The sequence below is a fragment of the Thrips palmi genome, unplaced genomic scaffold (genome assembly GCF_012932325.1).
Source record: "Thrips palmi isolate BJ-2018 unplaced genomic scaffold, TpBJ-2018v1 HiC_scaffold_19, whole genome shotgun sequence".
Classification (NCBI taxonomy): domain Eukaryota; kingdom Metazoa; phylum Arthropoda; class Insecta; order Thysanoptera; family Thripidae; genus Thrips; species Thrips palmi.
The window spans coordinates 4,949,677-5,020,051 of NW_023144628.1; the positions used below are offsets into that span (position 1 = coordinate 4,949,677).

The window sequence follows — 70,375 nt, forward strand, 5'->3', positions numbered from 1 at the left end:
AGAGATAGCGTGGCACACACACCAACTTATCTTCGAAGGAACCTCCCCTCAAACATCCGCTTCCGTTTGCGGTGTCGAGGTGGCTGCCAGTCCTGCCTGCCAGCCTGCCTGCCCGCCTGCACAGTGTGCACACACACTCGGCTGACAGCCTTATCGCGGTGTGCTCGTTTTGGCTAATTTCTCCAACTGTTTCAACAGTTTCATCAGTTCCAGCATAGCAGCAGCCTGCGTCCAGTGACACACGCCCACGCCCCGCCGCCGCCCCGCGCGCCCCTAGCGTGAGAAGCGAGTCGTGTCGCGGCCGCCGGGGCGATACCCCATCGCGCATAATTAATGCTTTATTGAAATATTCATCAGTGGAGATATTATCGGATGTTTGGGCCGACTGGGCGGCGGCCGCCGGGCGGGCCGATTTCTCTGCATGCAGCATGCACGCCGTCGCTTGCAGTCACTTCACTTGTTTGGAAAAGTGTCGTTGCCGTGAGCTGCGTTTGCTGCGGTGCTGCGGTGCTGCGGTGCTGCGGGCCAGGACGACGGCCTGCGCGCCCTGCAGGGCCTGGCAGGGCGTGGGCGGTCACGCCCTGGACGCAGCGCCCTCGTCGCCAACGCCTTCCCAGGCGCGGGCGAAGCGGGGCGGAGCGGGGCGAAGGGAGTCGGGGAGGGAAAATTGATTACCGCGCACTGTGAATTTCTCATCACCGCAGGCGAGGAGGCAGGGCGGGCGGCTCCTCCACCTGAAAGATGACGCATGGTGCGGAAGTCGAATGAATATGAAGACGTTGCTGTATGCGCGTGCTGCGCTGGGGCCGCTGGGGCTGCTACAGAATTCCGCGTGACGTGCTGCTGCGGAGAAGTTCGCGCCTCGCTTGGCACATCGCACTGATTCCTCACTGTGCATAGCAACCTGGTGGCGCAGTGGTAAGAGTGCTGCGTTCCTGACTGGCAGGTCTCGGGTTCGAGACTCGTGCCATGAGCAAATTTTTCGGCAACAGCAACCGACTTCTTGAGGAGGTCTATCCGGAGAAGTTTGAGTACCAGCACTGGCAGAGTGGGCATCATGGTCTTCCGGTAGCTCATTGGTTAAGAGCATGCTGTGGGAAGCGGCAGGTCCCGGGTTCGGAACCGATCGTATATACAATTTTTTCGGCGACCAAATGCTTGGGGAGGTATATCCAGAGAAGATTGGGTACCAGCGCAGGCAGGCCGAATGCCATGGCGTCCCGGTGGCTCAGTGGTTTGGAGCATGATGTGGGAAGCGGCAGGTCCCGGGTTCGGAACCGGAGATATACACAATTTTTTCGGCGACCAATGGCTCGGGGAGGTATAGCCAGAGAAGATTGAGTACAAGCGCAGGCAGGGCGGATGCCATGGCGTCTCGGTGGCTCAGTGGTTAAGAGCATGATGTGGGAAGCGGCAGGTCCCGGGTTCGAGACCGCTCAAAGTACCATTTTTTCTGGACTAGATTTCTCGAACGGCAGCTCAAGAGGAGTTGCGACATCGCCGCCGACAAGCTGGTTCGGTGGCTGAGCGGTCAGGGTAGAGGAGTTGACTAGAGTCGGCACTCGGGGTCGCGGGTTCAAATACCCAATGTGACCCCTCTGAGGTAAGGCCTCTGAATCTGGACTCTCACTGTACCACAGAAACCGCGCGCACTTCGGGTGGGCCAGCCTAATACGAACCCACTAATTTGTCGAATTGCGCGGCAGGGAGCGTCGGATGAAGGCCCGGTTCCCATAAGAACACCGAAGCTGATCGGCGGGTCTCCTTGAGACTTTCGTATTGCCACTTTTTGCCGCCGATTTTTTCCATGAAACGCACTGCGGGAATGGCGCATCATTGCCCAGCGGTACTATGTAGTTCAGTGTGCAAGCTACCAGGTGCGAACTGGTCTTACTTCGACGTCTTGGGCCCGCCGGTCAGTGCAGGGTCAGTGCAGAGTCAGTGTAGGGTCAGTGCAGGGTCAGTGCGGGGTCAGCGCAGTGTCAGTGCAGGGTCGGTGCGGGGTCGGTGCGGGGTCGGTGCGGGGTGGCGGCCGGAACTGGGTCAAGGCCGCGTGTGTGCACTGACAAGAGAGCTTGTCGGAAAACAGTTTGGACTGGCATCGGACACGCGGGGCCGGACGGCCGGACGGGCTGGGCGGACGGCGCGGCGCCTGTCCGAGTTTCTCTGGAAACCCGTCCGCCCGTTTTGCGGCGACACACCCACACTCCCACACTCACACACAAACACACAGTCGCACAGACACACTTATCCGATTTTGTGACAGATCGCCACAATAATGGGCAGCTGGACTTGGCGTGACCCTGTAATGACGTTGCCAGTGGACTGGAACGAAGTTACGGCCGTGGAGGGCGGCGACGCTACGCCGTGTCGCGATGGGCCAAACATGTCACGATGATGCCGATCAATAGGCCAGATTGCGTATGCACACGCTTGTCTGTGTGTGTGTGGTGTGTGTGTGTGTGTGTGTGTGTGTGTGTGTGTGTGTGTGTATTTGTATGTGTGTAGGTGCGTACACAGACTTGTCAGGTGATACGCCCAACTTGACTGTCAGTGGCCTGCTGGGTGACCCCGATACGCAGTAAGCAGAACACAGCAGGGCTGGGTCTCCTTCTTATGCCGGCTGCGGGCCGCTCAGCATGTCGCCGTCCGGCCGGGGACGACAACGACGTGCTCGCCGTGGCCATGCACTGCTTGACTGCGGAGGGACGCGACTCGCTTGCGCAGACCGGACGTCGTCGGCCATCACCGCGGCTGCCACTCGGCTGCCTCACTGGAAAACCGCTTCTTTTCATTTCGGAAACAAAGGCCCCGGCGGGCCGGACAACCAGCCTCGGTCGCGGGCATGTGGACGCCAGCATGACGCGGGGCGTAAGTGCCTCGCACACCACCGAGCAGGCCGAGCACTGCTGTGTCTCTCTCGCACTCTCCCGGAAGGCCCCGTGAGTGCGAGAGAGGCTTGGAGACGAAGGAGGCAGCCCCTCGCTGAATCGGCTGGCGGCGGCGCGGCCTCGCCAAATAGGAAGATACAGCGACACGTACAAACGGGGCGGCGCGACGACGGAACGCTCTCTCGGCCGGGCGGGCCGGGCAGCACGGCCCAGTTGGGGCTCGGCTCCTCCATCGATCCCCGCATCGCGTCCCCGGCATCCCATCCCCCGGTGGGGCCTTGTTTATGGTCCCTATCAGGCCGCCGGCACCGCCGGCACGGCGTGGCCCCAGTGGCCCAGGTCCTAGTGGAAGAGATTAGCGTGGCCGAGAGACACATCGGGCGGGCCGCTCTCCGCGCACGCCGCGCTCGCCGAGAAGGGCAGCGGGGACGCATCCCCCGCCCCGTCACCGTCGTCCACTCCGTCATCCACCCCGTCGCCCACCCCGTCGCCCACCCCGTCACCCACCCGTCATCCTCTCCCATCTAATTACAGGCCATCATCAGGCAAGCTGTGCAATCCTTTCATTCCTGTTGATCCTTCTGTGATTGTCTCTGCAGCGTGGTGGGCTCAGCAGCACAACGCGCTCAAAATTTATCGAATTTCATTTCCTGGCGGTTTCAGCGCCAAACTTTTCCCACCCCCCGCGGCCGCGCCGTGCCGAGCCATGCCGAGCCGCATCCGAAAGGCGATCACTTTGCCGGGGAGCGAAGCGGTACTTCGACGAGGTGCGGGGATGCCACCTTTCCCCCTATCCCCCACACTGTCCCAAACGCCACCGGCCGCCACCGGCCCGACACACGGGCTGCTGGGCTTCCACGAGCTATGAAGCGGGGAAGTTATGGAAGTGGGATCTAAACTTCGGCCGGTGGGTCAATGGCAGGCTCAGGACGAGGCCCCGGCCGCCCCCGGCCCAGCGTGGAGGCCCCCGCCGAGCCCGCGCCCTGCCAGTACTTATTGCTCGAGTTTCTAAATCATCCGCCCTGCCCTACTTTGGGGTGTCTTTGCAACACTCCCAAGTTCATCCAAACGCGCGTCTGCCCTTGCCGCCCTCACCCTCGGCGCCCTCGGTCTGCAGCACGCCCACGGCCCGGCGCACGCAGGGCTTGCCTTACAGTGTGCTTTCCTTTGCCCTTTTCCAAACCCGGGGTGGAGCGCCGCCGTCGCGCGCGCTGCACGCCGCCGCGACTCGCCAAGAAAAAACACCCCGACGCGGGGGTGTTTGAACCCGCGCCCCTTTTGCCGCAGTTCGCGTGTCGCGAGGGCGAACATGTGTCTGGCGTGACGTCATCGCCTAGCCTGGCGCAGCGGCAAGACCGTGCCGACCGCAGCGTGTGCTTGTCCGCTTGTCGTAGCGCGGCCGCAGACCGCGCACCAATTTCGCGTCGTTTGAGGACGGCGCTCGATTAAAAACGCTCCGGGAAACCACGACCGGAGCGCCGCGGGAAAATTTTTCTCCTTCGTCTCTTTTCGCATCGCGCGCACCTTTTCTATGTGCTCTGACCAGCGAGGTGGCAGAGACGGCGGGGCGACCGGCCACCGGGGCGGACCAGAGAGGCCCCCTCTGAACACGAATGTTGACAGAGCATTCTGCTCTAGCGTGCACGCGCACACACAGACATACGTGCGGCCACGGACACACACACACTTGCAAGCACACACACACACACCTGTCCGTCCGTATTTGGGGCGTAACATACCGAGAGCGTTCTAAATCCCGGCGGGGTTGGCCATCCTGCGCGAGGACGAGGATCAGCTTGTCCGGCATTAGCGACGCGACGACGGCCAAGGCCTGCCCCTTGCCGGCCTCGCCGTAAGGCCCCCCACCGCTAAGCTTGAATTTGAAACGAGACGCGTCCGGGCGGCGCCAGCGAAGCGAGTGGACAGTGTCTCTGAAAAGGGGAATGCAAGCCTTCGCAACGAACAGATGATTGCCGAAAGAGGATGCAAATCCCGCGAACAAGCTCGCCGGCAACATTAGACCAGCCAGGCCGGCTAAATAATTGAGCCTGCTGCTTGCCGCGCGCGCTGGCCCAGCCCAGCCGAGCCTGGCCTGGCCTGGCCTGGCCGAGCCGAGCGAAACTCGGCCGCCGCCGACATGACCGCAGACGTCAACGCGGGGGCGCTTTTGCGCCGCCAACGCGAAAACGAGAAAAAGAGAGCGGGCCTCATTACCAGAGGTGGGTGCAAACGCTACCCGCCGCTGCACCGCGCCAGCACCGCGCCAGCTGGGCCGAGGAGGCACAGGAGGCCGCGCCCTTTGAGACGATGCCCGGAAGACCCCTTTCAGCGCCGCGCCGCCGCGGCCCGGGTTCAACTCTCCGCGTCGGCGGGGCGTATTTCGGCACTTTTTGCTCGCGCCTCGCCTCCTCGTGGGCGGGCATGTCGCTGACGGTGCCTGAGGGCGGGGGGGATGAGGATGTGTCTGCTGTTCGGAATGGTGCACTGTAACGGGGAGGCTCCGTGACGGCACCGTGCACGGCACTGCAGTGGGGGGGAGGGGGAGGGGGCTGCGCGACGAGGCGCACCGGGCGGCGGCGGCAAAACTTTCGCGCCTGGGAATGTGTTTCAATGGCGCCAGACTCGGCAGCGCTGGGCATGAATGGCCACACATGGGTGCACAGCACTGCAAGGCACTGCAAGGCACTGCACTTGCACAGCGCAAGGTGCGGCGCGTCGTCACGGAGGAGTCCCGAGTCCCGGAGGTGCGATAGTAGCGCCGCCGCGGATAGGGCAGGAGTGGGTCATGATGTGGGTCAAGCACCACTACGTCAAACACTGCTGCACCACTGCCGCACTGCCGCCGCGTCGTGCGTGACCGGCGCGGCAGTAAATTCACACGCTCGCGCCAAAAAATAATTAGTGCCGTGTCGCTTTAATGGCGAAAATAAAATCGTCCTATAGTGTAACGGGCGTTGTGTTCCAGAGCGAACTCTAACCCCCTCCCCCTTTCCCCCACGTTCCCCTCCGCGCCTCGCGCTCCGCTCAAAGCTGAAACTTGGCCGTGTCGAAGTGAGTTTACAAGCTGAAAATTCCTGCGGCTCGTAATGAGTGAGAGTAAGCACCACGCTGAGCCAGGTGGCACCTCGAGGTGGCACACCGCGCTAGCGCGCCTCGCCACCGCGGCTCCCAAACCGAAACTGTCAAACAAAGAGGTACAAAAACTAACTCTCTTGAATACTTCTATCGAAAATTTTGTCAACATTTTTCGTCGAGGTAATCCGGGTAATCCGGGCGAGGTAATCCGGGGTAATCCAGCGAAATCCAAAGGTAATCCCGGAAATTTTTTGTTGTAATCCGGAGGTGATCCGGGCGTAATCCGGCCGACACGAAATATATACCAGTCGTTACCTCCTCGTTTTTAGTTTACCTGAATGAGGTTTCGTTTGCAAGGGTTTGACACGCGTCGCGGTGGCCCCCTTGTCGTCGAGGCCCCGTCTCCACCGTGCCCTCCACCGTGCCCTCCACCGTGCCCTCCACCGTGCCCCCTAACAAGCCGAGGCCGGGATCGCCTTGTTCCGCGAACTGCGAGTGAGACGCGGAGACGCGAACGCGGCGTCCTCCACCCACGCCCCTCGCCGCCAGCACCGCCAGACGAGACAAAAAGTGTTTTTGATGCCTGATGCACGTGCCTTGCTGGGACGCCAGAACGACGGGGCGAGAAAACGGCAGGACGCGATTCGCAAATGAAAAAGCAAAAAGGCCGGAGTATTCCCTCTCCCTCTTCTTCTTCTTCTTCTTTTTCCTGCTCTCGTTTTCATTCCGGCCCCTTTTCATTATTTCCCTGCCCGCCTCTCAAATTCGTGCCTCGGTAAGTAAGTGGGCGACGACAAAACAAACGAGGTTTTTCGGAGACGATCGGGGATTGGGGAGGGGGAGGGGGGGGCCCTCCGACGGTTCCGGAAAAGGGGGGGGGGGCGCCCGCACTCCGTTAATTAAATTCGCCCTGATTCGGACTGCCACCTGATAAAGCAAACTTTGCTAGCCGCGCACCTGGCACGCTGCTTATTACATCCTTGTTTCGACAGACGCACTGCTGGAAGAGGTTGGAGGAGGGGGGGGGGAGGAGTTCAAAAAGACGCGGGAGGCGTCGAAGTAGACGCGTCCAGTGATTTCGATTGATTGGGAAGAATAGCGCGTCGGAGCCAACACAACCGTGTCGCCGGCCGAGCAGGTCCGGGTTGCGAAGTTGGCGCGGCGAAAGGGGGGGGGGGGGGGCGAAGCCCTGAGGACGGCAAAGTTGTGAGTGCTGGTCTGGTGCGCTGCCGCGGCGCGCTTACCGCCTCGCGCGTCTAGCTGTGTCTTTGGGCTGTCGACCGACGCCTCTGCCCCCGCCGCTGCCCCCGGGGCACTTACCCTTGCCGACCCATCAACCCCAACCCCCACCGCCACAGCGCGCGACTCCCTAAATGCCCCCTAGGTCAACAGTTGTAGCCCCCTCCAATCATCAGGGCTCTTGTTTTGTCGGCGTGACATTGGAGTGGCTTTGGTGCCACCCCTCGGAGCCAGCAGCGAGCCCGGCAGCGCAGAGCCGCGGGGACAGGGAGGGAAAGGTCGAGGGTGGAAAATGAAAGCATAAAGTTTTGGCGAGTGACCTCTGCGCGGCACGAGGACACCATTGACACCCTTGACATGCCCGTCGACATTCTCTGCTGCACGAGGGCCTTGGCGTTGCCGAGCAGGTTGTTTCGCCCTCACGTCTGGCGTGGCGGCTGCCGCGGCTTGCGGCGCTACTTTTCCGCCCTCCGTATTCGCGGAGACACAGCCGGGCTGCTCGAAGGACTCCGTCGACTCGCCGCCGAAGGACTCCATTTTTAACGAGATCGAAAGTCGCTCGGCTATTCATGGACCACAACACGCAGCGCGGAGCTACGCGCCGTTACGCCGAAGCCACGCGGCGCTACACCGCACGGGCATCCTGACAACGCACTGACGTCAGAGCCCGCCCAGCGCCCCGCGCGTTCGGCGCGCCCAGGACCTTCGTGACATTGATCAGCGCCCAGGTCGCCGACGGCGTCACCGACGACGTCACCCAGGACGTCACGACCGCCCGATTTCCGCTTTGCTATTTCCGGCGCCCACGCCGCGGCCGAAAATAAAAGCGCCGGCAATTCAAATCTCGTTCCCCAGGAGCAATGCAAACACACAGTTCATTGAATGATTCTTTCCCTCCGGGCCTGCGGGCCTTCGACTAGCGCAGGAAATAGATGGTCGTTTCTGCCGTCTTACGACACTCCGCGCGCCAACGCCGCCAACGCCGCCAACCCTCTCGCTCCCGCCGAGGGAGTATCGCCCGATAAAACAAAAATCTCGCGGCTTGGCAATTTATATAATTTGGCTCGCAGATCTATGGCGGGCGGCCTGGCTGGCGGGGCTGGCGCTGGCGGCCCAGCCGATACGTGCAGCATCAGTGGAGCAGTGATAAGGCAGGGGGATTCGTTGAATTATAGATCACACTGAATATCGCCCCGACGCACCGCATTCTTTCCGATGCTCTCCGTCCTCCCCCCTTTCTCCCCCCCCCCCCCTCTCTCTCTCTCTCTCTCTCTCTCTCTCTCTCTCTCTCTCTCTCCCTCTCGATTCGCGGAACGGCCCCCACCGATTTGCGCCCCGCGAGCAGGCGGGGGAGGGGGAAATATCTTACATAAAGTGCGAGCGGAAACCGGAAGGAGTACGGAGCAACTGCATTACGCTGTACAAACGTGGGGGATGAAGGACATAAAACAGGGGAAGTGATAAAAGGGGAGCGAAAGGGAAGGGAGGAGAAAAGTTTCGGCTGTACCGGAACCGAACTCCACGTTCATCCACTTGGAGGAGAATATGAGCATCCCGCACCGCCCGCACAGCCCGCAAGGCCCGAGGGGGAGCAGGCACCGCCAGTGCGTGTCTATCCGGCCACAATAAATCGCAGCAGATATTTTGGCGGCGGTGGTGTATGGTACCCGCGGGCGGCTCGACGGCGACGCACTTGGTGGAGGCCAAGGTGTCACGGCTCCTCGACAACCACCACCACCACCACCACGACCGCCGGCGCCGCGTGGAAGTCGTGCGACGCGGCGCCCCTGGCGGGGAATTCATGCAAACTCGTGATCGTTTCCCGGCGATGGGAAATACTTCTCCAGGGAAGGGCCCTCGCCGCCGCGCGTCGCGGATCACTGGAGAAGCAGGGGAGGGCGAGAGGGTTTTCACTTCCCCGTCGCAGTCCATCGACCTCCCAAATTATTGATATCAATTGCAATAAATCGCTGGCCAGCCCCGCGCAGAGTCCCTCTGAGTCCCGCAGAGCCCCGCAGAGCCCCGCAGAGCTCCACAGAGGGGCGCATTGCTCGGAGTGCAGCGCTCCCTCCCCCCTCTCCCGGACTGCACGCTGCACACCAAGTTGTCTCTCTTCTTCTCCTGCTTTTTCATTCCCTGTCGTTGCCGCGCCTTTCCGGCGCCCGAAGCATGTGCGTGAACTCACCTTTTGACGCGCCGCCCCCGCCTCCCACAAGCGGTGCTGGTTTGTGTACTGTAGCTACTTCTTTGTGCATCATGTGTGCGCCCCGAGGGCGAGGCGCGACGCCCCGGAGACGCCACAGCAACGCCGGGACGCGCGGGGGAGCCGCGGCGCCGCCTCCTCCCTCGCCACCTGGTTCGATTCAAGCGCAAAGCACGAAGGAAAACACCGCTGTAGGCCGCCGTCTAGGTGATCTCGGTCCGGGGAAGCGGCCTTGGTGACGGCCTTGGCGACGGCCTTGGCGACGGCCTTGGCGACGGCGGCCTTGACAAGGTCGCGGGCGGCGCCCGTGTTCTTATTAATCTGGCCGTGTAAACCTGTCGGCTTGGTTTCGCCGCTGATTCATTCTTTCTTAATGGCGCCATCCGTCTCTCTCTCTCCGCACCGCGATCCATCGCGGGGTTCGCAAACAACAACAGTCTCCCCCAACTCAGTGTTGCCACATAAGTAAGCCAAAACTCCCACTATGGGCCAGCCACTGTCGAAATGATTGCCAGGCCTCAGCATGCCCACCATGAACTTCTCAATAGCAACGCTCAGATTGTAGGCAGTCCGAGGTTGGCAGCCCTTTCGGTACCGTTGCGTGGCGGGAATCTCCCGCCTACCAGTGTGGCGACACTGCGGTCTCTTGGCGCGCTTCTTTGGCGCCGAGCGCGGCCGAGCGCGGCCGAGGGGGTGTCGGTGTCGCTGCCAAAGTGGCGCGGTTTCCATTCGTTTCCATTACACTCGATTTTTCATTCCGCTGGAGAACTGCTGGAGGAACTCCTGGAGGAAATCCCGAGCGATCGCTCGTAAAAGTGTGCAGCGCAGTGGCGTGCCAGCGCCACGCCCCTCCCCATCCCTTCTGATGGTCCGCGATATCCGATCGCCGAGCCGCGCTCCAGCTCCAGCCAGACTCCAGCCGCGCCATTCGCATTCATTGGGCCCATTCCAAGATTTGGTGCGGTTTCCGTCTCGCAACGATTTTTCGATGAAGCTCTCCCTCTCTACAAAACGATCGCCCCGCCCGGAATAGTGCGCGGCCCGATATCGCGTATCGGTGACCGCCTAGGGTGACTGCCCAGGGTGACCGCCTAGGGTGACCGCGCGGCGTGGCGGTGCATTACGGGAGTGTTTTCCGCGGCGCACTGACCCGTCATCGAGTCGCATTACCCGATCAATGGGCGCGTGCAACATGCACGCCGCTCGAGCCGCGTCACAACACGCGTTACGCGCCGCCTGATTCCGACAGTCGTTCTCGTCGCTCCGTCTCTCTCGCACCCACAGGAACGCCCTAAGAGTGCGAGAGAGACAGAGTGACGAAAACGACTCTCAGTCTGCAGGCGGCGTATCGCGAAGCTGTGCGACGCCGCGGCCGGAGCGAAGGACGGAGCGGGATGCAAAACAAATCGAAAAGCGGCGTGCCGATCCACGGCACCGCGCCGCGCCGCGCTGCGGCCAGGGACCTCGGCGGGATGAAAAATTCAGCATAAAACGGAGAAAGAGAAAGAATGAGAATAACGGGCGGGGAGTCACTTTCAGATTAGTCCATTTTACGCGCGCTCGCGTGATTCTCCGCCATTCATTGGTGGGCAGCCCGGCGAGAGGACGCGGCTCGGCACGGCTCGGCGCGAGGGCTGCGTCGGCTGCAGGCGTACTCAACCCCCACGCGTTGGGAGCCATCAATCTGGTTTTTGATAAGGGACTCTCCTAAACGAGGCGGGGAAACAACTTTGAATTTGTTGTCGACACTGTCAACTTTTCCCGCCGCGCTCCGTTTCGCCCGTCGGTCGCAATTCACTTTTCCTTTTCAGAGCGTCTGCTTTTTCCGGAAATAAAAATAACGACAAATTGCGTATTCTTGCCCCATCTACTTGGAGTTGGCCCACAAGTTGGTCGCCACGAGAGGGGGCGGCCATGCCGTCGTGACGGTGTGGACGTTCGTGACGGCGCACGCTGTAAATACGTTATGCCCGGGCCGACGGGCCGCCGCGCCGCAGGGCCGACGAAAACGGAGCTCCGCGAGAGACGCGCGAGGAGCCAGACGTCAGCCGAAGAAGAAGCGTGCATGAATGTATTTATCCCGTTCCGTGAAAATATGGCAGTGTGCCCCGCCACGCTCCACGGCCTCGCTGCATGCGCACGACGAGCACCTCGACGAGCACCTGGCCGAGCACCTGGCCGAGCACGCACGGCGCGCAGTCCCCCAGGAATTTGTTTCATTACTTAAAAGTGTCTCTTTTGTGCGTTCGTTTGTTTCCGCCGGCCGGAGCGTCCGGCCCTCTGGCGCCCCGGCCCTGCGGCCGCAGCGCCGCGCGCCGCCCAGCTGGCATTTATATTGCGACTGCGCATTAATCCTGGGCCACGCCAAGGAGGGCGTGTGTGTGCTCCGCAAAGGAGGCGCCCACAAAAAGGAAGCGGCGGTCGGGTGGCGCCTCTTCTGCTTTTCGTGCGCGCGCAGTGCAGGCGGGCATGTGTCGGGCCCGAAATGGCTAGCCCTTAATGGTAATGGTAATGGAGCGCCCGCAGCGCACGGCTGCACTCGGGTTGCCTACCTGCACGGCGCTCTGGGGGCCCGGCTGGCTTCCTGGCTGGTCGATGCGAGGTGGGGGCAGCTGCTGAAATGCCACCGACAACACTCACACATTCCACCTGGCTCCATCACATCCACATCGCCGCGCTTCCTCGGCCCTCCCTCCTCCGGACGGACAGCCCAGCCCGGCCAGCCCTTCCTCCAGGTCAAGGCTGGCGGCGGCGCGGCCGGCGGCGCGCTGGACGTGACGGGGTAGTACGGACTCCTCGGACTGATCCCGAATATCAAAACCAACGCCACAGCTCCCCCTTCCACCCCTCCGCACCCCTCCACCCCCTTCCTCCCCCTCCAGCGTTTGCCCCTTTCATGAATTCACCGCTGCGGCGGACTGTGAAAATTTTTGAGATTGATATGAGACCGCGATAAAATAAAGCGGCCCCGCACGCCAACGCCAAAACCTTCTGTTGTATCGCGGCCGGGGGCTGCCTGCCCCGCCAGGGCCGCGCCTGGGCCCCGCCACGCGCCGCCACGCCCCCGCCGGCTATTCCCTTCCCCCGGCAGCATAAAAAGCCGTGATGGAGGCTAAAAGCAGGCGGCGCAGGCGAGGCAGGCCCTGGTGTGGTTGGCCTGTTGGCCTGTGCACCACACTGTGCACCACACTGCGCACCCGGGGAAAAGGGGCGCCGCTTCGCGGGGCAAAGATCGAGTGCAGCCCTATTAGTTCGGGAAGCCGCCGCCGCGCTGGCCTTGAAGTGGAAGCAGACGACGACGCACAGTGGTGGAGGTGGTCAAAATCCCGGGTGCGTTTTGAGCTCCAGAGTCGCTAAACGGGACTCGAACCGAACGTGTGACCCCACCAATGGATTCCTCTCCGAAAGAGGAATTCATTGGTGGGGTCACACGTTCGGTTCGAGCCCCATTTGGCGACTCTGGAGCTCAAAACGCGTCTAGAATTTTGGACGCCTCCACCGATCTTCTGGCCCACAGTGTGACGACGGCGACCTGCTGAGAGCGGTGGCAGACGCCTCTCCAGGGCGAGGACGTCGATGTGCTGCGCGACGCTGCGCGGGTTGTTCCCCGAAAGCTCTGCCTTGGCTGTGCCGGTGCCGGTACACGGGCTTATCGGGCGCGGTGTCAAGGCCGCCAAGGACGCCGCGATGAAGTGCCCCGCGGCACGCCATGCACCCCGTGCCGCAGCCCCGCAGCCCCGCAACCCCATGCAGTATGCAGGGACAGCTGATCGGGCCGGGACGACGTACGGAATGCGCGGGGATGGTCCTTTTCCGGCGTCTCGACTCGCTATCAATAGATAATGGGGGATGGCCGGACCCACCGCGCCCACACACGCACACACGTACACACGCGCATTCACACGGACGCACGCACACACCTGCGCAGGGTGGCGGCCCCGCCATTACAGTGTCGAGAGCATGGCATGTCAACCCTTCATTCGCCACGCCGCCCCTGCGTGCGCCCTGCGTGCGTGCGTGCGAAGGCCACGCGCGTGTGCGTGCTCGGGCGTGCGTGGCGCGGTGCGTGCGTGGGGGTGTGGGATTTCAGCACTAACGCGACTGCGTAAACTCGCGCGCGTGGTCGGGGGGTTGGTTGGTTGGGCGGGTCGGCCGGGCGGGCGGGCGGGTTGGTTGGGCCTGGCCGCCGGGCCGGGGGCTGATGTCGAATGCAAAGCCCTTTACAAGTCCGTGCGTACGGTTACACTTCCTGATCCGTGTGGATCTTTCGATTTTCCGCATGGGAGGCGCACACTCATTTGGCTCCGTGGCGCTCGCTGCTCGCCGTGCGTATTTAGTTTCGCCCCAGCCTCACTTGCTTGGTAAGGGCTCTTTCTGCGTGACTAATTAATCATGGCCCCGTGAGTCAGGCCAACCGACAGACACACAGACACACAGACAGACACATAGGCACATAGACACACAGACAGACAGACAGACAGACAGACAGACAGACAGACGGACGGACGGACAGACAGACACACAGGCAGGCAGACAGACAGACAGACAGACAGACAGACAGACAGACAGACAGACAGACAGACAGACAGGCCGATACGCCCATACGCGGCCCCGAAATAGGAGTGCAGGAGAAAGCGACTCGTCACGTGGCCAGGGCTCCAGATAGTCACTGAGTGGGCGCCACACGTGCCGCCCGCGGGTCACCGCTCAGGTCGGCGCTCGGGTCAGCACGCGACAGCACGCGTAGGTCGCCGTCGACGTCACAGCCTGCAACCCTCGCGGCGTGGCGCTGCCGCCAGTGGAGCCATCCTCTCTCTCTCTCACACACACCAGGAGTGCGAGGCAGCAGAGCGACGAGGCACTGTGGAATGGCTGTGCGGGGCCGTACAGGGGGTGGTGTCAGCCTCGCGGCTGGATTTGGGAACTTGCTTCGGGGCCGTGAGGCAGCGGGGAACAATTACAGCCTCGCTTGTGCTGCTTCTCTGCTGGCTCCGGATCGAGGTTCGAGGATCGCGGTTCAAGGTTCTGGACCGCCGGGAGGAACAAATTTCGGCCAAAACTGCCTGCGGCGCGTCGTCTGCTATTTCCATCCGGAAGCGTAACACCCAAAGTGGCCGAACGCCCCCGCAGCCAGCTCATGTGGCAGCGAGGCAGGCTAGGCGGGCAGGGCGTCCCCAGCGGCCGGGGTTCGCCTCGCCCGCCCGGCCCGTCAGGCCCTGGCCCGTCAGAACGTCACGCCGTCAGGCAGGTGTTAAATTATTTTCACCCACTCGCTAAACTGCGCGTGGGAGATGAGCGGCCACACGGGCCAACGGCGTCGTCCGTGTGGGTGGGGGCCCCGCCTGCAGACTTTGTCGTGATGGCCGACTCTGTTCGACCGGCTGAATTCGATAGCAGCCATCGAAAATTCTGTGCCTAGCCAAAAGCTGGTTGCGAAGGCCGGGCTTTTGGACGCGGAGAACGAACCCCAGCTTAGTATCCGGTCGCAGCTGTTGGTTGAGGGCGTACCGGATTTTCGATCGCAGCTATCGAGTTCAGCCTATCGAACAGAGTTGATCTCCACGACAGTCTCCTTCCCGGACGTGGCGGCGAGTCCACACGGCAGGCCGTGGCAGGCCGTCGGCGTGCGTCACTGCCCGCTTCGCGCCGCTTCGTGTCGCCCAGGCGTTGAACCGAGTCTGGCCGCCTTTAAATACCCCGAAAGCCTGAAAGCCGCCGTCGTCGCGCCGCGATAAGGTTTCTCTGGGCGCCCCGCCGACCCCACCTCCACTGGCCCGGCCCGGCCCGGCCCGCGTGCAGCCCGCGGGTCAATACGGCCGCGGAGGATGGAGCGCTATTTTGGAAAGTCCGTCGAGGGGGCGGCGCGACGCTGACGGTGACGCGCAAGCATCACGCTCCGCGCCGTCCGCGGTGACGCCGCGGGGTCGTTGTCTCGCCCCGACCCGTAAAGCGACAAAGGGATGCCGGATAAGCGCGGCGTCGCGGCCCGCACCACCGAAACAGCTCGCCGTCGTGGATCGACCGGGAACAACAGCGGAAGTTTTTTCTGGCGGCTGGTGCCTTGATTGCAGGTAGGCGTAGGACGTGCCACAAAAGTGTTTTTGATGGTTTAAGGCGAGCATTATCCCGCACCTTGGGTCCCTGCAGAGAGACACACACACACACTCACACACACACGGCCGCGCGGCTGAACAAACATCCTGCCTGCCTCTATGCTGGCCATGCGCCGTGCTGGCCGGTCCACGACACTGGGCAAACACTCCATCCCGTCGTCCACTCCACGTCCAGCACTCCATGCAGGCCAGCCCGGCGGGGCCAGCCGAGCCAAGTGAGGGCATTTTGGTGTTTCAGTGTGGGGGAAGAAGAAGCGAGGGAGGATGAAGCGTGAATCGAGGATGCGACGAAAATGACTGTCCGGACTGTCCGCCCCGCTGGACCTGGAATCGGAAAGGAGGGTCGGGGGCCTCGCCGGGGGCAGCCCGGCCCGGCAGTCGCCGCGGGGCAGGGCAGCAGGCAGGGCCGCGCCGGCAGCGGCCAGAGGGGACGGGGTGGCGCAGCCGAATCAGCAGTTGCAATGCGCGGGGCTGATGACCGCTGATGGCCTGGCCTAAATTATGGGAGGCCAGAAAAAGCGGCGTGAAAAAGTTTGGCGGCCCGAACGGGTGCATTCGACTAGCCCCACCCCCACTGCTGTGTGTGTGTATGTGTCTACTTTTTTCTGGGCGGTCGACGCCCCCCGCTCTAACTGCAACTTAGTACGCCGTATTAGCCCGGCTAGGCGGGCGGGGCCCGACCGCTTTCGGCCGTCGGGCCGGGAACTAACTTCCACTCGACCTGCGCGGCCGTCCGGACGGTGAGGCCGTGAGGGCACTGCGAGGGGCACTGGTGTGTGTGGACCTGGCCGGCCCCGCCGTCTTCTCGCCCGCTCATAAAACGGCCGGCCGCTCCATAAGGCTCGCAACCCTTGGCTCCCTTGGCCAGCAGGGCCAGCAGGGCTGCCAGGGGCAGCGAGCCTCGGCCGCGCCGGTCTCGGCCCGGTCGGAATGCGCACCAATCTCAGCCACCCCCAGCAGCGGCACGGCTCGGCACGGCGCGGCACGGCGCGGCAAGCCACTGTCGGGGAGGCGACTCGCACTCCAATATACCTTGGACCCCTTTCCGATTGGCGGACGACCGGAAGACGTTTTAGCCCGGAGAGAGTTTAGGCGGCGCCGAGGCCTATTGCAATGTCTGGATTAGACGGCCGTTCATTTCGACGCAGTTCAACAAAAGAAGGCAATTCCACTGTTTGTCCACCTAGTTTGCCACTTTGTCTCCGAGTGGCGGGGCGGGGCGGGGCGTACCGAGGCGGGGCGTGCCGGAGCGTGCATGAGTAAACAGGACAAACGAGCTCTCTGTCCCGCCGCCTGGAATTGTAGAGGATGGACACAGTAGACTCGTTTGTACACTGCTTGCTTCTCTTGTGCATTTCAGTGTCGCTTCGTCCTGGGCGCCTTCCAGGTGCGCGTGGCGAGCCTTTTAAAGTCGGATGTCGAGTCTTAACTTGACGCAAATCTGCCATTTTTAACTTTTTTTTGTGAAATTTGTCCTTGGGGCGTATAACGTTTTGCTTCCAGCCGGTGCCAAACTGAAAGACGCAGCTTCATTCACTCTCCACTTGGCCCTATTACTTAACCTCTCTCGCTCGCTCGGCCCCGCACAGCCCCAAATTTCTCTTCCCCGCCGTATCACGGCCAGAGGGAGACAGCGACACACCAGCTAATAAAATGGAGCAGCCCCCCGCACCGCGGCGTGCCGGTGGCGTGCCGAGCGTTCAGTCGCCCTTGTGACGTATCATCACTTTGGGGCCGCGATAAGAAGGGCGGTGCCCCTCTCCCCCCCCCCCCGGCCTTGTTACAAAAAGGCGCATTTTTGCTGCCGGCTCTCTGTTTTCCCGCGCCAATTATGACAGTGATGTCTGCCTTGCCTCTGGCCGCCACTGGCACTGGCCGCCGCTGCCCCGCGGGGATGTTTTCACGCACGCGGTAACGAATTGTGCTTCGGTTTTCCAGCTGCCGGAATACCACGTCTGGCGGAACACGAAAATAATACGATGGAAATCGGAGCGGCGCGCACCTCTCGCGGGCCCCATATATTGCCAATCCGGAACAACAATAGTTGATCCTGTCCAATTGAGCGCGCGCCCCGCGATACCTAGCCCCAATAATCCGGACAAATCCGATCAGCGAACAGCTGCGGGGGAAATGTTTCGACAGTCGTCCATCCATCGTCTTGACGTCCACACAAAGTTATCCTTAGATTAGACGCTGCGTGGCTGCGTGGCCCAGCAAGTAAAGCACGAAGGCCGAGGCAGCCGAAGGGGTCCAGGGTCCGCCGCCCCGCCGCCCGGCCCCAGCCTCCAAAGGCCCAAAGACGTGGGTGGGACCATGTAATAGCGCACGCACGGCGCAAATTACCGTCTGGACCCAGGCAGGGCTGGCAGCCAGTCCCTCCCCGACCGAGCAGCCGGCCACCATCAAGTTATGGCCGCCCCGCTGTGTCGCGCCGCTGCACTGCAAACTGCATTTGTCAAAGGTCAGCGTGCGCCTTGTTTTCGAAGCCCGCGTGAAATCCTGTACAGTCACCTGCACTAACGAGTGCGCTGCGTTCGACCTGGTTGAAGAAAGGGCGGGGAAGGACTGCCTCCAACTTTGACCCCAATCCGAGGCTTCGTCCTTTCACGAGCCGCACTACTGATTGCTCACGAAGCGCCCCGAAAGGTCAATCCGAGCATCATAAGGAATGTATCCCCGAGTCGAGGGCGCCGCGCGTTCGAGTGCCCCGAGTGCCCCAATCCCAAACGAGTGGTTCGGACCTTCCAATCGGTCGGGGGCTGCGGGGCCACGTCATAGGCCGCGAAATAATGACGAGAAAAGGAAAACGGATGCTGGATTTCGGTGGAAGGAGGCTGGGCCCGGCGGGTCGCATTTCGGATCGTGGGGATGATTGTGGTCGCGGGTCGGTCGGCTCGCCGGTCGGCCATTACCGAAGGACGATCAGCAAAACACGTAATGCGCAGAGCCATTATGGGAAGGAAAGGGAATGACGAGAAGGAGAGAATTATTAGTGAGATTGGGAAAGGTAAGGGTTTCCTGGAAGCGGCCCACGCAGGAGAGATAATCGATGGCCCCCTTCCCGTGTCCGCCGTGTCCCCTTTGCCCCGACATTCTAGCCAGTGTTCCGCTCGTGTGTGCTACACATTCAAAAAGGAAAATAAAATTGTTGCAGTTAGGAAGCGTGAGTAGTTCTAAGCATTAATGGCGATAGCATAGCTAAAGTATGTGGAAAAACGAAGCAATTTTGAAAAGTGCACTAGAGAAAAAATCTTGTTGTGTTGGTTTCCCCTGTGACTGTCTCTGCTGCGGTACGCCTCTCTCTGGTCGGTTGCCCACCATCGGCCGCCAGCCGAGCCAACGAGCAGTGTTTTGACACATGCCGCGGATGCGTCCGTAAGCCGATGATGGGCAATCCAATTGCGACGTGCAGCTGGTCCATCGTTTTCACGCTCCGCTGACGATGCTGGTGCTGCTGGTGCTGCTGGTGCAGGGGTCGTTGTGACGGTCCGCTGGATGCTTCGAGGCCTTCACTCCTCCGGGGACAAACTGGAGTAACCAGGCAAAACCACGTTAAAAAAAAGAAAAAAAACTTTTTAATTAGTTAGAAAAAAAGATTTTTGCTAGTAAACGTACTTTTTTGGGGGTTTTGCATGATTTTTCTAACGTTGCATGGATAACGGTCATAGGCATGGCAAAAAAACAGGAAAACAAAAGTTCAGATTCAATTTGGGCTTTAATTAAAAATCAACAACAAAAATGTACAACAAAAATATATTTATGTATAGATATTAAAGATTTGCTTCGTATATTATTTATATATAGATATAAAAATAGAAAAGTAAGAAAAGAAGGAAGAAGACTTATTTTGCACAATGTACATCAAATTAATCGTGTTCATAATTAATAATTTAAGACTACATTACTGACTAACCTTTGGTTTTCAGCTGGTAAATTAAAGACCTATTACCGCAAGTTTTAATTTGTGTACTGCACAATTTGGCCGAAAGGAAACTGTTCAAACTTAAATCAGTTGAATAAAAAAAAAAAAAAAAACTGCAAATTTTGGCCCTCTTACTCCTTTATATTTATCCTTTACACATCGAGATCCAGTCCTTAAGACACGCTTTTGTGCCACTACGATTCAATATACACGACAATACTGTACGTACTGTACAATCAGACATAGTGCAGGTATCACGCATGGAAATTTTATGCAGAACTTATGCAAAACTTAAAAACTTGACAGATGAACAAAACCATAACTAAGAATCTTACCAATTAAGAGAGTTGCAAAATTAAGGGAGATTTCAGTCGTTATCTGTATTCTAAATTGGTAAATGAGTGCGTCTATCTACTTTATAGTACAAGCAGGGAGGGGGAGGGGGGAATTCAGCAAACAAATAAAAGCATGAGAGAACTTTAAATGCATAATGAATCCCATGCGAAATACCGCGAATAAGTTATGGGCACACTAAAACAAAAACTTGTACAAGTCAAAATTCCCCTACTCATGGCTGACAACACTCCAAGTAGTCTATTATCACACAAGTCACAACGGCAATGAGAAGTTGAACACATAATTATCTATCTCAGAACATTCAAGTACTTGTGTACATTCATTCTCAGTCTCAAATAATTGTATCCAAGACAATGTCTTCTGTTTGCATATTCAACCATTTCTTTTTTAAATAAGTACAAAGGGTAGCGGTAAGATATGTTTCATTGAATGATCTAATCAGTAACCTCAGTACATTATTTCCAGGCTTGTAAACACAGCAGAAAGTCACTTTAGAAAGCAGCAAATGTATTTTCTAATAGCTCTTTCTAAGTCTTGTCTTTTAGATTGACTGAGGCTGGGAGTTAAAGCAGGCACAGAAGCCTGAGCAACTAGTTTTATTTTCACGCCCTGTGCCTGTTGGAAGTGCAATTCGGGACAGTGTACACTTAGGAAGACATTGGATTGAATTAAATGTCTCTCTATCTTCCTTAAAAATTCAGTGATGACAATGGAGACTATGTAGAATTCACATTAAAATGAAGTCCGCTGAAGCAAACAAGAACATTTCTCGCGCGATTGATTTTTACAGAATGTACAATAAGGTACAAGATGATTTACAGGACTCCGAGAAACTACCCAGCATTGAATATTGATATTTGATAGAGGAGTGCTTTGGTTGCCGTTTGATCAAAGAGATCCGATCAATTCATTAACCTTCACTGGCAAAACTTAAACCGGGTTTACAAGTCTGCTTTAGACAATTCCACTCCCTACTCTGCCCTACCAATTACAAAACAACACAATCCACGAAAGGATTCCTCAACATTCCACGTGCTATATCACAGTGAGCTCCTTTGTGAAGGTCACAAAGGGATATTTGGGAGGACAAAAACTAAATAAAGCTCTAGGCCAAGAGTTCGTGCATCAGTTCGAATGCACCAGTCAGTACTTATGCAGTATTTTAGAGAGCTCTTTTGCATTTCAAGGGGAAATGTGCATAAAGTCTTAATAATTTGGCAAGCCATTGAGCTGCTGCGAATTTGGGGTCAAACATGTGTTTGATCAATACTGAATCAGGTAAAGGAAAGACTGGACACATACCACAGCACTTAGCAAGGAGCTTTCAGTTGTTCGTTTTTACCTTTCACAGTCTCAGACATCCGTGCCGCAGCCTTCCTGGTATCCTTCATCTGGAGAGTTTCTATTGCTTGATAACACTCGCTTCAAGGCGGTCACAGGGGGTAGCACTGGCACTCCCCGTTGCCACACACGCAATGTCTTGGCATTGGGCATCGGGGGGTGGGGGTGGGGGCCGGTGGGGCTGGTGGCGGTGGGGCTGTGGGCGCCCTCTGCCTTCTCCAGGATGGGCAGCCCGTAGTCCGGGGGGTAGTCCACCACGTGGGGGAGGGGGTGGCCGTGCGGCCGCGGCAGCGTGCGGCTGCGGTACTCCAGGTCATCCTCCGACTCGCCGCCCATGCTGGCGCCGTCCCCGATGATGGGCGTCTTGTCGGAGGCGTCGTAGTGGAGGCCGGCCGCCGTGGAGCTGGTGGTCCGCCTGATGTAGTGCTCGGGGGACTGCGTGTCCCAGATGCCGGACGGGTACAGCGAATCGCAGCCTCCTGCGCGGCTGTACTCCCCGCTGCCGGGCCGCGGCATGCCCCCCATGGCCCCCAGCGGCCCCGCCGGGTTGCTGGTCCCCAGGGGATGGCCCAGGCCGCCCAGGCCCAGCACGTGGCCGTTGCCGAGGGGCGCGGGTGGCGGCGGGTTGAGCCGGGTGTCGTTGATGAGGTCCGGGTTGGAGGAGGGCGGCGAGAAGTGCGTGGCGCTGAGCACGCTGCCGTGCCCGTTGTAGTGCGTCGTCGTGTACGATATCTCAGCCCGCCGGGGCGGCTTCTGGATGGGGTTGTTGGACATGAGCGAGTCCGAGGTGACAGTGGTGCGCTCGGAGGAAGAGTCCACGACGGCCGCCTTGCAGTTGGTGGTGACGGTGTTGCCGTTCATGGTGGCCACGACCTCGAGCTGGCCGGGAGACTTGGTCTCGGAGGCGGGGGCTTGCGCAGCCGCACCAGCAGCACCAGGATGACGAGCAGGATGAAGAGGATGAGGACGATGAGGGCGGCGCTAAGGCCGGCGATCTGGCCCGACCCTAGCGTGGAGATGCCGGCCAGGCGCATGGACACGTGCAGGGTGAAGTTGGCCTCGGCGCTCCCGGCGCTGTTCTCGGCCACGCAGTAGAACTCGGACGAGTCCGTCTCCTGGGCGTTGGTGAGCACCAGGGCGGACGTCTTCTCGAACGTGCCCTCCTCGAACACGTACACGCGCTGGTACGGGCTGAAGGCCGAGTTGTTGACGAGCAGGCGGCCGTTCCAGTACCAGTGGATCTGGGCCTGCGGCACGCCGCCCACGCGGCAGTACACCGTCGCGTTCTCGCCCGTCGTGGCCTCCACGTAGCGGCTCACGGGCAGGATCTCCGGCTTGCAGGCGAAGTCGTCCACGTGCAGCTCGGCGAAGGTCTTGTTCTGCACGCGGTGCGGGCCGCTGCTGCACAGGGGCGGCACGCCGTAGGGGATGTTGTTGTTGGTGAGCCACAGCTTGGCGGCGCGCAGGTGGCAGTCGCAGTGCCACGGGTTGTCGTGCAGCTCCACGCCGTGCAGCCGCCGCAGCCGATCCACCGTGTGCGGCTGCAGCACGGAGAGGTGGTTGCCGTTGAGCCGCAGGGACTCCATCAGCTCCACGCCCTCGAACGCGTTGGGCGCGATGTACTGCAGCTGGCACTGCGACAGGTCTAGCTTGACCAGCCCCGGCACCGTCTTGAACGCCTCCCCCTCCAGCTTCTGGATGGGGTTCTTGGCGAGGTTCAGGTCGCGCAGGAAGGGCATGTCGTTGAAGGTGGCGGAGGGCACGGACGTGAGCAGGTTCTCGCTGAGGTCCAGCTCGACCAGGTTGGTGAGGCCCTGGAAGGCCCGGTCGTCGATCTGGCCGATGCGGCAGCTGCGCAGGTACACGCGCTGCAGGTTGAGCAGGCCGTCGCGCACGAAGCGCTCCCTGGGCAGGATCTGGAGGTTGTTGCCGGACATGTCCAGGACCTGCGTCTCGGGGTCCAGGCCGTCCTGGATGGTGATGAGGTTCTGGTTGACGCACTCGACGGCCTGCTTGCCGCCCTTCCACTTGCACTGGCACACCGAGGGGCAGCTGGACGCCCCCGCCAGCACCGCGAGGGCCGCGAGCCACGCCAGCGCCTGCAGCAGCGCGAGCCGAGGCCTTGTTCCGGCCATTCTGAGGGCTCGCTACGCGGCTCGCTACCGGCCCGAGCGTTCAGGCATCGACGAACAAACAAAAAACACTGCACCTTGCGCACTTTTCCCCAGGCGATTTTTTCGCAAAGTAAAAATGAAGCACACTGATCACTTGTCACTTGCGTCCCGGGGGACGGCACACACGACACCGGTGCAGGCTCGGTGCATTATCCACGGTCACTCTGCGGCGAGAGCGCCCTGTCTCGAGTTGCACTCGCACAAGGAAACAAATTCCAGAAAAATCACTGCACGTCACGTGTGGTAATCCATGTATCCATTCATCCACTGCGGGGCGCTCGGTAATCCTTGGGGTGTTGGCGGTGGTCGAGAGCGGCGGTCGCTCTGTCTCTCTCACTACGCGTGCTTCGCGGCAGGACGGCGCGGTGCCTTGCCGGGCGATACGGAGTACGGGCAGCGGCGCGGCCGGCGACGTCCTTTCTCAATCGCGGTCTGTGGAGAACTAAACTTGGCCGAGCGCTCGGCTCGGCTCGGCGGCTCGGCGTTCGGCTGCCTCTGCGGCTCCGGCCAGCTTCGGCACATTTCCGACCGGAGCCGAGCGCGCTCGAAGTCTCCTTCCGGCCCCTCCGGCCCCCACCCCCACCCCACCCCCACCACATGGCACCACACGGCACGGCGCGCGCGCTCTCTCTCACTCACTCTGTCTCACTCGGGGCCGCACGTAAGACACTTTGATTCTCCAGGCACGCGGGAAGGTCCTGCAGCCGTTTTTTTCGCGGACAGTGAGCATCAAAGGGACCCACTTGAAAGGGATTTGCCGCTCGCGTGTCTCGAAAAATTTCAGCCCAGTTTGTGTTGTGTTTGTGATCCTTTTGAATAACCCGTATACGTTGGTAAAAATTAAACAAGTCAAATTTTAAATGTTAAAAGTTATTTTTTAAGCGCTTTCGGTCCCTCAGGGAGCGTCCCTCGTCCTTGAAGGAGGACCCCTCGTCCTTTAAGGACGGCCCCATCCGGTGCCGCCCCGCCACCCACCACGGAGTGCCCCCTCCCCCTCTCCCATCTTCTCTTACCTTCGCTACGCCGTCTCTTTTCTCCGCTGCCCCCTCTTCAACCTCGGCTTCATTCAGGTCTCCGTCCCCCCCCCCTCGCGTCTCTCTCTCTCTCTTTCATTGTGCCACCCTGAGGCCCGAACCCTCTAAATGAAGCATCCTGCCGCATCCTGCGCGACCGAAACGCATCAGTGTTGTCTGGCCCTTTTTAGGCGGCCGCGCGTCCCTTCCTGTGTGTGTCTGTGTGAGTGTAGGTGTGTGTGTGTGTGTGTGTGTGTGTGTGTGAGTGTTCTCCAGCGGCGGCTTCGCGAAATGGGGAGCAAACGCGGCTCGAAAGGCGGCCCCGCTAGATTGGCCGGCCAAAATAAAGCAGCGCGCCAAACGTCGTTCACGTCGTTCGCGTCGTTCTTTTGCAACGGTCCGCCGCCTTGCCGTGCAGCCTTGCAGTGCAGCCCCCAGAGCAAAGAACACGCCCCCCCCCTCCTTTCCACCTATCCACACAGAGTTTCAATTTCCTTTCGCCTTCACCGAGTTCCACGCCGTTCCACGCCGTTCCGCGCGCACACACACACAATACCCGTTCGCATTTTCACGTGGCAAACACCTGGCAATGAGGCAAATGGGCAAATACGGGGCCCGGCCCCGTCCGGGGTCACGGCCAGGGGGATGCTGCTGCTGCACCAGGATCCCCAGCGGGGTGTTCGTCTGTCTCTCTCGCACTCCTAGGAGACGCCCGTGAGTGCGAGGGAGACAGAGCGACGAACTCCGTGTTCGGAAAGCGCCTGCAGCAGGCCGTGTCCGGAGAAACGGATTTGCGGGCCCCGCATTCAGCACACAGCGGGCGTGGCGTGGCGTGGCGTGCCGAGCCGCGCGCAAAATCGAAACCAGCTCGCTCCCACGACAAGCTTATTATTGGCTTTTCCTTCCCTTTCTCCGCGTCACGGTGCGTGCCCGCCGAGCCTGCCGTGTCCTTCCTTGCCGTCGGCTTGCCGTGCAGTGTGAGCAAAATGGGCCGAAAGCCGTAGAGGCAGCCCGCTAATGAAACAAAGCGCCACGCCCGCCCGCCCGCCGACACGCGCGGAACTACGCTGTCAACGCGTCACGACGCGCCGTGACGGCCGTGACACGTCGCACGCACTGGCTTGACCCTGCGTGTGTGTGAGAGGGAGAGAGAGAGAGAGAGAGAGAGAGAGAGAGAGAGAGAGAGAGAGAGAGAGAGAGAGAGAGAGATTCGCGACCATCGTCCGGACGAAACGGGGCGCGGGCCGCGCGGTTTCTCATAGTAGCGGCAGCAGCGCAAGGCGCCAGGCGCTGCCGCCACGCTCCGGTCACGCCAACATTCAATGTTTGCGGCCGGATCGATGGTAAATGTGTACACTTTGGCCCGGCGCGCCGGCACTGGGGCGGGGCGGGGCGGGGCGGGGCGAGGGCGTCGAATTGAGATGGATGGAATGCGTGTCTGTAAATACCGCTCGGTTGACTGACGGGGGAGTGACGGCCGACGCGGCGGTGTGGCGGTGCGCTGCTTGGCCGGGCTTTTATCAATCCTGCCAAGTGGCATCACACTGTCACACCTTTATCGGCTGCCGCTGTTCCCGGAGGACGAGTTTGAACTCCAGTCGGCGCCGGTCGGCCTCCGAGTACGGCACACTGTACACGAGTCGGACGACTGCAGGGGGTGCGAGAGAGACGGAGCGTTGGTCAGGAGGTTGAGGCCGCGGTTGAGGTCGCGTCCTCCAGCCGGGCACGCTTCGCTTTGGCTGGGGTGGCGGCTTACGGACGGCCCCAACTTGTTGAAAATAGCCGCGTGCGATGCCGATCCTGGAAATAGCGCGCCGCCCCGCCGGGCCGGGGCACCCAGCCAGCCACTCCAGAGGCCAAGGGTCACCGCCCTGCCTGACCCTGCCCGGCCCTGCCGCGCCGGAAGCCGTGGAAAACAAAAAAGCTTGCTATGCCAAAGGTGACCGGCGGTGGAACGAACGCTTCTTGCACGACCGACGCTCTGTTTTTCGCTGTTGTTTTTTTGTCGTTCGGCACACGCGACGCGGCGGCCGCGGCGACAAACGATGATGACGCCGGGGAAAAGTATTCTGCACCGCCAGTCGGCAGGGCACGGCAGGGCACGGCGGTGACCAACGCCACTTCCTCCCGAATGAATGCGAGCGGCCGTCGGCACGCCGTCGGCACGCCGTCGGCACGCCGTCGGCCCGTCAGCGAATTCTGTCGATGGGCGTGGGAGCGCGGACCGGCCGGCACCGCGCTCATTCCGCAGTCGCGGCGTCGCTCTGTCTCTGTCGCACTCCCTGCCGGCGTCCGCGCGTCCGCGGCGGTGCGAGCGAGACAGAGCGACGACGCGATTCTTCGGAAGGCTGGCCCCACGGGCAAGGCGCGGTCAGCAGAGGAAGTCGCGCTGCGGGGGAGAGAGTGAGAGGGAGAGAGAGAGAGACAGAAGACGCGCACGTGGCAACGCTGCAGAGTGCTGGACCGGCTGGCTGGAGTGCTGCTGGAGCGCGCTGGAGTCGCTGCAGCCCCCCCACCCCTTCCTTTTCACGACGGCCAGGTGTGTCAGAGTCATGAATGAGATGGGGCGAGACCGTGGCCGCCGTCTTACACATTCATTTAGGCCGCGGTGGGTTGGCTTGGCTTGGCCGGGCGCTATCCGCAGGGCGGAGCGTCTGCCAATAGTGATTCCCCTGCGAATGCGGGCCTGCGCCGTGCGGCCGGACGCTGGACGACGCGGACTCGGTGACTCGGCCCCGGGACTCGGCCGGCCGGGATGAATGGGCCAGATAAAGAAGACAAAGGCAAGGAAGTGTCGGCCGGCGGGCCAGGGCAGCCAGGGCCAGGCCAGGTAGACGGACTAAGACGCGCTGCGCAGGTGAGCGTGCCTGGCCGCCCGGGCGGCCGGCCGACCGGCGGGCAGGCAGGCCGACAACCGGACGGACGGACTGTAATGAATGAGGGTGGCGCGGCCTACACTGCCTACACGGCACACACAGTGCACACACACAGCGACACGCTGCACAAACAGGCAGCCCGGTCGGCCCGTTACGTGGCCGCACCGATCGTGTCGGGATTTGGTTGGACGGGGACAAAATTCCGGAGGGATTGTCGTAGTGTCGGGATTATGTGGCCGGGCTGCCTCGGCCCCGCCGCGCTGTCCGATCCAGCCCCGAGATAGGCCGGAAAGGGAAAAGAAAACACTCTGTCTCCCTGCGGCCGCGCTCCGCTTTGCAGTGGTGTGGTCCGTCGGGGTCGTGACCCCGCCGCGTAGGCGTGGACACAAATGAAAGCGCCACTACAATGTCGTGGCGCCGGTCGATCGGGAACGCGCACACCTATATTCTGGCCCTTGGTGACACGCCCCCGCACCCCCACCCCCTGGGCCCCGCCGGCCCCGCCCCGGGCGCAGGGGGGCTCATCTGGCCCCCAACATTGTGGACACACCCTGGATTAAGAGCCATCACTCGGTAAGTACGTAATTCCAAAGAGCTCCCGAGTCAGTTTAGCACCACTCGGGCACTCGGGCCAGTTCTTTACGAGTTTCGTCGTTGCTTCCCTTGATGGATTCTAGTTGAGATGCAGAAGGCGCGCTTCCCTTCCCCGCCCCACCCCGCCCCGCACAGGCCTAGGGCAGCGTCATCGGCCGCGCTCGCTTTTAGCGTTACGGGTTCAAGGGAAGCTGGTAATTTTCCGCGCGGGGCAGCGCGGCAGCGCGAGGTGTTTCCTGGGAAGATCTTTCACTTTTAGCACCTCATTTGGCGCAGCGTGCGCAACGTGCGCAGCGCGCCGGGCGGGGGAAAGGGAAACCTGCGCGGCCGCCGCGGTGCACAGCCTGCCCAGTGTACCCGCCCAGGCCTGCCCGGCGAAGCGATGATTATTGGAGCCAGACGAGGAAAGCGCGCTCAGAAAGAGAGCCCAACAAATACGCGATCTTTCATTTTAATTTATTTTTCGCGCACCCTGGAAACGACACTGTAAATCATGTCATTTTTCTCGGATTTGGACAAACAGGCGTAAAAGATCGTTCTGCGACTGCACTTGTTTCGCCTCCCCGCCCCTTCCCCGCAGCAACGCCTGCAGCGCCACGGTTGCCGGTGGCCGCCTGGGCAACTACCGCCCTTTCTCTCTGGGGTGGCGGTGGCGGCGGGCGGCGAGACACGCGGTTTGTCGGTTCAGCGGTTCTTTGCAATGGTGAAAATTGTGTAATTTACTCATATCATATTTGAAGTGCGGCGTGTTTCTAATCCGAGTGACAGTGGCAGCATTCCGGCACGCATAAAGGATGAGGACCAAAGAGTGATTGTTTGTTTTGACCTTGAAACAAAGGTGGTGTGTGTCCCATAACCTGCAAACCTTGAAGATGGATCGACGGATCGGTGACTCAGCCTCAGCCGAACCCAAGCAGCGTTGAATGTGTACAATTGGAATCGCAAATCTTTGCATGCACAGTGAGTGTCTTCCATTTTTATTTTGCTCTTTTGGGCAGAGGGTTGAACGTTGAATCAAACCAGTCAAATGGCTTTGTGAACCTCGACATGAGCGAGATGAGAGCGACAAAGGCGTTCTAGGTTGGAACGTAGAGCTCAAAAGTCTCCATTCTTCCAGACAAGTAGAATCATGTGTACTTTAATCGCAGTCAACCTCTACTATGTAAATTGTCCCCAGTGTCAAGTGACTGAGTGTGTGAGTTTGCTGTGCACTGGCCCGGTGCACACAGCGGGGTCGCCGTGCCGCCCCCGCCCTCATGACCCCGTTCTGGACACCCCGTATTTTGGCCTCGACGTTATGCATCCCGTCCCAGCCGGCCATAAAAGCGCGTGAAAAATAACATATTAGCCGCGCAAAGTCAACAGCAGCGCTCCGCCACGGCTCGGCTCGGCTCGGCACGGCTCGGCTCGGCTCGGCTCGGCACGGCTCGGCGCAGCGGCGGAATGAACGCATTTATCGCCTAATTCGCAGCGCACTGGGCGCAGCGCAGCGCGTGGCCAAAACGGCCCTTGTTTTCCTTTTTCCGAGATCTCTCGCGCGGCGGCGCCGGGAAAGCGCGCAGAGCGCGTACCATTTGCATAACCACCTCGGCAGTAACTTGCAGCCCCTTGGATTCGAAGGGGGCGACGGGGGTCACTCACCCCGCCGAACTTACGCACATTACAGTGTCTGGAGGAAAAGCCGGGGCACCAACAACCGCAGCGGTCTGGGCTCGCAACCGCGACGCCCACCAAGCCTGCCGCGCCCCGCCACGCCACGCACCGCCCCGCCCACGGTGGAGGGCCCCGCCTGTGCCCGTGTTGCCCTCCAAAACGCCACCGCCGCGCCGCGAGACCCCAGTGGGGCGTAGCGGGGCCCTCCAGCTCAGGGTGGCAATATATGACCCCAAAACTTAACTAAAGGCTGAGGGCGCACGCAACACAGATCGCTACGCGGATCAGAACCGAAAAAGAAAGATTAGAAAGAGAGCGCGGGGATGGGGGCGGCGGCCCGCAGTGTGCGTGCGGGCGGCGCGGCGCGGAGGGCAGCCCTGGCGTAAATGGGTGAGGGCAGCGGCACTGCCGTGGCGCCGTGGGTCCGGTGGGGCTCTCGCGTTGAAAAATCCATTAAATCATGCGGCCAGCATAAACACGCTTTGCGGCGATTACGCGCCCCTCCGGCAAGGGGCGGATCCAGAGACGGGCTTGGGGGAGGGGACGCAGGAGTTGCCTACTTGGAGGGGCAAAGTGCGACTTTGTGTCTACCTTTCAGGTGGCGTCTCTCTCTCTGTGTGTCCCCCCCCCCTCTCTCTCTCTGGCTCCGCCCCTGGCGGGCAGTGGCGGCAGTCCCGGGCGTCGCGGCGGGGCCCCGTTACGGACGGTCTTGCCCGGCGTTGCCGCCGTCGTGCTCGCCGCGAGCGCGCCAAGGCAGGCAGCGCGGCGGCCGCGGCGATTGTCTGGGGCGGCCCTGGCGGGCCTCGCGGGCCTCCAGCGGGCCCTACACTCCGGCGGGGCCTCCAGGCGGTGGCGCAAAGTGCATCCCTGGCCGGCCATCAAGACGACGCTTCATTTCCGCTGGCCGCGCCGTGCCGAGCCGAGCCGCGCTCTCTCCACACGCACGGCGAGGCGCGGCGCGGTCGGTGCGGCGTTTGCCCTTTTCCTGCAGTCCCTTCCCCGCGCGGCCCTGCAAAAAAAAGAAGGAAAACGGAGAAGAAAAAGGAAAGAAATGGTCTTTTCCAGCGCCGCGCGGTAATGAGCATCGCGACACTCCCATCGCTACCCTGCGCAAATCCTTGGCCAAGTAGTGCCCCACTGCCCCACCCCGCCCCGCCCCGCCACGTCCCATTCATTCGGCGAAACTTTTAAAGTTTGGCGCGCGCGGGATGGAGCGACAATGCAACCAACGAGCGAGTTTGTCTCCGCCATTGTTCCAAGTCGCCCTCCTTTGAGAGGACGACAAGTGTACCGAACAAGTAAGTAGCACGGCGGGCGCTGGCGCCGCGGCCGGGGCGTACCTCTCTACTCCCCGCCCCGCCCCGCCCCGCCCCGCCCCGGGCTGCGTTATTAATTTCTGGGGAAAAAGTCTGCTGAAATTCGGCTTAAGAAGTTTGCTTTTTTGAACGCGACCGCGCAGCCACCGCGCCTCTGCTGCGTTGTCTGTTAGTACCATAAAATGGTGTACACCGGTGTCCCTCGCGGCTGCTCGCGTCGTCCTTGACCCTGGCCAAGTCCGCCAGGACTGCCAAGGCCTTGCCAAGGCGTGGCACGGCGGAGGGCTGCTTGTCGTCCTCGCGAGTCGCTTGGCGCCACTAGAAGCGCGACTACGCGGCCGCACCACGCATCGATTCCTAATAGCGACCGTCGCGTGAGATAAGAAGTGGGGCGACGCGACGCGGCGATAGACCGTGAATTAATGGTGCGCACCCCGCGGTACCGTGGCCGCCCTGGCCGCCCTGGCCGCCCTGGCCCGCGGATCCGCTAATGGCGGCGTCTCTCTCGCACTCACGCCGAAAGGGGGCCAACTCGGAGGCCATTGCACAAAACGCGGCCTAAAACAACCCGACTCAAATAACGCGGCGACGAGCACTGTGCGCGTTCCGCGCTGCAAAGGCAGCCGCTGCGCTGGCGAGTAACGCAATCACAGCACTGCGGGACACTCTGTAGAGCGCACTGTTTAATAATTGTAATTTAAAAGTGAGGAGCCGCCCCCATTTCCTGGAATTGCGACCCGTGACACACAGGAAGGGGGTTGGGCCGCCCCGCCCCGCCCCGCCCCGCCCCGCCCCGCCCCGCCCGCCCCGCCCCGCCCCCTGCCCTTGTAACAATAAGCCCTTCGAATGCGCAATCATGCGAGCGCGCTCCACGCGGCGCCATCACTAATCAGTGGTTATTGGCAGTGACGTCGGGCCGCTATTCGCAGCGCAGAGATTTCGCGGTGGAGTCGCAGCGGCGGAAACAATACTGCGAGTGATGGTTAGGGGGCTGCGCCGGGCTGCGCGCTCCGCTGCCGCGGTGCCGCCCTGCGCCCGCGGGGCAAGAGTGCGAATAATCGTGGTGCATTGTATTTAGTGCGCCGGATGGGCCGCGCAGTAGCGCACAGCCCGTCGCGCTGTCGTCACAATGTAACCTCTTTTCGCTGGCTGCAGCGGTCATGCGCCGTGCACCGCACTGTGCCGCACGTTCGGTTCGAGTCCTGTTTGGCGACTCTGGAGCTCAAAACGCGTCTAGAGTTTCGGCCGACTGCCCGTCTGGGAAAATGCCGCTGGCGATGTTTTCGGACGCTTTACTTCCCCTTTGTCGCCCCTTTTTTAAAAAGCGCGTGTTGACGTGTTGGTTTGCCCGTGGCGTTGGTTGACCAAACATTTGCGCAAGGAGCCGATATATCGGCTTCATATAGGCCGCCGGGGGCGGGGCTGGGGGGCGGGGGTTGGGGGCACCACGACTTACGCGCCGCCGCCCTAGACTCAGTTCAGCCACGCAGCCACGCATGACCGTGCAGAGGCTCTGAGGATCAGTCGTCCTGTTTGCCCTGTGACCCAAATCACGGTCATTTCGGACGGACGGGGTTGTGGCATTTTCTTTCGCAGTGCAGCTCCTTCCAGTGGTGTGGTTTTTGAGGGCACGGCTATAGCGAGCGTCGGAATGCACTTTTAATCAGACTCGGCTTCATTCATTTTTACCGCGACCGCATCGAACGGCGGCCACGAATGCGGTGTACACTATGAAGCGGCTCCTCCCACCGACACGCCTACCGCTGCTCCGCGGACTGTTCAGTGTGTGCGTTCAGTGACTGGAGCGACGAGATAGGAGTACTGCGCGGCGCTTTCCGGAACCGCTGCTGCGCGCTCCGGTTTGGCTGTGTGTGGGCTGGGTGTGACGCCACGGCCAGCGAAAATAATGTCGACTCAAATACGATCCGGGCAGAGCGGGGGACCGGGCGCACATGCACGCCACTCGACACTCGCAACCGGACGCGGGGCGCTGCCCTGGCGCTGGCCTGGCGCTGCGGAGCCCCACTGTGGCGGGGCGGGGCAAGCGTGCTAAAACCCTCGCCTAACAAGCCAGACAGATTCGTAATGAAATCAAACTCGGCGCCCCGGCCACGCTGTGCCACGCCGCGCGTACCGTCGGGCACCGGGAACACTCGCGCGTTCACACACACACACACACACACACACACACACACACACACACACACCCTCACACACACACACACACTCGAAATCACACCAACGCACAATCAGGCTTATCTGTATGTATTATTTCTTTATCCCCGCATCCAAACATGGCGGAAGCGAGTTGGCGAAGGAGAGAGAGAGAGAGAGAGCCCTTCATTCTTTCTTTCCCCCATTGATCGGTCCGTGCGACGCCAATCAGGGCTCGAGCGAGGTGTTGCAGTGCAGGCACTGCAGGGGCGGTCCGAAGATCGATTAGCCTCTCGAGCACCCGATAACGAGTCCGTCCCTCCGCCCGGCCGCCCGCCCGGCCGTCGCCCCGCCGGCCATTCACACACGGGCCGCTCACACAAACTAATACGATTACCCGCGCGGCTTGTATCGATTTCCGATATCGCCGCGCTCTCGGGATGGAAATATTTACCGAGCGCGAGGACTCCCCGGACACCGCACACTCGACTTGGAGGAGGTGTTCCTGACGACGACAACGGACGGGGCTCTGTGACCGCGGGGGGCGCCGATAAAGTAGCCGGGACGCACAGAATTTTGGCCGCTTCCACTGGTATTCGACCCACTGTAGGACGTGTCGCCGGTCCATGTTGACTCAGCCTCGCACTTTTTGCGCTGCTTTTGCTTGTTTGCGGCGCGAGTTTGACGGCGCGGGGCTCGTCCGCCGTCGGCGACCTGAATGCATTACGATTCCCCCACCCCCTCCCCCGAAAGGCCTGCAGGGGCCTGACTGCACCCCCCGTGCGTATAATTGGCTGAGTTTAGCTTTATGCTCCAATAAATAGCGCTGGACCACTTTATTAATTCTGGATGGACCTCCACCATGGCGCCACCCCCGCATCTCCAGGGACCAGGATTTGGAGAGACGGGGGGGGGGGGGGGCGTGTGGAGCCGAGGGAGGTTAAGCCCTCCCCCCTTCCCGCAGGGCAGTGGCGTAGTGAAGACCGAATGAACAGAAGGGCTTAATGCAAACAGTCATGAATCATTGTGGAACGGCTGAAATAGGACGCGCAACGCGACGGAGGTTTAAATTAATTATTATTTTTTCACATGTGTATACAGGGGATCAGCTGATATCATGTTTTTAAGCGCGTCGCGTCTGGCGGCCGCCCGCCTGTTGACACTGTGTAATTGGCAGTGTGTTGACAGTGGGTTGACAGGGCTGCCACGACCTGCCTGCCGGCGAATGGCGAAGCGTCCGAATTCCAGAAACAATATCGAATTTACTGGCATCGCGCTCCGCGGCGCTCCGGCGCTGCACGCGCGCAGTGGGCCCTTTGAGGTGCCCTTCGGCCCTTCGGTCGGGTGCCCTCCGGCTGCCCTCCGGCTGCCCTCTGGCGGGTTGGCCGGTGGGGTGACGCCGAAGCCAAGGCAAGCCGAGGCAAGCCGAGGCTGACGCCGACCTTGCCCGAGGCCCGCTTATTGAGATGCCGGCGAGCAAGAAGTCGCGTGCCCGGCCGGGGCGGCGGGGCCGGGGCGGCGGGGCCCACCGAGGAGGTCCCCGAGCCCACGGAGGGCCGTGGAGCCCCACTGGAGCGAGGCCCTTTATCGGAATATGTGGGTCCGCCACGCCCCCATTACACCTGAGTGGGGTTGCCTGGCGCCGCGCCAGCGTGCTGCAGTGTGCCAGCCGGGCTGACTCCAGTCACTGGCGCGGTGGCCGTTCTCGGCTCCAGGAGCCGTCTGTCCTGCCGGCCCTACGGCAGCCGCGGGAAACGAAAAGGGCGCCGCCGGGGCTCGAACCCGCGGCGTTGGCGTGCGCGTCTCGCCGCGTTGCTCCCGGCTTGCCGCACCGCCGGGACTCCCAGAGGATGTCCTGCCGCGCCGCTTGGAGGCCGCCGGGGCGGCGAGCCAACCAGGACGACGTCGTCCACTTGCGTCCATGCGAGGGAGCGGCCCGAGCGGCGGTGCGCGGCCGGGCGGCGCCGACGTGGCCTCGTAGTGAACCAGAGCGTAGACGTGCATGCATCAACGTCCGGCCGGCCACGCCACGCCGCGCGCACCGGGCTTGGCCGGGCCGGGCACTCGGCCGGGCAAGGGAGAGGCTCCGTCTAGCAGTCGACTGTGACGTGCCGCGGAGAAACGTCCGCCACGCGCGCACCCACACACCCACACACCCACACACCCACAAAACCAACACAAACCACACAAACACCAAACACAACTCACACAACCACACACCCACACACCCACACACCCACACACCCACACACCCACACACCCACACACCCACACAACCACACACCCACAACTCCACCCCACAACTCCAACCACAACCACCCGCAAAGACTTTCCAGGTCTTTACGCTTGCCATGTTCGAACTACTACGCGCAAAATTCTTCTGAAACTCTGAAAATTTTCTTTTGGCGTGTGCGCAATTTGGATGCTCTTCGGAACTTGTTTTGAGCGCGCGGCGCACAGGAAGCGGCCGGGCCGCGCAGAGGCCCTTCTCTGTGGTCATCGCAGCCTTCCTCCATTTTCCTTTAATTTCACGTACTTTTTTTTCTTCATTTTGGGGCCCACTTGTACTTCCTCCTATTGTCGCTCCGACTCCAGGCAAGGCTCTGTGTAATTGACCGGAAAGACGAGACGAAAAGAAAGAGAGGGAGGGAGGAGCGTCTGGGACGGGGCGGCGGTCAGACGGAGACGGAGAGCTTCGTGTGGTAGTCGCTGCCTGCACAGTGATGTTTTATCCTGTTTCCTGCCAGGATTCTTTTTTGTATGCCCCCCACTCCTTCCTCGTGCCTCGCGATGGACACAGTTCAGGCCCGCGGGGTGCAGGAGAGACGGAAAGACGAACTCGGAAAAAGATAATTCGTTCTGCCGACTAAAATTTCTGCTGTCAGAAAATCAACTAAAATTTAGTTTGCAACGAAGTATTTTCTTTTACTGCCGCGGAAAAGACAAGCTGAAGGGAGCATCCACTTTGTGGAGGGAGCGCGTTTTCGCAGGGGGTGGCAACAGCCTAGTGCGCGCGTGAAGCTATGCGCGCCGCTCGGGCCGGCAAGGAGCGGCCGGGCGGCTGGGCCGCGCGGCCGAACCAAATTAAACAGAACTTTGTCAAAACTGCATCGAACTGAGTAAACGAGGTCATTTTTAGATTCTACGCAAAATTTCCTATCCGTGAGTGACAATGGAATGGACTTTTGGATATGTGAAACAGTTCTAAAATCAATTTGAAAACCAAATTTACGGCACCAGACAGCCGACTTGAAGTTTCCCTTTCACTAAAAAAGCTGTTTCCGTTCGTTTTAGGTCCATACATACAGCGAGCCGATTGTTGGCCACTATTTTCCGGGTTGCGTGGTACACTTGGAACGCCAATACGACTTCTGTAGCAGAAATGCCGATCCAAAAACTAATTTCCATTTTTGGTCCAAATTGTATTTTGCAACTTTGGAGGTTAAAAGCACAGTTTGAAATAGGTTTCTCAGCATTGTCAACCTCACTAAGCAACCCAGAATTCAATTCTCTATCGCCCTGCTGTGTTGGATTTGCAAAGGAGGTCAAACTTCTAATTGAAACGAAAAGGCCCGAAGCGCTGCAAAACCGCCAAAACAGTTCAAGTATTTTGTGGAGCTTAATGTGTGAAAACTATTTCTCAGATTGTAAATCCAACCACACCACCTTGTAGGCCAGTCAATTCTACAGCTCCATTGTAAGTTTCATCGCAATCGGAAACCAAGAGTGAAGGCGGCAGAATATATTTTAAAGTTAGCTGCAAAAATCTGCCGCAGCGATTTCTCATACTTGCGCCCGCTCGACCAATCAACCAAACTGATGGGATTTACAATTATTATAGCTGTCTTTACTCTTGGTCTCCGATTGCGATGAAACTTACAATGGAGCTGTAGAATTGACTGGCCTACAAGGTGGTGTGGTTGGATTTACAATCTGAGAAATAGTTTTCACACATTAAGCTCCACAAAATACTTGAACTGTTTTGGCGGTTTTGCAGCGCTTCGGGCCTTTTCGTTTTAATTAGAAGTTTGACCTCCTTTTGCAAATCCAACACAGCAGGGCGATAGAGAATTGAATTCTGGGTTGCTTAGTGAGGTTGACAATGCTGAGAAACCTATTTCAAACTGTGCTTTTAACCTCCAAAGTTGCAAAATACAATTTTGGACCAAAAATGGAAATTAGTTTTTGGATCGGCATTTCTGCTACAGAAGTCGTATTGGCGTTCCAAGTGTACCACGCAACCCGGAAAATAGTGGCCAACAATCGGCTCGCTGTATGTATGGACCTAAAACGAACGGAAACAGCTTTTTTAGTGAAAGGGAAACTTCAAGTCGGCTGTCTGGTGCCGTAAATTTGGTTTTCAAATTGATTTTAGAACTGTTTCACATATCCAAAAGTCCATTCCATTGTCACTCACGGATAGGAAATTTTGCGTAGAATCTAAAAATGACCTCGTTTACTCAGTTCGATGCAGTTTTGACAAAGTTCTGTTTAATTTGGTTCGGCCGCGCGGCCCAGCCGCCCGGCCGCTCCTTGCCGGCCCGAGCGGCGCGCATAGCTTCACGCGCGCACTAGGCTGTTGCCCCCCCCTGGTTTTCGCTGGGTTTCCCGCCGCACGCAGGACGCCGAATGGCGGCGCTGGCGAGTGTGGTCGCTCGGACTGCCTTAATATTGACGGCCAGGTGACGCGTCCGTCATTGTCGTCCGCTTGAAAGCCTTTGCTTGCTTGCCGCCGCCGCGGTGGCGGTGGTTCGCGTCGCGTCTCCGTCTCGCCGCCGATCTTGCGGTCAAGGGCAAGCTGGACGCCGCGGGCATGCCGCCGGGTGGGCCCGGGATTTCCACCATGTCCATCATTCTGGCGCTAGACGCGCTCTAGACGTGTTTGACGTTCTGGACGCGCTTCTGGACGCGCTCTGGACGCGCTCAGGACGCGCTCAGGACGCTCTGACGGAAGTTGGCCATCCGACACGGCGGGCTCGGCAGGCGCGGCACACGGCAACGGCCGCCGCGGCCCCCATTCGTCTCGGGCGCCGTAACGCCGCCGAGGCTCTTCCCTCTGCTTCTTCTTTGTCGCGCACCTGCACCGTTGCACCCAGCGCGTTACGTAAAAGGTGCACGGGACCACAGGTGCGTGTCACCTGCAGGGAGCGGCGGGAGGTGTCGGAGCGAGTTAAAAATAGAGGCGGGCTATCCAGGCAAGGCAGCCAGGCAGCCAGCCAGCCAGCTAGGCTAGTGGTGTAATGAGAGTGCAGACCGGGAGCAAGCTCAGGCCCGGCTACGGCCCCCCGGAGGCGAAGAGGAAAACAAAAAAAAAATGCAAAAAAGTTGCGCGCGTGGCGGCAAAGACCGTGGCCGATGCCTCCTGCCTCCTCGAAGTTGGGGCCTATTCTTCACAAAGTTACCCCGCTACGTGCGTCCGGAAAAACTCTTGCTTCCTTATCTTGACTTTTTCGCGCCGCCTATCCATCAGGCTAATTAAGACGCGACGCGACCGCGGAGGGTGCTTTTGAGGAGGCGCCATTAGGGAACAAAACAGGTAAAGCTCAACAAATAGTAGCGCCACATCACAGCGCCAAAAATTAGGCTCCTGATTTATGGTGGCTTGGTGCGCTAATTCTGTGCCGCGTGCGCCTCCACTGTGAGGCCCTTCAGCAACACCGGCCGGCCGCCGGCTAGTGTGGCAAGTACTTAATGATGTCCCGGGGGGCACACGCGCGCCGCCCCACCCTTCCGAGGCCGCGCCCACGCTAAACAAATGCCGCCCCTTGCACACCTACGCCGTAATTGATTTCACTCTCACTCACGCAAATCTTGTTTCCAAGGCCACGTTTTTAAATATATTTTTTTCTTAATTTGTGCTTGTGGCGCCACCTTGTGGTCACTGCGGAAAGCGGTGGGAAGCGGCCGTCGATAATTAATCATTTCAAGGAGCCGGATTAGCGAGGGTGATTGATCGAGCATCGGCGGGGCTCCATATTTCCGCGCCCGCCGAACCAACTAACGAGGGGACGAGGAGGAAATTTCGCGGAAATGGCCTAGTTTTGTGGAAACTTTCGTCAGTGAGGCCGACGCGTGAACTGTCCCAAACATTAACGGGGAAGGCCCGGCAGGGATGTCAAAGCCGGCGAGAGGAGACAGCTTCCCGAGCAATAATTGATGCTGCAGTTGAACCGTGCTCCAGCAGTGCCCCAGCAGCAGCCACTGTCTTGCGGGCCCTGTCCCAGGCTAGGCCTGGCCGTCACCGCCAGCACGGCAGCGCGGCGACAGCGGGGCGAGGCAGAGTGCGCACGGGGCCTAGCCCAAGCCTAGCCCGTTGCCAGTGAGTCCAAGGTCGCCCGGCCCGGCGTTTAAACGCCCTGCAAGGGCGGTTCCTGCTCCATTCACAGCACCTGCCTCCGCCACGGCCTCGGGGAAACAAGTACAACTGGGCCCCGGGCGCGGGTGGGCGGGTTTCAGCCAGGGTTTCTGAAGTCGCAGACCCTAGGTTAGTGGTTCTCAACCTTAGGGTCGGGGTCGCGGCGAGGTAGCTGGGGTCGTGTTTTGGGCCGATTTTAAGCAGCCACTGCGTCTGATCCGAGGCGGGCATTTTGCTCCCTCAACCGGCAATTGGTCTTTGAACCTTCCTTTAGCATTCATTTGTTACGGAGTGTGATTATCAGTCTTAGTTTGGGAGCAGTATTGTCTCAAAGTTTACCAAAACGGTCAGAAATGTCTTTGAAAAATCGTGTTTTGGGCCGATTTTAAGCAGCCACTGCGTCTGATCCGAGGCGGTATTTCGTCCTCCTTCAACAGGCAATTGGTCTTTGGACCTTCTTTTAGCATGCCTTTGTTACGGAGTGTGATTATCGGTCTTAGTTTGGGAGCAGTATTGTCTCAAAGTTGGCCGAAACGCTCAGAAATGTCTTTGAAAAATCGTTGTGCCTGTTTTGGTCAACTTTGAGACAATACTGCTCCCAAACTAAGACTGATAATCGCACTCCGTAACAGAGGCATGCTGAAGGAAGGTCCAAAGACCAATTGCCCGTTGAGGAAAGCAAAATGCCCGCCTTGGATCAGACGCAGTGGCTGCTTAAAATCGACCCAAAACATGATTTTTTAAAGACATTTCAGAGCGTTTTGGCCAACTTTGAGACAATACTGCTCCCAAACTAAGACTGATAATCGCACTCCGTAACAGAGGCATGCTAAAGGAAGGTCCAAAGACCAATTGCCCGTTGAGGAAAGCAAAATGCCCGCCTTGGATCAGACGCAGTGGCTGCTTAAAATCGACCCAAAACATGATTTTTTAAAGACATTTCTGAGCGTTTTGGCCAACTTTGAGACAATACTGCTCCCAAACTAAGACTGATAATCGCACTCCGTAACAGAGGCATGCTAAAGGAAGGTCCAAAGACCAATTGCCCGTTGAGGAAAGCAAAATGCCCGCCTTGGATCAGACGCAGTGGCTGCTTAAAATCGACCCAAAACATGATTTTTTAAAGACATTTCTGAGCGTTTTGGCCAACTTTGAGACAATACTGCTCCCAAACTAAGACTGATAATCGCACTCCGTAACAGAGGCATGCTAAAGGAAGGTCCAAAGAACAATTGCCCGTTGAGGGAGCAAAATGCCCGCCTTGGATCAGACGCAGTGGCTCCTCTAAATCGACCCAAAACATGATTTTTTAAAGACATTTCTGAGCGTTTTGGCCAACTTTGAGACAATACTGCTCCCAAACTAAGACTGATAATCGCACTCCGTAACAGAGGCATGCTAAAGGAAGGTCCAAAGACCAATTGCCCGTTGAGGAAAGCAAAATGCCCGCCTTGGATCAGACGCAGTGGCTGCTTAAAATCGACCCAAAACATGATTTTTTAAAGACATTTCTGAGCGTTTTGGCCAACTTTGAGACAATACTGCTCCCAAACTAAGACTGATAATCGCACTCCGTAACAGAGGCATGCTAAAGGAAGGTCCAAAGACCAATTGCCCGTTGAGGAAAGCAAAATGCCCGCCTGGATCAGACGCAGTGGCTGCTTAAAATCGACCCAAAACATGATTTTTAAAGACATTTCTGAGCGTTTTGGCCAACTTTGAGACAATACTGCTCCCAAACTAAGACTGATAATCGCACTCCGTAACAGAGGCATGCTGAAGGAAGGTCCAAAGACCAATTGCCCGTTGAGGGAGCAAAATGCCCGCCTCGGATCAGACGCAGTGGCATGCTAAAGGAGGGGTCCCGTGGGGTCGCGAAACTTTTCCTGGGGGTCGCGGAAATTTTTGGCTACAAATTTGGGGTCGCGAGCCGAGAAAGGTTGAGAACCGCTGCCCTAGGTCGATGCGCCTGTGTCTCGGAGCCGAAACTCGAAAGGCACGTCTCTTTTTTCCCGCCAGGACACTGCGCCACTGCCCGTCCGCACTTCGCAATCATCGGCCCGATGTAATTCGGGCGGCTGGCTCGTCTGGCGCGGCCAGGGCGCGGCCCGCCGCCATGGACGCCATGGACCGACGTCCTGCGTCCGGCCCGTCCACTCGGCCGGCCGAGGAGGCCGTAAAAAGGGGCTAATCCAGCGTCATGAAATCGGTTTGTCGCCGGCTGGGCCCGCATCTCGACGCCCGGCCGCGCCGAGGACGTCGTGGTCCTCGCAGGGGGACGCCGCAGCGACGCGCCGGCGACGCGCCAGCACAAATAAAAGCAAAGGAAGGTTCAATATCGCCTAATAGAAGGCCGTCTGTCCCATCCCGGTTTTACGCCGCCCACAGGCCGCGCCGTCCGCGCCGGCCGCGCCCTGGTTGGGCGGCACCAACAGGCAGACGACAGCCCCGGAATTAGAAAATACGTCCTCGTCGGCCGGCGGACCATTTTTGTGGACGTCTGCCTCGCGGTGCATTCTGGGGGCTTGTGGCCTCGCGGACCCCACCCGGCGTGCCGTGGCAGGGCGGGCACGGGAGAGAAGAAGCACACTGTGAGGGAGATAAGATCGCCCCTCCGTGCACTTTATCGGGCGTAGTGACTTTATAAGTTCGGCGTCCCTCCTCCCGGTGGCCGTTCTGGCGGTCGCAGTCAAAGACGGGCCGTGCTGCCCGTCGGCGCGTGCAGGTGCTGCGGTTAGCGGGCGGACGGCGTGGCGCCGGCTGTCGACGCCGTCCTCCTCCTCGGCGTCCTCGACGTCCTCGGCGTCCTCGTGCCCGTGCGGCCAAACTTTTCCAATATACAGTGTGGCCGGCCTGGTCGGCCCGGGTCGGCGGCGCAGTGTCGTCCGGCGACTCGAGGTGCCACTCACTGGCGACTTATTCGTGTGCATGTTCTGCCCCGCGAGGGTGTGGGCGCGTGCGTGCGTGCGAGGGTCGGCGAGGGTGCATCTACACGCGGTAGTAAACAACAACTTGGGTAACGAGTCACCAGGGTGTAGGCCAGGCCGTCCTGGTGGCGGCCACGCCGCGGCGACAAGGGCGGCGCGGGGCGGGGCGGGGCGGGGCTGTTGCGCGAGGGGCGGGGCGCGCACATTATGACAGTGCGACACCTCGGCTTTCGGGGGAGACGAGCTTTAATACCTTCCTGGCGTAATTTATACATTTAGGAAGCAATTTCCTCCACGTGTGTCTCCGCGTTGCAGCCCCACGCTTCTGTGTGTGTGTGTGTGTGTGTAAGAGAGAGAGAGAGGGAGAGAGAGAGAGGTAGGGGACGCGGAAATCCCCTGCTCCTCTGGCCGCGTCATGTCTCCGCAGTGCTGGAGCGGCTGGAGCGGCCCTGGAGCGTGGGGCGCCGCGGTCCGCGACGGAGCGTGGCAATCGTGACCCTTCACCCCCACCCCCCGCCCCGGTCCCTGCGACGCCGCGTCTTGGACACACAGACACAACCTTCCTGCGCGCCCTCTCGACGCATTTTTGTGGAATCCCTCCCCTGGCAGTCGCTTAACCCCCCGACTCTCTCTCTCTCTCTCTCTCTCTCTCTCTCTCTCTCTCTCCCCCTCTCTCTCTCACCCTGCGCCTTTCTCTTCGAAACCCCGCGGGAAGGGCCGCGCCGGGCCGACCCGGAGGGGACCCGTTCATGGAGTGGAATAAAAAACGTCTTAATATTCCAGCCGTGTTGTTGGAGCGAAATGCGAAGGGCGCCCTGCTCCGCCCTCCGCCCTTAGGTTGGAGAGGATTTCATCTCCCCGCGTTTAGCCCGCCCGGCCTGGCTGGCCTGGCCGGCACACTCGTTGGCGTCGGCTGGCTGCGGCGAGCTGCAGGGCCGCGGTCAGACGCCTGATAGTAGGCAACCAGCATCACATACCCCTGCACGTTGGCCAAATATCACAACTGGCTGAACCCTGGCTGAACCCTGGCCCTGCAAGGGCATGCCGGCGCCATTTTGCAAAATTCTACCCCGTTGGCCAAGGTATAAATTCCGAAAGAAGTTATCGCTTTCGCTGGGGCCGGTGCGAGCCGGTGCCGGGGCTGCTGGCCGAACTTGGGGGCATTATGGGCCGCGCAGCCGGCACGGCACTGGTAGGGCGCGCGGGCAGAGCACGCCACGCCGTGACGTCGGCGGGTACTTCTGCACGCCCTCTACCCGCCGAGGTCGCCGGTCGGCCGCGCTGGCAGGCATCGGGGACACGGTGGGGACACATTACCCTCGCGTCGTCCCGTAATGATTGATTAGGGTGTGGGAGGCTTTAAGGGGCGGGGGGTCGTGCATCCCTGCAGGGCCTGCAGGCAGGGCACTCCGCCGTCGCCGTCCCCTCGGCGGCCTGCCCGGCACCGGCGGCGGCCCGCGTCGCGAGCGCGGCCAGACTTCACACACCGATCCATCACGAGCGACCCGACCGGGGAGTCGTGCCCGTCGTCTCTCTCGCACCCCCGCGGGACGCCCCACGAGTGCGACGGAGAGACGCCGCGGAATGAGCCCAGCCCGCCAGAGGTCACGGGGACCACCTTGGCGTCGCAGCGGCGCACGAGAAGGACTTTGGCGGCGGCCATCCATTTGAGGGTAACGAGCTGGCCGCCGCCTCGCTCGCTCTGTCTCACTCGCACTCATGGGGCGTCCCGCGCAGGTGCGAGAGAGATAGTACGACGAAAGTGTGCAGCCTCTTTCGCGGGCACGTGTCGGCGGCGAGCCACGCGCCACGCAGCGAGTGTTGTTTTCGTTTTCCGTTTCCGATCGTAACCCTAGCCTCGCCGTTATCGGCCTCGCCGTATCCCTAATGTACGAGGTTTGCTCGCTGGATTATCCGTCGCTGTCTCCGCGCTGCTGGCGGCGCGGGCGGCGCGGGCGGCGCGGGACAGGTCACCGTCGGTCCGATATCGGCCCTGCAATTATTGCTCGCGGCCGCGGTGGCGGGGCGGAGTGGCGGGCACGCGGCAGCCTCGCTGTAAGTAGAGCTACGTCGCGCGGCGCCACACCAGTCGAACAACGCACCGGCACGGCAGCACTTGTTAGCCCAATGTTAGCTCCATTTGCGTCTCGCGGCCCGTTTGCCGAACACGCGACCGCCACTTGTTTGGCCAAACACAGCGCGGGCTGGCCGAACGAACCTCGTGGGGGTCGCGAGGGTCTTGGCCGCGGTGCCGCGGTCAGCAGCTCGGATTCCGGGAATGCGCTCTCCGAGAGGACCGGACGGTTACCTCGGTTATTTTGGCCGCGTGACTCGACAGGCCGCCGCGGGGAGGGAAGGGGGCGCTGCGATCGCCGCGCCACGCCGCGCCACGCCGTGCCGCCCCCAAGACGGGCAAGGGAGAGCACTCACTCACACGAGCTCACTCGGGGCGGACTCTGTGAGCACTTGAGCGGACCAGACCTCATCCGACCAATTTCCTCGATCAAAGGTGTTCGCCCGCCCGGCCGCCCCGCCCCGCCCCGCCCCGCCCCGCCCCGCGGGCCGCGGCAACTCATAGGGCCCCACACGGCTACTCAGCCACCCCCCGCAAACCGCGACGCGGGGAAGGGGCGGGCCTGGCAGGCCCTCCACGTGGAGGGTCAACGGCCCCAGTAATTCGGCGCGGCGCGGTGTGGCGCGGGGTGCTGTCCGCGACCCTCCGCGAGATTTCGTTTCGTTTGCTACACTTTTCTGGGCGCCATCCGTCACTTTACTCGCGCCCCATGAAGCACCCCGTGTGTATCGCCCGGCTCTGTTGCCCGGCCGATGCCGCTCTCTCTCTCTCTCTCTCTTTGCGGAGACAAATCCCCGCGCTGGACGCGGTAAGCAGCGCCGCCGCCACGCTGCGGTATGAAAAGAGAAGAGAATGAATGAAAAGCTAAGGGCGGCAGTGGCCGAGAGAGAGAGAGAGAGAGAGAGAGAGAGAGAGAGAGAGAGAGAGAGAGAGAGAGAGAGAGAGAGGGAGAGAGGCCCGAGCGTGGCCTGGGAGGTGCGGCGATGGTATAGAAGATAGCTCGCGGCGCACCCCCCGCCGTCGTACAGTGTATCGCCCCGCGCGACCACAGCGGACACCGCCCACCCTTTGCAGCGAGCCGCGGCGCCAAGACACCCTCGCGGCGTCCACCGCGGCCACCCCACCTGGCCGCGCGTGGCCGGGCCGCCCCGTGTGTGCGCCCTCGGAGCGGGGTGGCGGGACGGGGCTTACTATGATGGGCTGCATTCTCCCCCTTAATTCGGCTCGTTCCAATTTGTTTCAATGAGCCGCCCCGCCGGCCCGCTGCCGCCCCGCGATCCGCGTCCGCGAGGAGGCGGAAGGGGATCGGGCCGACCCTGGGCCGAGGCCCCACGCCGGGCCCCACGCCGGGCCCCACGCGGGGCCTTCGCCCTTTGCGCGCTGGCCGCCCTCCAGGAGGTATTAATTCAATAACACCTGGAGGAAGGGAAGGGCCACTCTTCATCTGGGGATGAGGCCGAAGGGCGAGGGAGGACTCAGGACCAATTTGCGACTCGGAGCGCCGAGCATTAACACCGAAAAGCAACAACAACAACAACAGGGGGTTGTACAGTGCGTAACTCGCCGCCCTTGAAGCCCGCGCCGCTCGCGCCGCTCGCGCCTGCGCCATCAAGTGGGATGAAGACGCCTATCGGAGTCATCACTATAAATCGTGGCGAATTAATTCTTGGAACACGCCACGCCACTGGGGGGCTCTGGGGCTCGGGGCGCAGCAGAACGCCCCGAACGCCCTGCCGGCCGCCGCGGCCCGCTGGGGGGTGGATGGACCGAAAGGGTGCACTGGAGGGGGGTGCTGGTAATTGGATTGTAACACCTTGCAGGAGTCCCGGGCAGGCGCCCCGCCCCGCTCCGCCCCGACCTGCCCTGCACCACTCTAGCGGCAAGCCCCGGTAATCCGGCAGGACTCTCAATCACACGGGAAAAAATGGGCGGCACTAGTCGGCTCGTTTACAACGTGTTCGCCGCCGTGCGCGTGAAGCCACCGCCCGCCGAGGCGAACTTTGCAGTGCCGTGCCATGTGGCTGCTTCCAGTCCTCGCTCCAGCTAACGCCAAAATTCTCCATCGAAGCACGCGGCCTGCCTGCCCGCCTGCAGTCTGTCACCTCCAGAGTCCCAATCAATTATTTGCTCGCTGCTGCGACCCATTTTTGCCGCCGTGCCCGGACCAATTAAGAACGCTCGTTCGGTAATCAAATCAGGCGCCACGCCAGTGGAGTTTCTCGCGCGGATTGGGGGCCTTCGGGAAGCAGAGTGAGCGAGTGAGTGAGTGAGTGAGTGAGTGAGTGAGTGAGTGAGTGAGTGAGTGAGTGAGTGAGTGAGTGAGTGAGTGAGACCTCCCTCTTGCATCCAGTCTGCTAAGTTACTTGCCATCCGCAGTGGATGTAGCCTTGAGCCCACTGGGGGTTTCCGCCAATCCACCCCCTGGAGGTCCTACAGGCCCCCAAGTCCCTCAGGGTCCCCGTCGTCGGTCGTCCTGGGGGCGACTGCCGAAACTAAACTTGCATAATGCTGAGTGTGTGGAATACAGCCGAATCCGGACTGTGCTTCCGTCGCTCTGAAGTGGGGGAGAGAGAGAGAGAGAGAGAGAGAGAGAGGCGGAGGCGGGTGCGCCGCCGATGCTCCTTTCGCGGTTCCAGTAAATATTGGGGAAAGGCCAGCAGAAACAAACGGAGGGGGAGGATGCAAATCACGCCAATTTTTGCTCCCCGCAGTGGAGCGGCAGCGCGGCCGGGGCTCAAAGGAGCGGCCGCCCTCCCCAGCCTCTGCAATACGTCTCACCGGAAGTAGTTTCGCTGCGTCCGTTTCGATTTTATTTTTTGAAGTGGCGGGTAGACGAGTGCATCTTGGAACGCGTCCATTGTGCTCCGGAAAGGGGTGGTTCCCTGCGCGCGGCCCGGAACACCGTCTGAGGCTGGCGGCGGGGCCGGCGGGGCCGCTAAAGTATTCCGGGACCTGCATATTCGAACAGGGCCGCGCGCACGCCGGCGACGGCGAGGCCCCGCAACTGCTTTAAACTGCCAGCTCGGCGGGAATTTGGAAAATTTCTCATCGGGTCGCTTTGTCGTCTGCCGTGAATGGCTCCGTCCGTGGTGGCGCGGCGCTGCGTGGTCAGCAGACGGAGCCCCCCCCCCCCCCCCCCGGCTGGCAGCGAGTTGTTCCTGAAATTGAATTCGGAGCCGAGGCTGCCGAGACGCCCCGTAATGACCTTGTCCCTAAAATTCACTTCCTCTCGATGAGCGCGCTCGACCTGTCCTGTCCCTGTTTGTTTCCTTTTCATTGTGTTCTCTCTCTCTCTCTCCTTCTTCGCGCCGCTTGTTCAGCTTACTGCCGCGGGGAGCCCGATATCTCATTCGTAAAGAGATAGAGAAGGATAGAGAGAGGCATAGAGGGAGGAGAGAGGCCGTGGCGCAGCCACTCCCGATCTATTTATACTGTTTCTCGTGGAGAGCAGATGCCGTAAGTATTGCGCATTTTAAATGAAGCCCCCGCCCGCCTTCCGCCCCTCCCCCTCCCCCACTTGTCCTGCTCATCTAGGCCGGCCGGGAGAAGGGGTACAGTCCGAAACAAAAGCAGCCCGCTTATTTTGGCAATTTGTTTTACAATTTGCACCGCCTTGTGATTGAATCGCGTGGGCCAGACTTTTGATCGGCGCGTCGAGGCTCTTAAAAGGGGCGATATTATGTCTGCCTTGGCCGTCAAAGGAGCCGAGGAGGGGCTGCGGAGAGAGAGAGAGGGAGAGAGAGAGAGAGAGAGAGAGAGAGAGAGAGAGAGAGAGAGAGCGCTTCTCAAAGAGAACAGCCCCCGCTGAAGCTTAGTGCTGCGTTAGCAGGTCCCGGCGTGCGGTTGCTTGTAAACATTTGAGATAAATGAAGCCTTTTAGCAAGTTCCGCGCGGCGCGCCAATTTCGAGGCGATGGGCGGACCAGGCTAACAGAAGGCTGATTCTGAATGGCGCTTTCGTCGCGCTCTCTCCCTCTCTCTTTCTCTCTCGCACCCCTACGGGACGCTCCACTAGTGCGAGAGAGAATGACGATGCCAGTTTGGAGCCAGCCTGCACTGAAAATGTCTTACGAAGAAAATTGACTCCCATTTCTTCATAGCGTAAGGACTATTGTGCAAACATTTTACGGTATATAATCAGTTTTTCTTCATAAATTTTGAAGGCCGTTGTACCCCACTATGAAAGCCAGAAAAAGATTTTTAATACAAACCTATCTAGTCCGTGTTATGTCCACTGTGCGCGTCGCCTTTCCCCCGCTTGTTTGCCCCGCATGGGGCGTTTGATTGCGACCTGCTGTCCTGCAGCATGTGGAATCGCGGCACTCCAGCCCCGGCATATGAAATAGAGATTGCGGACTGCTTCGGAAAGCAGCGTCGCGAGTTCGATTCCTCGTCGTGAGTTATTTAGGGAAGCCGCGCATAGCGGCGCATAGTCACTGCACGCGGCATCGGCCGATGCAGAGCGCGAAGACGCGGCGGCCAGCGCGTGCTATTAGCAATGAGCTAACCGCCAACGTCCACAATTTTACAGTGGAACCTCGATGCACTTTGTGAAAAGTTGATGAATGTGGCGGCTAACGCCCGGAGGCCCCTGGAGGCCCCTGGAGGCCGCCACGCCACGCCGTCGTGTCAATGGCCCCCCGCTATCGCGCCTCATATCGGAGCGCAAAGTTTGCACCTGCAAAATGCAGCGCACCTGCCGGCCTCGTGTGCGCTACTTGTTGCCGTCGATCTCTGGATAAGGCGCCCGCCCCGCCCCGCCCCGCCACGCCCGGCCGCCCAGCAGCAGCAGCCAAACCAAGGCAAGGCAAGGCGGGGTGCACGGCCCCAAATTACTGACTGAGTGAATCAAAGTCGGGCCCAACTCTTTTGTCTGCAGCCAATTTGAGCCGCGATGCCGCACAACAGCGTCCCATCGCTCCGTCTCTCTCCCGCCCTTCCGGGACGCCCCGTGAGTGCGAGAGAGACGGGGCGACGCGACCGCAGTCTCGGAACCAGCCCCGCTGCCGCGAGAAGAACTAAGGGCGGCTGGAATTACTTTTGCAAAAGGGAGCACTGAGAATGAAAAAGTCATGATCAATACCCAATTTTGGGCGAGGTTTACTTTCTCACCCAAATTTGGGCGAGGAACGTTTCCTCGCCCAATTTGGGCGAGGAAAGCTTCCTCGCCCAATTTTGGGTGAGGAAGGGTGTATCAGCTTCCTATCTAGCTCCATAGTATTATGACCCAAATTTGGGTGAGAAAACTTTTCTCACCCAAATTTGGGCGAGGAAAATTTCCTCACCCACATTTGGGTAATAAAGAATTCCTCACCCAAAATTTTAGTCATGATCATGACTCTTTCATTCTCAGTGAGTCGGCCATGCCCGGCCATGCAGCCCCACCCTCCAGGACTCCAGGCCCTCCAGGGCTCCGGGACTCCAGGGCTCCAGGACCCCAGGGCTCCAGCAGGGATTTGGCTTTGGCGTCGTAAACGCAACGCCAAGTCCAGAGCAGCGCAGAGCAGGGCCGCGCCGGCCCGGCTCGACCCATCCCAACTTTGCTCACTTTGTAAACGGTTTCGCGGGGCGTGTGCCGATAGCCTCCCCTCCCCTGTCGATCCCGTGTTCCCATTACGTCCAAGAGTTCCATGATTCGTCCTTGTCGGGGAAGACAGCGCGGGAAAGGAAAGCAGGGCAGTGCGGCGGGGCGGGGCAGGGCAGGGCGCGGCGCGGAGCGTTTAGGAGGAATCCACCCCGGAGGACTAAAAGTCGAGCGCAATTACTTATTTGTCTTCTTTCGGCTTGCCGCTGCGCGCGTTGCGCGTGTGGTGGCCGTCAAGCGACGGCCACTTCGCTGCAATGACTGTTGGACAGTGCTCGCCACCGACTCGCTGGAAATACAAGCGGAAACCAACTCTTGCAAACGGCACCCCCGCCTGCCTGCCTGCCTGCCTGCCTGCCTGCCTGCCTGCCTGCCTGCCCGCCCGGCGCACTTGAAAAGTTGAGCCGCGCTTCAAAAGACTAGCGGTCGGTTCGGCGGGCGCTTAACGCACAGCGCGAGCGTCCCTGGTTTCGAGAGTCCCGACCGAGAGAAAGAGAGAGAGAGAGAGAGACGAGCCGGGTCGGGCCGGATTTCCGCGTAGGTTTCGCCAACCCTCCGAGTTTTCGAATGGCGCGCTTGTCGCTGGCGCCCTCATCGCTGGTCAGGACAAAGGCAGGCGAGTGCGGCGATGACGAGGCGACGAGGCCCGGGCTGCTGTTTAGGCAGTATCGGAGGTTGCTTGATGCGCGGGCCGGCGGGGCGGGTCCTTGTCGATGAGGGGCCGCTGCTGGGCGAGGAGGGGCGTGCACAGTGTGGGCGCGGCCGTCGTCGTCGCGGTCATGCAGCGCGCGAGGCTGGCGACTCTCAGCCGTCTGGACTTGATGACGTGCGGCGTGTCCTCGCTTGAGGTCCGCGACTCCGCGGCGCGGCGCTCCGCAGGCCGGCTGCGCGCCCGGCATGGCGGGCCGGCCCGCGCGGCAGCCCCGTGCCGCGGGCGGGCCTACGCGGCAGGCGCTATGGATGCCCATTACCATTACAGGCTCGGCCGCCTCGAACCGAACGTGTGACCTCACCAATGGACTCCTCGTTCGGGGAGCAATCCATTGGTGGGGTCACACGTTCGATTCGAGTCCCATTTAGTGACTCTGGAGCTCAAAACGCGTCTAGAGTTTTGTTCGTCTCCACCGGTCTTCTGGCCCACTGTGCATCGTCTGGCCCAGCAAGTGCGGCGCTGCGTCGCTGCGTCGCCTGGACTCCGCTCGATGCCGGCTCCTCTTCCTCCCGTTCCAAATCTGCGCGCGCGAAATGCGCCTTCGCTTGCATTCCTCCGGGACGTCCTCCGGGGACCTCCTCCGGGAACGCGTTTCCCGGACTTCTTAACGCCCCCTCCCGGAAATCGCTCAATTACCTTTGTACGCAGGGAAGGGCGCCCAGGCGTCTCGGCTGGCGGGGCGGGGCGGGGCGGGGTGGGGCGACGCAGCACCCTGATTTTATTGCACGCCCCAGCATTCCCTAATGACTAAAACAGTGACGGCTGTGCAGCCCTCCGTCCTAGGCTTAGTCCAGGCGCGCTGCTGCCCGACAAGGTCCTAACTGCCGCCGCCGGCCGCCGCACTTGAGTCGTCCTGCCCGGCGGGGGCCTCGGCCGGGCCGGGGGTCCCGGGCCTCTGGGCACTCCGGGCATTAACTAATGGAATCAAGGCCTGCTCAAGACGACGTTGTGTCCGCGGGGGAGCGGCCGATGTGTGGTGGCGGCGGGGTGGGGCGGGGCGGGGTGGGGTGGGGCCCCCGGGGCGGGGTGGCGGACGCGCTGCATTGTGGCTGCGTGATGCGGTTTGCGGAGATAGGCCCCTGGACGCTGTCGCTGCTGTCGCTGCGTCGGACTCGGGGTGGCCGATGCCAGGCAATGGTAGGCAATGCCCGCCAGGCGTGCTGTGGCCCTGTGGCTGTGGGGCCCGGGGTCGTGGGGTGACTGTCGGCGGAGCACAGCCGAGGGAAGTGGTTCCATCCCCCCTCCCCTCACCCACACAGAGGATGCATACGCACAAGTCCTGTTTAGTGCGGAAGTGGTTTGCGACATCGGTCCGTTCCCAGGAGGGTGCTCGCGGTGGCCGAGGCGCGGGGAGGCGAGCGCCGTTCTGTCGAAGGCACTTTTCGCAGTGTCACCGCAGCGTCCCACAGTGGGCCAGAAGACCGCCCCCACCGCGGTGCCACCTTTCCACCAGAGTAAGTGCGTACAGAGGGAGCGCGACGGGGATTGCCGATCATCATCCCGCTAAACAGATTGGCAAGTGTAATTGAATTTCACCTCGCCGAGTGCAAAGTGGGGAGGGGGCGCGGCCTTGGCGAAGGTCACGGCGCGGAGCGGGCCGGCGACCGGGGACCTTGCAAAGCCTTGAGCGCCGCCCCGCCTCCGCCCCGCCTCCGGCGCACCTGCGGGTGAAATCTCACTGGTGGCAAACGCTGCGGGCTCGCCACCTCGCACGCAGCCTCGGCCCCGGGGACGGGGACTCAGTGGCGGCAGGCCGCCCCCGCCCCCGAGTCCTCGGCAGCCCGGCCGGCCGGCGGCTTTCCCCAGGCGCCCCGCTACACTGGGCAAAAATTTATCCAACTTTATGACAGAATAGTGTTTGACAACGATGACAATTTCACATCGCGATTGATGATATTTTTATCAAAGCCCCCTTTCTTATTGCATGAACTTGACAAACTATGTCATCACCCGGTCTGATGACGACATCCTTGTAAGGAAAAATTAGCATTGAAATTTTCATCAAAAACAACAAAAATCTTCTGCATTGCTGGCGCCGACTAAAATCAAAATCTTATCGACTTTGACCGAGACCTCCTACAGTGCACGCGTCCCCCCTGTGCGTCGCTCCCCGGCCGAGTGACAGGGAGATGGAGGCCGTCGTTGACCGAGGCGGGACGGTGGCGCGTGGGAGTGCCGTGGCAGTAGCGTGCCATGGCACTCCACGGCCAGCTGACCGCGGCCCGCACAACATCTTGACGCCCGGAGAGCGATGGCCCGAGACGAGCAGTCGGACGAGTCGGGGCGTGGCGTTGCCGGCGCCGCACGATGCTTGCATAAATCATCAACATCCAGCCCTTCCAGCGCGCTCCAGCCCTTTCCAGCCCTCGCGGCCCCGGCGGCGCGACCCCCACAGCCGCAGAGAGATTTTTTCTTGTCCGCCTCCACGGAAAATACGGCGCGATATGAATAATATGATAATCGGAGCCGTTCGTAATTACACTTTGAAACGGCGAGGCAGCGCCGCCGCGCGCCGTCCTCCTGCATAAAATATTATATTTATTTCGCGATCCGGGTTCAAATGGCTGCCGACGTTCGTTACTGTGGCCGGAGTCAACAACAACAACAACAACAACAAGAAAGACAACAACAACAAGAAGAAAAACAACTCGGGTAGGTATCAATAATGGTGTTGGTCGTCGCGCCCGTCTTCTTGAAGCTCCTTATCAGACGCGCGGACACGATCCACGACGACACTTTGCATGGGGTCCCTCCACGTGGTCTGGCTGGGGGTGGCGGTGCACTGTAAAAATTTGAGTTTGTCACTTGATGACAATTTCAAGGCTGATTTTCCTACAACAATGTCATCGCAAAACAATTGATGACATTATTGTCACGCCCATGCAATAAGTATAGGAACTTTGATGAAAATGTCATCAATTTGTGACGAGATTGCCATCATCATTTGAGAGTGATGAAAATATCATCCACGATTTTGTCATAAAGTGACAACAAATTTTGTCAGTGTGGCGGCGGGGGAAAAAGTGTCGTGTCTTCGTCCCGACCTGGGCAATCGATACTGCAGCCAGCCACTGCTTACAAAACAATGCCTCTGACGTCACCGCCGCTGAAGTGGGTCAGTGTTTTAGAATGCACCGCATTTATGCTTTTCTATCGCACCCGCCGCCTCGTGCTGTCCCCATACGTCCGTCCCCTCGACACGCATGCGCTTCGAAATGAAGCGGCGGGAATGGTGGAACAAAGTATTTTGACATTGTTCACAGTAAGATGCTTCTTTTCTTTCAAAATGCTCTGGAGAAAGAGAGAGTCTGAGTGATTTTTTTTGTGTGTCTCGCATCCCAAAGTGACGCAAATGATTTGTCACTCGTTGCACGCTCGTGACGGAGTGCCGCGGAGTGTCACAGAGTGTGACGGAGTGTGACGGGGTGCGTAGTGCAACTCGTTATCACGTCTCCGGGCGTGATCTGTCACGCGGGGTCGCACCAGTCTCTGTGTGTGTTTGTGTGTGTGTGTGCGCAGTAGGTGTGTGTGCGAGCGCGAGAAAAAATCGGATGGCAGGTAAGAGGGGGAAAGGAAGAGGCAGAGGACAAAGAGGCAGGCCAAGGGGGCAAAACACACACACGCACACACACACACACACACACACACACACACCCCTCACAAGGGGTGGCACGCAAGATGCTGCTGGCGTTAACAAATGCGATCTTCCTGATACCCGCGGCGAGTGCGGCAGACATACAATACAACAAATATCCCCATTATTGTGCATGTGTGTGTGTGTGTGTGTGTGTGTGTGTGTGTGTGTGTTCGAGAGAGAGAGCGAAAGAGACAGTACGGTGTAGGTGTGGTAGGAGTAGAAGCGAGAGAGGAAACGGAGCGATGCATTACTTCTTTTCCATTTCGCGGTGCGTCTTCTTCTTCGGGGCGATATAGTGATGTTCGAACGCGGGAATGTTTTTGCCGCGATGTTGGTGCCGAGCGCCCCGTGCTTTCCCTGCCAGTGCAGCAGCCGACGTCGTGATGCTCCGGGACGCAGTCGACGCAATCGGCATTTGAAATGCCCGCGTCCGCTGCTGGATTTGGCCTTCTCTTTCTGCAGCACGACGAAAAAAAAAGGAATTGCTGGCCCAGCGAGCTCATTAACCGCCGGCCAATAATAATCTTTTTCTATATTTCTTTTTTCATTCGGAACGCCCCCGTGCAGCTCTGGAAACAAAACCGATATTTTCCGCTGGCAAAAAGTGGCGCGAGTTTTGAATGGCACTGCGCTGGCCGCCACGCTACACTACTGCGGGCGAATTGACTTCCAATCGCCGCCTCCCCTGCCGGGCCGCGCCCTGTGCGAATTGTTCTGCCATGAAAGTTAAGCAACACGAAATCGGGCAGCTGGTATCGTTCAAAAGTTTCACCCTCAGCCGGGGCACCGCACCGCCCAGCAGAGCGAAAAATGCGGCCCTGATTTCGCCCTGGGGAGCCCCGGAGGCGGAGGGTGGATTGGGGTGGGGCGGGGTGCGGGGCGGGGCAGGTAACGCGACGCGCATCGGTCGCAATTTCCCTTTTTTTCTTTCGCTTTCCAAAAACTGAGGTTGTAGTAGTAACTTTTTGCAAAGGCCACCACTTTTTCAACCCCTCCAAAAACCGAAGGTTTCGTAGAAGCGCATGGAACGCCACCCCTCCCTGTCCTAATACAACCTCGAGCTCCATCTCGCACGCGCTCACACACACACACACACACACACACAGACACACACACACACAGGGCGCTCGGCTGCAGGCCGCGCACGGACACCTCGTTTTCTAAACCATTGGTGCGAGGCGCCCTCATTCCTGGCTTGCCTGGCCTCCAAATTGGCAGGGAGGCTCAGCACGTCGCCGCGTCGCCGCCCCCCGCGAGCTCTCCGGGCCCCTCATTGGGCCGAGGACGATTCGTCAGCTAGTAGGCGAGACACGGCCGGGGACACTTACACCGATTTGCTTACGACGAATCTCTGCCCGAACAAATTAGATCGTGCAGGTTTGAGACTTGGCGGCAGAGGTCGTCGAACGACGATGACAGTGCTCTTCGGTCCTTTCGGCAGGTCGGCGGGGTTGAGGCCAACCAGCTGGTCGTGGCCCTCTCATATATTCGTTTTGATCGCCAGGATGGTGATGAAAAATGTGCTGCTCGATCATTGAAAGTTGTTTACCTAAAAATCGGGCCGTGGCCTGAAAAGCCAGGAGCTCACGATACCGATAAATATCCATTTCCGCGAACACCCACACACGAACAGACCACACACACACACACTCGCACACTCTATCTCTTTCCCTTACAGACACAGTAACCGAAAGCACGGCTGGGCCAGGGGAGACTCTGTTGTGGGGCGAACTCCGGCCGAAATCCGCCCCGGGGACTCTTCGGTATGAAAGAAATAAATACAGAATTATGGAAGTGGAAGTGAACAGAGAACACGCGAAAGAGGTAACGGCAAGGGAGGGAGAGAGACGGAGAGAGAAAAAGCGCCCCATGGAGGCGTTTCTCCATTCGCCCAACGACCGAATGACTCACAAAGAATTATCACCCTGCGTCCACTCGGCACGCCCTGGACTCCAGGCCCTGGAGAGGCGCTGCTGGAATTCCAGTCCAGGCCGCTCGGAAGGGAAGACCAGGAATCCCCCGCGAGTTCATATTCTCGCTCAAAAAAATAAATAATCAAGGAACGGATGAATGCATGCAGGTCCAAAGTAGGAAAATTTTTAAGTGTTTCCCAATTTTTTTCTGCTTGTTGAAGGTATAGACATTGAGTTTTTTTTTCGATCGCGAAATGGTGGTGGTTTTGTCCAAGCGTTGACCCCCGCCCCTGTGCCCTTATCGCGACCAGACTTCAATTCGAGTGTCAGCCGCACACAATGAGCGTATATGTCGATTTATATCTCGCAGTATCTCCGCGATGCTTTTCGGTGGGCAGCAGACGCTCTGGAAAAATGACAGCAATAACTCCAGATAAAAAAAAAGCAGAAAATGAAACAAGCAGGGGGAAAAGAAGCAGCACTCCGATTGGACAGCAGCCACTGCAGGCAGGAAAGCACTTGAAGTGTAAAGTGGACGACAACAAGCAGGAAGCTGTTTTTTTTTTTTTTTTTTTTTTTTGTTTGTTGTCCAAGGTCACTTATTGGATCTGCGGAAATCTCGTGAGTTGCACCTCTCCGAGGCCGCAACAAGGGGAACCCATTTCGACGGACGAGAGCGTCATCGGCCGATACGGGCAGGGCCAGGCAGGGCACGCGGGGTGCGGGCCGAGAGTACTTAGCACAGACTGGACACTGGGGCCGGCACTGGGCCGGCACCGAGGTCCAATCCGATTTCCACCCCTCCCTCTCGGACCTCTCGACGGACAGGACGAATTACGACCGATCTCTCGCGGCGTGACCCCTGAGGGAGGGTCTTTGCAGCGTAGTTCTGTCCGGAGGATGCACTAAATGCACCAAATTCATGCACTCTCCGCCTTTTACTGACTATTTCTCATTAGCAGACGCATTTCTGTACGCAACCATGATACTTAGTATTTTTTGTCAGTATTACTTAGCAATTGCTAATTACTGCACTGATATTGCTTTTTTCCAAGCAAATTACAAAGAAATTCTTAAGTTCTTAAGAACTAAATACTAAGTATTATGGTTGCTTACAGAAATACGTCTGCTTATGAGAAATAGTCAGTAAACGGCTTAGAGTGTGATTACAAAATTTTACAACTTTTACAACTTACTTCTACATTTACTCTAAACGATCCTCCACATTTTTTCTGACTCTTTGGAACTTTAACACTGCGTCATGTTCGCCTCTCTAACGCGGCGCAGCCCGGCCTTGCGGTGCCGCCGTCACTGGCGTCTTGCCGCGTCTCGTGCCGCCCGAAACTCATTCCGCCGTGCGTCGCTGGCTTCGCTGGCGTCGCTTGCGCCCGCTTCATATTGGGATTAGCGGCGTGTTTTTGGGACACGGCTAGCCCGCTGCAGGGTGCTGTTGCGTGTGCACACGCCGCGCCTCGGTGATTGATTACGATTTAAGCACTGCCTAACGGCCTCGCTCACTCCTTGATTTTTTTTTTTTGGCCGCCCCTTCGCAGAGGCGCCGCGGCGCAAAACGGAGTGTGAAGCGAGAGAGCCGTCGCCTGCCGTGCTCACAGTGTGCTCGCAGCCCAAAAACTATCGGAAAGCTCTCCGGGAAGAGACAAATTATTGGCTGCACTGCAGACTGGCTGGCTGGCTGGCCGGGTCGCCAGCCGGGCGGAGCGGCAGAAGGGCAGGCGGGGCCGCGCGCCCCAGGGTGGCGGCGCCCGCCGTGGTACACTTTTTGACAAGGATTATTTAAAAGGCAGTGGAGCCGCGCGCTCTGCGGCACCAGTAGTGCGTGGTGCGCGCTTTACATTTCGCAAACGCCAGCAGCGCGCGGCGCGCTCTGTCGGCCCTTTCTCGCACTTGTCGCGGCTCACGCACGCGCGCCACCCATTCGGCTGCGCGTGACGACTGCTCTCGTGTGTGTGTGTGTGTGTGTGTGTGTGTGCGCGCGTGTACGCGCGCCCGCGAGTCCCGCCGTGCTCCGCTCGCTTGTACGAGGTGCTGAGCGAGTCGGACGCCCTAATGTAACTTTATTGTAATTAGCACGTAATTGTTCAGAATTGGATTGCTCGCAGCGGAATTGTGCGCTCGACGCGACGCCGCGCTCCCCCCCCCCTCTCCATTTCCACTTCACCTCCTCATTCAAGCTCTGAGCGTTCTGCTTTTACAATCGATGTCTCGATGCAGAGCGAGAGGGAAAAGGGGGAAGGGGGTATGAAAAGAGAGAGGCAATATGCACAGGGGGCGCGGTTTGACGCATTTTCTTCTCTTTTTTTTTGGCTTGTCGTGACTTTCCACGCGTAAACACACTTTTTCCGCTGTAGGGCTCAATGTTCCTGTCGTTACTTCCTCGTCGAGTTTTTTCCCCCGCCTTCGGCCCTTTTGGTTGAAATCCTGCAGAAATAATCACGGCTGCGCCCCGCACCATCCCGCCCCGGAGGAAAAGTTTGGGGCGGTGCAATTTGGCGCCGGCCGTGTGTCCACTGGCGGGGACGGCTGGACGGCCGGACACGGCGGCCGGCGTTTAATTTGGTGCTTGGCACTGTGGGACACACCTGCTGTTTGCAGACTACACAGTAAGGGTTGCGTGCGCGCCGTGCGCCGTGCGCGCCACACCCACTGCTTCAGCTGCACCCGCTGCCTCTGGCCGCCAAAACTCGCGTCTCCTCGGCCCTTAATTTGACCTCGTTTTCGGCCGCCCTCATGGTGACCTCGTTTTTGACCTCGTGCTGCGCCTCGCCATGATGAGGCGTCACGCTTTGAAGCAGCACCTGGAGTGCTTGGACCAGGACGCCGTCAAACGCCGCACTGCCTGCGGATTCCGCGGCGATGTGTCCAAGCAGCCCTCGTTATGTTCGTGGTTTTCGGACGAAACGTCGCGGAAGTTCAAGTTGGGCTTTGACCTTTACTCCTATTCTGGAACCCGGTTGGGCCTCGGCCCGTTTGCATACCACGGCCCGCCCCCACGCCCTTGTGCTAAACGTGGAATCTGCGGCCCAGTGGCGCGGCGAGCCGGCCCTCCTCCACCCGCATCCCCAAAAGGCCTCCTGCAGGACGTCACGCCGCGCCCCGCCCTTCATCCCTCTAGCGGAAAACTTGGGCGGCCGGACAGTCGGACCGCCGGCCGGCCGGCCGACCCGCAGCCAGCGCCGACCGGCCACCGCGCAGCATCCCTGCAGCGACTTTTCCATCGACGGGGCGGCGGACCTCCGCGGCGTGTGCGCACACTGTGCAGCCGTGTTGATGGAGGCGGCTGGGCTGCCTCGGCCCCAGGCACGTCACGCAAGTTGCTTTCGCCAAGTTGGTAGGCACAGCCGCGCGCCCCGCCCCGCCCCTCTACCCGCAGTCGCGTTGTGGTTTCAGGGGCTGGGGCCCTTCGGTCCTTCGGTCCTCCGGTCTTGGCCAAGTCCGGCTCCGACTTTGGATCGGTCAAAGACGTGACGCCGCACCTAGCGCTGCCAGCGCTCCCAGCGCCGCTCGGCGGCCGAAATCGGAAGCAGAGGGGTCCGCCGGATCCCCAGCACTTTCACCGCCCTCCTCACGTACAGCTAAGTAGTGTCAACCTGAATAGCCTCAGCCGCCTCCACCGCCGGGCCTCTACCGCCGGGCCTCCACTGCCAGGCCTCCACCGCCGCGCCGGGCCTCGGCCGCTGGAACTTACGTAACAACTGTCGAGGGGTGTACACAGCCTCTGCATACCAAGCTCCGTTTGAAATTGCCGCCAAAGCGTGAGGCCGAGTTTGCCGCCAGCCCCGCCAGCCAGACACGGCGTCGAGGGTCACTTCCGACGCGGTCCTCCCGGCCTCGACTCGACGGCGGCCTCGACGACGGGGGCCTCGGCGACGGCCTCGGCCGCCTTGGCCTGTCGCTTACCCCCGCCGCGCCGCCGCGCGCTGCCGGCAGACCGTCGACAAGTTGCACAAGTCGAACAGGCGGTCCACAATTACCTCGCAAAATAGGCTGGCCTGGCGTGCCTGGCGGCGGGCCGGTAGTGGATGAATTGGATTATCCCCCGTCCGATGGGATTCCAGCGGAATTCATCAGCAAAGCGGGCAAAGCGCTGCGCGGTCAGCACCACGCTGGCCCCGCCCCGCCCCCGCCGAGAGGGGTGAATACTAATTATTTCTTGCAGCGTTTGACGGAAAAGACGGCAAATAGTGCGGCGCCCGTAAATCCGGCGCTGCGCCAATCTGGCGGGATTAACTGCCGGGGAGGCGCAGTCGCTCTGTCTCTCTCGCACGCCGACGGCACGCCCCGTGAGTGCGAGTGAGACAACCTGTGTGGCCGCGCGGCGGGTGCAGCGCGCAAAGCTCACGTGCTGGTGACGGCAATCAGCGCACCCCCTTCTCCGGACAGGGCCTTCGTCGCTCTCTCTCTCTCTCTCTCTCTCTCTCTCTCTCTCTCTCTCTCTCTCTCTCTAACGAGGCGTCGCACAGGGGTGCGCGAGAGACGGAGCGGCAAGAAGCCCTGTTCGGAATGCCTCCGGCATTGGCCGGCGTCTTCGGCACGCCAATAACTGTGCTGGAGGGAGGAAGGGTGGCCGATGGCCCCGCCGCCGAACAGCTTGGGCAGGACTTGGCGCTGTAGCTCAGGTAGCAAGGACGTTGCATAAGCCCAGACGGAAAGACCCGGGTTCTATTCCTCGGTCCACTTCCAAATTCGGAGGGTCGAAAGCCGCGGCAAGAGTGTAGTGCAGCTCGTGCCGCCCTGCCACCGCGCGGCGGCGGGAGTAGAGCGAACCGAAGGGGGCCGCCCCCGCCCCCTTTGCGACGCCCAGGCGACGCCCCCGGCCAGTGTCCAAACTCCCTCCCCCGGATGCGGCTGCGGCCGGTCACAATGCTGCCGACACTCTGCAGGAAGGCCGAAGAACTGTTGACAGATCGCCAGCCCGATTCACACCCGCCGCGTCGAAGTCGGAGGCACTGCCAATGAATTTTATCTATTCCCGCCGCAAGCCGACGACGGCCAGGTAAACTCGTGTGCTGAAGACATCACCTTCCGTTGCGAGACGCGTCAGATCCGGTGCCCGGCCACACAGCTGGCTCTTCTTTAAAAAAAAAAGAGGAGTTTTTAGTTTTTACGTTGGTGCGCCTGAGATCGTTAACTGCGGGGCCGTCGTGGGTGTTGGTTGGGCCCGCCCGCCGTCGCGTGGTGGTGGTGAGGGAGACAGGTGGAGAGGGTGCTGTGGGGCGCTTCCGTTCACACACACACACACACACACTTTCACGGAAGGGCCGACACCAGGCAGGAGAGCGGATGACTAATTGTGTTCCTTGGCCTTTGATGTCCCGGTATGGAGGCGGGGCGGGCGGGGCGGGGCGTGGCGGGTCGGCCTGCCTTTGCACCTGGGCGCGTGCAAAAAGGAGCGCGCTGCCACCGGGCGCCGCAGGGCAGTTGGCGCCCTCCTGTGCCGTGTGTTCCGGACGGGCCGTGCGGGGCGCCCCGCCCGGCCGCAACTTGTGCTATTGACAGCGTGCTTCTCGACGGGCTCCGTTTCCTCCTGACGCGCTGACGCGTTCGGCAGCGTTTCGTGCAGCTTCGCGAAAGGTAATGACAGAGCCGAGCCTCCGTGCCGAGCAGACGCGACGCACCGCGGCACGGGCGTCGGTTGGGGCACTCACTGTGAGTCCTCGAATGGGCAGCCGATTTGACGGACTTACGTGCGAGCGCCTCCAGAACGCGCATGTCTGGCCTGACACTTGACAGGTGACACTTTCGCAGTTTAAAAGTGCTCTCCGCGTATTTGTGAAAACCTGAAAGTCGAAAGTGATGTCCCGGACACGCGGGTCCCCATGCACACGGAGGCGACGGTCACATTGAAACCCTAGGACGGAGTTTGTCGCGTCGACGGGCGGGGTGGGCAGGGCGGGGCGGGGGTTGCAGGCCACACCAGCTGCTGACTTGCGACCGCTCGCGACCGCTTCCGCGCCTTGCCGCCGGCTCGGCTCCGCGTGGCCCGGCTGGACCCGGCTGGACCCGGCTGCGCTCGGCTCGGCGGGGATGCGCGGGGCCGGCGGTCGGGGTCTGAGACTCGCCCATGGCTGAGGACAAAGTTTTGGGCGTCATCACCGCCAGCCCGCAGGCAGCGGCAGGCAGGGGCCGAGCAGGGTATTGGAGGGGGCGGGCCCGGGGGGCCCGGGGCCGCCTGGGGGCGGCTTGGGGGGTAGGCCACGCCGGCCACGCTCGACTACCCCTCCTCCTTTCACCGGTCAGCCCGCGGTTGCGGGCGCGGGGTTCGCCGCCGCGGGGTACGCCGCCACGGCAGGCGAGGCCAGCGTGGCGGTTCGTGCGGCTGCTTTTTCCGACACCTTTGCAGCCCCGCCGCGCCCCGCCCCGCCAGCCCCTTGAACTTGCCGCGGTGGGTGTGCGCCGCTCGCTCGTGCAGCTTTGGCACGAGTTTGGAAACTATGCCCGTTTGCGCGGGCCGGGGCCTGGCGGGGCCCTGGCGGGGCGGACGCGCGGACGCCTCGTTAGAGAGGCGGCTGATGAGGACGGGGCGAACGCAGCGCGCGGGGGCCTCGCTGCCTCGCTGATCAATCGGAAAAGCTCTCCGGCGGGCCGCGCCTAGCTCCGCCCAGCCGCGCCCGCCTCTCCACGCGGGCAGGAAGGCGCGAGTGGCAACGGCAAGCGCGTTTCCGTTTACACGGCTCGCGATTCAATTCATGGCAACGACTGGCAAGGACTCGGAACGACCCTTTCTCGCGCTCGTGTGTGTGAGTGTGGGTGTGTGAGTGTTCGCGCAGGACCGCTGCTGCAGTTATTGCTGGCGGCGATGCCTCCGGCCCGATAGGGAAGTCGTCGACGTCAGCGTCGGCCAAGGAAATATCCGGCCGGGATCGATTTGCGCGCCAGCTTGGGGGATGAAATCGTTGGCACCTTTTTTCCGCGTTCTTCGCACGGGCACGGCGACGACGGCGACGATATCCATGGCGGCGACGACGACGATGGCGAGGAGGGTGACGACCGGCGATGGCGACGACGGTGGGAGGATGGCGACGACGACGAATGCTGGCGACGGCGATCCCCTCCACTTTCGCCCACTCATTCCTCTAAAAGCCGAGCCGCTTTGATTTGGCACTATCAGGGTCGCCCCAATGACAGGCCGGCCGCACAAAAGGGTTGGCCTCGGTCACCTAGGCAGTCACCTCCACGAAGCGCCAAGCGGCACTCCACTGCTATGTACCGAGTTGTTTGTGCCGCCATTGGGAATTGGGCGACGGGAGGCTGTCGCGAGGCTGACGCTCTTCTTTGAGAACCCGACGAATACATTCACAATGAGTCGAGAGAGTGCTTTCGGCGACCGGTAGTCGCGTTGCGTAAAACAAGGAGCGGAATCGCTGTTTTTCTTTTTTTTCGATCTTCTTTTTCCGCGGGCGAACAATAAGGACTGCGGGCGTGTGGCGGGTCGGGCCAGGTGGGATGCGGGCCGCGCCGCGCCGCGCCGTGCCGGGCGGTTCGGCTCCGTTGCGCGGAACAACAAAAAAGGCGAAATATCGACGAGCCGCCGGAGAGAAGTGCCAAAACGTTGTTTGACGTATTCATTGAAATAAATTCACTCCCGCCTCTCGCTCGGCGGCTTCGGGCTTCGGGGGTTGTGGGGTAGGTCCGTGCGGTGGGTGGGTGGGTCTCATGTCCCCAATACGTGTGTACTGTCAACACCAGTGTCCAACAGCATTTTGCCGGTTAAGATAAATACTACCGAGCACGCCGAAGGAAGTACTATGTAGCAGGATTCAGAGAACCCAAATGACGAAATTTACAGACCCGAGCAAGAAACGAGGTGGCGCATTGCGACCCCAACTGCCGCTCCACCACTGCATTCCACCAAGGCAGCTGCGTGGTGCTGCCGTCCGGTGCAGCTACCCCCGTGTGCGTTTGTGTATGTGTGTGTGTGTGAGGGTAAATATTAGTGCGTAAATAACAGGCCTGGCTGAGCCCAAGGGTATGTCGGGAAACACAGGACCGGTGACGCGACAAGATGACAGGAAAAAGTGCTCGTGTGTGTGTGAGCGACAGCCGGCACCCCTTACATCAGCTGGTCGACGGCTTATCCTGGCGCGTGAATGAATGAGGCAGGCCATTGAGACAGCTGCAGATCGAGGCCTCGCCCGGCGCGTGCCACGTGGTGTAAAATAAACTGCAAGTTTTGTGAAAAATTTAATACATTTTTAGGGAGTGCAATACTGCATTCCGTAACAAAGGTGTTCTAAAGGAAGGCCCAAAGAGTACCCACCCGTTGAGGGAGAACGATTATCCGCCTTAGATTAGACGCAGTTTTGCCGATTCCAGCAAACGGACGTCGAAAGCGTCTTGAGTTTCGCTCCCACACGGACGCAGCGGCCCCTCACTCCTGAATGGAGGCATGCACGGGAAAGGAAAGATACTTGAGGATTCGATTTGAATGGCGCACCGCCGTTTGGTTTTACAGTGGCGAACCGAGATCGTTATGACGGCGGTCCCGGCTCGATATAAAAAGGTCTGTGCGCACACACACCCACACTCACACACACACGCACGCACGCCCATGCGTTGCGTCGGATTGACACTCCTTGCAATGGGAGGAACCGGAGCCAGCGGTAACACTTGTGTATGTATATGCAAAGGGCTGTAACGTGAGTATCCAAACAATGTCCGAATGTATTAATCGATGGGGCTGGCGTCGAGTTGCGCGCAGCTCGCGCAGCTGTGCTCCGCAATTTCTCAATCCACTCGTCAGCGCTGGCGGAGGCCGTGGAGGCCGTGGTCGCGGAGGCCTCAGGCAGCATCCCGCTGGCTTCTGAGCGTGCACACACGACATCCGGTCGGGTGGCTTTCCCCCTCCCCCGCCCCTTTTGCCCGTCAGGCCTCTGCTCCGCAAACACAAAGACTCCCCCACCCCGCCGCCGAGGGAGACAGCTGAGACGGGCCTCCTGGCGCGACCGTCCGGACACCAAACATGGGGCGGCCAATTTCAAAGTTTGTGCGGCCTATGGCATTCAGCGCGGCGCGCGGACAGTGTTCAATCTCGCAGTGCAGCGCCTCGGAAGGCTGGGAAGGCTGCACACTGTCCTTGCTGGTGGCTCCGAACATCGTCTCTCTGTCCTTGTCGCACGCCCGGGCCCTCCGCCAGGGAGCGGCAGAGACAGCGACTGGTGGCGCCGCGTGACATGCCGGCCTAACGACTGCCGGACAAAAGTGGGCCCGAGTCACGTACCAATAAGCCGCCATTAATTGGTCGGTTGGTCGCCCTCGGCTTGCCTGCTGGCTCGCTCTGTCTCACTCTCTCTCATGGCGCCCCCCGTCGCGGTGCGAGAGAGACAGAGCACCATCAGCCCTCTGGCTCGGCCCATCCAATCATACCGGCCCTCCAATGAAAATGTGTCGCCGAGAGGGGGCAGGGGCAAAAAGAGTGCTGTCCGCGTGAGTGTGCCCGGGCTGCCTTATTTGATGAAATGGCACTTTTTCGCGAAAGTGCGCCCCCCGGCCGCTCCGCGCGCTCGTTTTGCCCAAAGTGGTGCACTTGGCTGAATAATGTTATTGTTCGAAGTATTGTGGAGTGCGCCCGTTGCATAAAGGTGTTTTTCCGCGTTTGTGCCGCGCTGTGTGCCGTTTCCGCCCGGTCGGCAAGTGGCCGGGACTCCGCACAGTGGGCCAGAAGACGCGGAGGGGAAGCGCAGAATGGGCGCGGACCGGGAGGAAGAGGGATGAGGGGGCTGCACGTCGCTGTGCGTCGCTGCGCGTATTGCGGCCGCGGCCCCGCCATTGTGAAGCACAAGAAAGAGGCCCGGGTTATCGAGCCGATCTCGCTCTCGTTCTGCAGGACGACGCGGTAAATGTTTTTGCTATTTAGCGAAAATCGACGACCGGACGGCCGACGCATCGAGTGCCGCGCCGCGACCCGAGGACCGCGTCGTGGACCCTCTCGGTGCCACAATGGGAGCGGAGTGCCTTCGCCCCTCCGCGCGGCGTCACGCCGAGTGGAGCCTCGCGGGCCGCATTTTATTCCCACTCGTCGGAATCAAAGGGGGACGGTCGGGAACCGATGATTATGAGAGGAAATTTGCATAATCGACGAACGCGGCTCTTTACCTGTACACGCGCCGAGCCGTGCGGTGCCGGAGACTCCGCCTCGCCTGCCCCACCCTGCCGCCAGGCCGCGCGCCTTACTTCCCCTGAGATTACACGAAATTTACCGTGGGATTGAGATTAGTTTGTCGACGGCAGGAAGAGGAGGCGCCGTGTGTGTGTGTGTGTGTGTGTGTGTGTGTGTGTGTGTGCGTGCTCGCATGTGTGTGTGTGTGTGTGTGTGTATTGACGTTGTGTGCGCGCTCCAGACCTACGCGTGTGGCAACTTGTGAATACAAGAGGGAGTTCCAGCGCTATCGGTACTGGCGCGCGTCAAACCTTGCCAATAACACCGCTGTTCTGTATACACCCACAGCGACGGCGTCGTGTACACTTCTTGTCCGTCGTCATCGTCGTCGCCGTCCTCGTGTGCCTCGCGGTGAGTGAGTGCGTTTCAGCCCCAGGTGTCGTCGGCAAGGCCCCGCGGCGGACGGCCTCCTCGTTGGTGGTGTGGGTGTGTGCGGAGGACACGAAGACGACGCCCGCGGCCCGCGAGCCTGCCCGCCAGCCGTGCCAGCCTGCCTGCCCACGCGCGCTCATTTAGGCGAGACGACACGAAAAACACGAGGTTCCTTTCTTTCTGGCGCACAGTTTTTGGGGCCGTGGCGCCTGGCTGCGCGCTGCGTCGTGGTGGTGGCTGTGCCGTCGTGCGGGGTCGTCGACTCGCATCTATTTGCTCACTGTTTGCGCACATGAGTCTCCGGAGGGTCAAATCCCGACCGCCCCTTGACACAGGCGCCTCCCTACGCGCGCCTGTGCATGTGTATGTGTGTGTCGTGTGCATGTGTCGTGTGTGTGTGTGTGCACACGTCGCAAATTGCACGGCGCACCGCACAAGGTCGGCCCCCCTAAGCCCCACGGGGACGGCCCGGGGCCATGCAGCGCGCTGCGGCGGCCCTGGCGGTCCTGGCACTGGCGGGGCGCGGCGGGGCGGGCCTCCCTTCTCCGACACTCCAACAGAGACATCAGTGCGAGATCATCCCTTGCTCGGCGGGGCGGGGCGCCCTTAGTATGTTAATGAGCTGCAGGCTGCAGCGACGAGCACGGCCGTGCGTGTTTCGTCTTGTCGCCACGCGGCGGGGCGGAAGCGGAAAGTTCAGCACACACACACACACACACTTACACACACACACACACACACACACACACACACACACACACAGAGGGGGACGAAAAAGGTTATGGCAGGAGGCGGCGGCGTTTGGGGCCCTGACTGCGCACGCGCTGCGGCCGCACACGGAAGGTGGAGGCCCGTAGGACGCGGCTGGCCCCGGGGCCCAGCGCGCCGTGCGCGATGCAGCTGGCCGTCCAGGACACGTGGGCCCCACGTGGGGGCCCGGCCCGGCCCGCGGCGGCACCGGGGCTTCCCTGAAGCCAAAGTTTTTCTCCTTCTCTTTGTTGTAGCGCCTTCACCTGCGGTCCCGCTCCTTCCTGTGGGGTGCCTGCCGGCGGCGCGCCGGCCCGGGGGCGCCCGTAAGCGAGGCCCCTTTGTTTGCCGTGTGGGGTCCAGGGGGGCCCAGGGGGGCCCAGGGGGGCCCAGGCTGCAGGGCCGGGCCGGCCGAGCAGGTGAGAAGTTTTCTCTAATTACCCCGCCAATCTGCAGGTGGCCTGCGGGTTCCTTTTAATTTGGGTAAACAACACAGTAGGCCTCTCTTTCCTCGTTCTTTTTGTTTTTGCGCGTCCGGCGCATTTCTCGGCGAAAATTATTCAAAGGTGTTGAAGCCCGGCCTCACGCTCGTAAAGTTTGAGTGTGTGTGTTTTGAATCAAAGTCCAAGCGGCCCTTTGAGGTGGCCCACAAAGTTGGTGGGTTTCCCGGAAATTAATAAAAATGAAGGAAAAGGCGCGGTAATTTCATTCTGTGGTCGTTAGGTCGGTACTTCTTTACTTGCTTTCTTTGAGGAGGCGAGGCGGCCGGGCGGGCTCTTTATGGGAATATAACCACCTCGATCCTAATATCTGCCGCGGGCCCGGTGTGCCGCTTGGCCGGCCGTCGCCCCCCGCCGCCCAGCGCCGCCCAGCGCCGCCCAGCATCGACGCGTTGCGCCCATCAGCCCGTCTCGGCCACGCAGTTGCACGCACTCCGTTTTGCGTTGTTGGGGCCCCGCCTGGCAGCCAGCCTGGCGGCCCCGCCCTGCCTCCTGTCGGTACGCGCCTCACGTCGCGGAGGATATCCGGTGGCGTCGGTGACTTTAATTTTTCGGCTTGTATAAACCTCACCCGGGCTGTAATCATTTTCGTGCGGTGCACCTGGAGGGGCCCGGAGGTCCTGGAGGGGGCCTGGGGGGAAGCGGCCGCGCCGTGACGAGCCGCCAGCCCCGCCAGGCATTGTCGGCCGGCTCGGCTCCGTCCTCCACGGAGCGGCTGCGCTCGCCCGCCAGGTCCTGCTCCGCTCGGGCCGCCAGGACCCGGCCAGGACACGCCAGCCATTTCCTGTCTCTAAACGAACCACGGCAGCGATTGTTCGTCGTGTGTCTCCCCTCCCATTCCGTCAAGACGGCCAGCTGGAGATTAAATTTAGGAAAATGAGTGGCTGGCCGGGATTTGAACCCAGCCGACGACGTTTTCGACGAAAGTTATGTCGTTGACCGTTGACAGATGCTCCGATTTCCTCATGATCAGGCCCGCATGCTTCAAAATCCTGGAGTAGATGACGCAAGTAGTGAAACTGCGCTGCAGTATATGAGCTTTGTGTGTGTGTGCGTTTATGGGGACAGATCTCTCTCACACGCACACACTCTCTCTCTCTCACACACACACACGAGGGGTGTGTCATCAATTTATCCATCGCTGTAGCAAATTGAGTGTTTGTGGTGGTGGGGGGAGTCCTCGTCGTCGCGCGTTATCGGAGACTATCTTCATTTGAGGGTAGAGAGAGAGAGAGAAAGAGAGATGGGGACGCGCGGAGAGCGGAGAGAAAAAATGGTAATAATAAGAGAAGGGGAAGTGGATTGGCGCTTTGATTTATCTACTTTGGCGTTGCTGTTGGCACACATTGTGCGTGGCTGCGTCCGGGACGGCGCGGGACCACCCATTGCCAACTAGACGCCTTTGATGATGGTGGCGACGACTGCTGTGTCGAACGCTTTCCAGCGAAATGCGTTCATCAAAGTACGAGTTGTGAAACGTTTTTCGCAGAATGACGAAAGAGATGTCTTTCATCAAGCTTGGCTGGCTCGTTTATTCGTCTATCATCATCGACGTTTTTTCCGCTGTTATTTTTGGAGCCTGCTTCTTTAAGCCTTTGTGCTTTCTCGCTTTGATATAAGTAATGAGTTATTACAGAAAGGGGTGCGATGAGAGGGGTTTGGGGGGTGTCGAGAGAGCGAGTGAGAGAACAAAAAAAATGGAACAGAAAGGCATGAATATAAATGATATAAACGAGAGTGGCGCAAACGATACTCAACGTGGAATAATCCGCGGTGGTGGTGCGAACGAAAGAAAGGTCAAGTGGGATATTCATAGAGACAATAGCGTGGAAACAGAGCGAGGAGAGAGGCGTGGGGGGGGACGGATGGAACAGCCAGTATCACACACGGCGAAAATGTCGCCGTGAGGGAGACAGTCTGCCAAAGGGAGGAGGCGAACCAATGAAAGGGGCATGTTTGTATGTAAATTCGGGCGGGCCATGGTGGGACCCAGCGTGGCTGAGCGTGGCGGGGTGGAGGGCACAAGCGCCTGTCTGGCTGGCTGCAAAGTTTCCTGTGCAGCTGGTGGGAAGGAAGAGCAGCGCCATCAATAGGCAGACAGGACTGTTGCCATTGTCCCGCGGACCAACAGAATCGATCCAGGAGGTAAACGTTTGTCCAACCTCATCTCGACTTGGCAGAAGTTTCCAAATTTTGCCAGTGGCTTGACCTGACTACAACCTGGCGTGACCAGAGAGCCTGGAACGTTTTCCTGTATCGAGGGTTTGAATAATCCGGGACCGGAAATCACTTAATCTCCAGTAATCCCCGCGTCTCGGCTCACAGTGTCACCTGACATTTCAGCTCGGATGCCCTGTGGCACTCCGGCCCGGGCGGGAGTGGCCCAAAGCCCCAAGCCCCCCAAAGGCCTATTGTCAGGGAAATTGGAATCAGACTGAGCTAGGCCTCGATCCCGCG

At 60.1% G+C, this 70,375-nt stretch overlaps 1 protein-coding gene across 1 annotated transcript; it reads right to left on the bottom strand.

Moving 5' to 3' along the window:
• Positions 1–19,235: 19,235 nt before the first annotated feature.
• On the bottom strand, positions 19,236–23,744 carry LOC117646160 (amphoterin-induced protein 2-like). The gene is given in 2 exon segments (XM_034386929.1): positions 19,236–22,046; positions 22,049–23,744. Coding segments are annotated over 2 exon segments (2,121 nt in total). The 5' UTR covers positions 23,277–23,744; the 3' UTR covers positions 19,236–21,153.
• Between the last annotated feature and the right edge of the window lie 46,631 nt (positions 23,745–70,375).